General features: G+C 35.8%; 4 protein-coding genes across 4 annotated transcripts; all 4 read right to left on the reverse strand.

Moving 5' to 3' along the window:
* Window positions 1-19688: 19688 nt before the first annotated feature.
* LOC104210308 (uncharacterized) lies at window positions 19689-25126 on the reverse strand. Its single transcript, XM_009759174.2, has 3 exons — window positions 24805-25126; window positions 21756-21878; window positions 19689-20161 (listed from the first exon to the last, which is right to left on the reverse strand). Exons 1-3 carry the CDS (start codon window positions 24959-24961, stop codon window positions 19950-19952), a joined length of 492 nt encoding a protein of 163 aa, XP_009757476.1. The 5' UTR covers window positions 24962-25126; the 3' UTR covers window positions 19689-19949.
* A 1894-nt stretch (window positions 25127-27020) lies between these two features.
* Window positions 27021-36949, reverse strand: LOC104210309 (uridine/cytidine kinase UKL1, chloroplastic). Its single transcript, XM_009759176.2, has 14 exons — window positions 36650-36949; window positions 35934-36025; window positions 35466-35535; window positions 35181-35299; window positions 34549-34645; window positions 33035-33114; window positions 32490-32684; window positions 31989-32072; window positions 31830-31890; window positions 30246-30306; window positions 28102-28195; window positions 27945-28017; window positions 27479-27561; window positions 27021-27380 (listed from the first exon to the last, which is right to left on the reverse strand). Exons 1-14 carry the CDS (start codon window positions 36849-36851, stop codon window positions 27234-27236), a joined length of 1458 nt encoding a protein of 485 aa, XP_009757478.1. The 5' UTR covers window positions 36852-36949; the 3' UTR covers window positions 27021-27233.
* A 2858-nt stretch (window positions 36950-39807) lies between these two features.
* Window positions 39808-42038, reverse strand: LOC104210311 (large ribosomal subunit protein eL20-like). Its single transcript, XM_009759177.2, has 4 exons — window positions 41884-42038; window positions 41651-41766; window positions 41457-41520; window positions 39808-40361 (listed from the first exon to the last, which is right to left on the reverse strand). The coding sequence occupies exons 1-4, from the start codon at window positions 41896-41898 to the stop codon at window positions 40020-40022; spliced, it is 537 nt and encodes a 178-aa protein (XP_009757479.1). The 5' UTR covers window positions 41899-42038; the 3' UTR covers window positions 39808-40019.
* A 13441-nt stretch (window positions 42039-55479) lies between these two features.
* Window positions 55480-57499, reverse strand: LOC104210312 (large ribosomal subunit protein eL20-like). Its single transcript, XM_009759178.2, has 4 exons — window positions 57373-57499; window positions 57171-57286; window positions 56976-57039; window positions 55480-55962 (listed from the first exon to the last, which is right to left on the reverse strand). Exons 1-4 carry the CDS (start codon window positions 57385-57387, stop codon window positions 55621-55623), a joined length of 537 nt encoding a protein of 178 aa, XP_009757480.1. The 5' UTR covers window positions 57388-57499; the 3' UTR covers window positions 55480-55620.
* Window positions 57500-72089: the final 14590 nt, after the last annotated feature.

The raw sequence follows: 72089 nt of genomic DNA on the forward strand, positions 1-72089 counted from the left end.
GATATTCTTAAAATAAGGAAGGATTTCGCTAAAAATAAATAGATGTAAATAATACAAAAATTTACAGGATTCTCCAATCTCATTTATTTATTTAATTTTTTTTTAAAAAAAATTACTTAGAATTTGGGATGGATTGTTTAGTGAATTTCACTTCCTTCCCCAAAGATAATGACGCGCTAGACTCTTTAGGCGCGATTTAATCAATTTTACCTTCTTAAACTCGGATGCGCATTTCATGCGACCCAAATCTAAATCCTAAAACATTGAATAAAAATGTGTTCCGGATTGCGGGTGCATTTCATGTGACGTAATCCAAAGACATGTTTTAAACGATGTTCACAATTTTTTTTAAAAAAAAATAATAATAATAATAATAAAGTGGTAAAAAGTTAAATTTGCACATTGGTTCATAATTGTATTTAAAATCAGATAAATAAGCCGAATATGACAGTTGAGCGACCGTGTTAGAACCACGGAACTCGGGAATGCCTAACACCTTCTCCCGGGTTAACAGAATTCCTTATCCGGATTTCTGGTACGCAGATTGTAATATGGAGTCATTCTTTTCCTCGATCCGGGATTAAAATTGGTGACTTGGGACACCCTAAATCTCAAGTGGCGACTCTGAAATGAATAAATAAATCCCGTTTTGATTGTCCTTTAATTGGAAAAACTCCCTACGCACCTCGCGGTGCGGAAAAAGGAGGTGTGACATATAGCGCCACAATACCTGGCGCTATACATTAATGATGTATGTATAGTGCCAGGTATTGTGGCGCTATACCTGGGCGTGTCAGATTTTACAGTATAGCGCCACAATACCTGGCGCTATACATTAACGGTGCCGTTACTGTTAATGTATAGCGCCAGGTATTGTGGCGCTATATATAAAAATGTAACTTTTTTTTACCACCTATTTGTGTACTTTGAGTCCAAAAGAACCACATTTTGGTTCCGGACTCTGAAATTACACGAGGTGTTTTGTTTTCAAAGAAGTATTTTAGGAATAGAATAGTAAATATTTTGGTCAAAGTTAAAATACTTATAAGCTAAAATTGGATAAGTTGGGGGAAATCAACTTATGGCTTTTAGCTTTGTTTTTTTGGCTTATAAGCACTTGACTTATAAGTAATTTTAATTTTATCAAACGCGTAGATATAAGCTGGTTTGACAAGCTTATAAGCTTATCAAATACCCTCTAAGGTTCAACTAGGAGCAAATGCACGCTTAATGAAGTGGTGTCACACAATATCGTTTTGTCAAATTTTTTACTAAATATATATATTAATACTATGAGGACATGGATAAGTAGAAAAAAATAACACCACTTGACATAAATTGTCTCTTGGTGTATTGACTAAAAATTATGATAAAGTAGAATTGAACCCATGACCTTTTTATAACCTGAAACTCTACAAACCAATAGACTAAAAATATTTCTTGTCTAGAAGTATAACCACTTGTGGGATTGTTGTTGTCATAGTCTAGAAGTATGATAATTGAAGTTATTATTCTCGTACTTCTATAATTTCGACACCGCTTACAAAAATTCCTACGTACGCCCCTGGGCTCAACGCGAGACTTAGTTATATGAGGCTTACGTTCCAAACGTGTTGGGTTCAATTAGCCCAAAGATACTTTTAACATAGTAGTAATATTGTCCGTTTTAGGCCAAGCCCATACGATTTTCCCCAATTTGATATATATATATATATGTGTGTGTGTGTGTGTGTGTGTGTGTGTGTAAAAATTTACTAAAATCTTAATAAATATTTAATTTAAACCCATAATTTTAACTAGGGGTATACAAAGGAAACCGACAAACCGCACCAACCCGATAATCCGAGTCAAACCGAGAAAAAAATCTGACTATGATTTAGTTTGATTTGTTTTGGTGTTGGAAAAAAAACCCCGACCATAATTGGTTTGGTTTGATTTTAGCTAAAGAAAGTCAAACCAACCCATCATTACATATATAGAAATTTTAGATATATTTAATATATAAATATACTTATTGTGATGTAATTTACAAATATTTCTTTAAAAAATTCATAATTTTATCTTTTAAGGTATTATTTTAATGTTGGACTTAGAACTTTTGAATGTTCCAATAAGTTTTATAGCCATTAACATTAGTAAATTAAATAAATATGGAATTTTTCATTCATATACACTATTTAAAATTTTATTACCCTTAATGTCCATGTTTAACTAATTGCCCAACATAAACAAGTTTTGTTTACAAAATATATACAATCCACCATGGCTCCCAAATCCTTATTTGTGCTTTCAATCGAGGGATTTAGTTACACCATTTTCCTTTTTTTTCTCTTCTTCTCTTTTAATATCTTTTGAAAAATACAAAATATTGTTCCGTAACAAAATTTCCACCGGTTCATTTCCTTTTGGCATTGCAGTTACTTGACACGTTGGCAATAGTTGAACGAGTTATATATTTTGAGATTCAATTTTGGAAACAATGTTTTTTTTATAGTCGTTTTCTTGAGCCGAGGGTCTCCTGGAAATAGCCTCTCTGCCCCTCGGGGTAGGAGTAAGGTCTGCATACATATTACCCTCTCCAGACTCCATTAGGGAAATTATACTGGGTTGTTGTTGTTGTTGTAATGTTTTTTTTTTCTTTTTTATAATGAGAACTACAAAGAAAAGCTATTTCATAAAACACGTTATTTATCTGGGGAACTATTAAAGAACCAAGAATTTGCACATTGATACGTTAAAAACTTAATGTAATCAGAAAAATATGTTAAGGTTACAAGTAACCCCCTCACACCCCTTTCCTCTTTTTCAAGACTGGTGATGAAAGGATAATGACCAATCAGAACCCAAAGAAAATAGATTAACTAACTAATTGGCAGTTCAACAGATGCAGACTGGACTGGACGGTATTCTTGTCAGCACCTTCTACCTCAAACCAGAAGAAGAGTGACGTACAAGTATAAATCACTCGTACTCGTTGCAATAAAAAGTATCATATTAAAATCAAAAGACAAATGGAAAAGTTTATGTTAATAGTTTTGACATAACAGAATTATTTATGATGTGAAGCAGCACGAACAACTTATCAACAAATTATCATAGTAATTTGTATCTATAATAACATATTATTTCTATTCAATTAAATACAATTACAATAACATACAATTTAAATATAAATTTTATACAAAATTTAAATAAAATGTCTTTTGTATATTTTGTATCTAATTTATACATAGTAAAAATAAATTTTATACAACTAATTAGCAATATTTATATTACATAAAATTCAAAGCTTCAAAGCTTTTTAATGACTGTCAATGGTGGAATTGCTGCACTCTTTTCCTTTGCTTTACGTTACTAAAATTAGGGATTGAGAGATAGAGAGAGACGTAGAAAGAATTCTCAATTCTTTGCAACAACACCCAATTCAAACAAATAGTGTTTTTTGAAAACCCAAATTCGAATTCAAAACTTCAAAGCTTTTTAATGGTTGTCAATGGTGAAATTGTTGCTCTCTTGTGCAAGATACGTGGGCGAGAGGGCGGGGATATGGAGAGAGAAACGTGGGGGGAGTGGAAGATACGTTAGAGTGATTTTAGGACATTAATTATTATCATTAATTCCCTTAAAATGTACATAAATGATAATTTGGTATATAATATGTAATTATAGTAAAACTTGAGTAGGGGAGGAGGGGTAATATAATTTCATATAGTGTATAGGAATGTAAAAATTCCTTAATGCTAACAAAAGCTCATACCAAAATCAAATCAATACTAATGTTAACAAAAGACATTAAATTTAATACCACGAACATAGAATGTATTGAATATCTATTTTTTGTTTTGCAATAATTTAGATAAAAATGCACAACCTATTTTTATTTTTTCTTTAGCGTTTAGTCATGTAATTAATACTCCCTTATTAGTTTACTTATTTTAGCATGACTTAGTACTTTTAGATTATGTTTATTTTTATTATGGCTTTTTAATTAGCAATATTTATATTACATAATTATATTGTCTTTATTGTTAAATATTTTAGGATAATGTCATGACACATCTCATATTTTGTATTATTTTCTTCGAAAATATTTGTATAGTTGTATCTTACTAGGATTAAAGAAAGATTTTGAGCACAATTTATATGTTTTGTTCTACGAAGATTTTACCGGAAAAAAATCCGAAAAATCTGAAAACCCGAGAAAAACCGAGAGTGAAAAACCGAGTTTTATTGGTTTGGTTTGGTCTTTAGATTTAATAATCCGACACAATTGGTTTGGTTTGGTAATTATAAAATCCGAACATTGCCCAACCTATGTACACCTCTTTTAACAATATAATGACTTCAATACAAAATTAAATCTATTAAATTTAAATTTTGAATCCGCCTCTAATAACGACTAGCAGTTTCAAATATAATATTAAAGTAACATATGTCTTATCGTGCCTACAAATTCAAAAATTAATTTGCAGATCACTTTTACGTCTTCCAAATTCCTAGCTACCCCAACAAATAAGGAAGCTTCCCCAAATCATTGTACAAATCTGTAAGAATAAAACCAAGTTTCTTAGCTTTTAACAGGGGCGGTCCGTCCATAAAGCAGGTAAAGTAACTGCTTTAGGTTTCATATTTGTAGAGGTTCCATTTTTTTTTTACATCTAATAGGCTATATATAATTTTTTTTTAAAAAGTTATGTGAAGTGAAAATTTTTGATTTCTTTATTTAACAAATATAAAAACGAAGGATTTGCAATTACTTTAATTTTTATCAAGGAAATTGCATTTGAAATTAATATCATACCCGAATTTCATAAGAAACCTATAATATATAGGAAGAAATAATTTGAGGAGAATATTAATAGTGAAACGTCAAAATTTTTCAAAGAGTCCTTTAGAGTTGGTTACTTTTTATACATAATCCCTCTCGTCCATAATAAATAATTTTTAACATTTGTTGTGCCCCTTAAGAAAATATTGACTCCTAGAATAAAAATATGTGCTGACTAAATTATCCTTAATTAAAATTTATATGTTGTTAACTTGACACATAGAGATTTGTAAATAAGGGCAAATTTTGAAAAAATAAAGTTAGTTCCTTCTCGATTATATAAAAAGACACTAAATTTTGTACCAAAATAAAAGCCAAAAAAGTCACTTAGTATGGACCAGAGAGAGTAGTAGACAAGGTTATTTTTTCACTTTAAAATAGATTTGAACAATTAGAGGTATATGAAAATATTTTTGGTTTTCTATTTAGTAGTAAAAACTGAGATTACTAGATGATAGAAATTTAAAAAATATTGCCTTCATCTTGAATGCTCCTTAAATCATAATAATCAACTCGATATTGATAGTTTAGATTTATTTTTTGAATTAAAAATATTTTTAAAAAAAAGTACAATTAGAAGATAACAGTTTAATTGATATATTCAATCAAATAAAAAAAATTGATTATTTTCCAAATGTCTATTACTTATAGAATAATGTTAATAACTCTTATTACCGTTGCTTCAACGGAAAAAAATATTTCAAAATTAAAATTGATAAACCAAAGATCAACAATGTCTCAAAGATATTAAATGAATTAGTTATATTGTCAATTAAGAAAGACTTATTAAGAGAAATTGATTATAAAAATTAATAATAACTTTGCATCTAAAAAAGTTAGAAAAATAGATTTCAAATAAAAATAAAATATTTTTTATTAATAAAAAAGTTAAGGCCCCTTATAAAAGTTTGGTTTTATGCCACGAAATTGGTCGGGCCGCCCCTGACTTTTAAGTTTTCTGTGAAGGACGAACTAGGCTGATTGCCAAGACCAGACACAGAGTCGGGATTTGTTTTATTGGTTCTGCATTTGGCATCGAGTCTATAACTCGTTTTAGTTATTAGGTTCACAATTAAATATTACTTTATGTATTTAATGAATTTTTCTACAAATATAAAATTTAAGCAAAAGTTATTTGATTGGTGTGAACCTGTCTGTATCAATACTGTAACTCTGCCGCTGTTGCCATTGGCCCATGCATCACTTGCCAATAATGCTTTAGAATATCACCTTTCTTTTTCTCTATATGGAAGAATAAGCACCTTAGGATGGTCCTATGTGAAAAACAAATGAAAAACAAGAAAGAGAACATTCGTCATATCTGTTTCCCTACGCAACTTGATAGTGACCATTTCATTGTTTAGTTTTGGTTGATTATAATCGACTACTTTGAAGAAATTTCTTACTCCGTCTTATTCGATACTATGTAAGAGAAGAATTTGATCTTCATTGATTGTAAACGTACAACAAATATCTAATGTAGAACTCTGCATACGACTTTAAGATTTTTCGAACTTCATAATTTTCACATCCTTGAGTCATGATGAGAAGATATTCCGCAACAATTCCTTTATTAACACTTATATTTGCTAAGACAGGAAAAACTTGATTATTCGAACCAGTAGTCCCAAATTCAAACTCTAGAAATTAAGAAACTCTTAATTATTCGCTTAATAAGTTTACTCGGTGAAAACATAAATTAGTCAAAATTCAGAACAGTGAAGCAAGTAAGGTGATCAAATGGATCAAAAGGGGACGATGGAACCAAGTCCAAAAGGAAATAGTTGCTGCTGTATGGGGAGTGTAATGACCCGACCGATCGTTTGAGCATTTGCACTTCGCTCGGTTGTTTGAGGGCATGAGTAGCACTGTATGATGTACTATGACTTATGTGAATCGACGGTTTTGGTTTTCAGGTTATTCGGAATTATTTGGAAGAATGATTTTCAGCTTGAAACTTTAAATTTGAAAAGTTTGGCCAAGTTTGACTTTTTAGAATTTGACCTCGGATTGAATTTTTCATGGTTCCGTTAGCTCCATTGGGTGATTTTGGATTTAGGAGAGCGTCCGGATTATGATTTGGAGATTCGTAGTGGAATTTAGCGTGAAATGGCAAAGTTGGAATTTTGGAAAGTTTGAATAGGAGTGAACTTTTTGATATCGGGGTCAGATTCTAATTCTAAAAGTTGAAGCAGGTCCGTAATGTCAAATATGACTTGTGTGCAAAATTTAAGGTCAATCGGTCGTGATTTGATAGGTTTCGGCATCGGTTGTGGAAGTTTGAAGTTTCAAAGTTCAATAATTCCGAATTGAGGTGTGATTCATCGTTTCGATGTTGTTATGTGTGTTTTGAGGCCTCGAGTAGGTCTGTGTGATGTTATCAGACTTGTTGGTATATTTGGATGTGGTCTCGAGGGGCTCGGGTGAGTTTCGAATTTGATTCCAGAGCATTTTGGAAATTTTGGCTAAGGTGTATCATTGCTGGTTCTGGTGTTTCCGCATCTGCGAAAGTATGGGCGCAAATGTGAGTCCGCAGATGCGGACAGTTGATCGCAGAAGCGAGATTAGTGCAGATGCGTGTTTGGGCTTCGCACCTGCGTGTGCGAAGGAGCGAAAATGGTTCCGCAGGAGCGAGGGCTCGCCTGGTGAGTTGAGGTCGCAGAAGCGAAGTGGTGACCGCAGATGCGATATTTTGACCGCAAGTGAGGAATTTCTGGGCAGAAGCTATAAAAATCGAGGTCTTGGTTATTTCTTCATATTTTGAGATGTGGGACTCGGATTAAGGCGATTTTTGGAGCAATTTTCATCACAAAGATTAGGGTAAGTGTTCTACACTCAGTTTTGATTATATTTCATGAATCTATCTTCATCTTTAGCAATTGGTTGTTGAATGGAAAGAGGAAATTGGGGGGTTCGGCCTAAAGTTTCATAATATGAATTTTTGAGTTTTGAACACCGATTTAGAATCGGATTTGAATAAAACTAGTGTGAGTGGACTCGTAATTAGATGGGTTGTCGGATTTTGTGAGATTTGTCGACTTTCGAGGTGTGGGCCCCGGGTGTCATTTTTCGCTAGATTTGGGATTTGACTTAGGATTCTATCTTTATCATTTGTAATTGCTTCCTTAGGCTTTTTCTGATGTATTTGAGTTACTTTTGTCAAGTGTTGAGCCGTTCGGAGGTTGCTACGTGCGTGATGACATTCTTGGAGCATCGCTTGGCTTACTCGGTATCAGAATTGGCTTGCTTAAGATAAGTAACTCTTCTAAAAAACGAATTATGTGCTATGTGATTAATGTTGAGGTGACGCACATGCTAGTTGACGGGCGTGTGGGCGTGCACCTTGTGAATTGTGACTCTGTTGTTTCCAGGGCAGTGCATAGTGGTCCTATTTTATTGATATATGTGTTTTCACCATGTGATAAAATAAAAAAGTTGTACATCATGTTAGATATCATGTTTAAGCCTTATGCTGGTATTGTTGGGACCCATAGTGGTTGTTTCTTGCTGTCATCTCATTGAATTCATTGATATTTTGTACTCAGTCACATCCATGCATTCATATCATATCTCAACCCCGGTTTTTACTTATTGATACATTATATCATTGTTCCGGGTCAGTTTTCATGACATTGTAAGCGCGGGGGTGAGACTGGAGAGATTGATGACTAAGTGAGGCCGAGAGCCTGATTACGAGTGACAGTTATGGAATCGGGCTGCACACCACATCATATTTTATTGATTATTGAGTAAGGCTGAGGGCATGATTGATTGATTCCATGATTGGCTTGTTATAGCGCTTGGGCCGTAAGAGCCCCTCCGGAGTCTGCACACCCATAGTGGGCACGGTTGGTTATTTTGAAGGCTGGATCTTCCCTGAACATGGATCTTGTTCGAAGCATTTATACACATAGAGATGGATCTTCTTCATGGGTCTGGATTAGCCTTCCTCGGTACTGAGTGACAGATGGTCAATGTTGTATTTGTTCGGGGATGGATTTTCATGGGCCTTATGGGGCCATATACAGTACCGAGTGGTTAAGTATGATGAGTGAGAAGTATGTTACAGTGAGGTTGAGTACTCTGAGAGTGTGGGTACATGATTCATCTCTGAGATACATGGCATTGGCATGCATATATGACATATATACATAGAGATGCATTTTCCTCATGATGTACGGTATCACGTCATTCATGACATTTTTCACACATTGATATGTGGTTATAGAGAAGTATCTCACACTTGATATTTGGAAAGAAACTGAAATATCTTATTTATTGTGAAAAGGATTTTAGAAAAAGAAAGAAATACAGTTTTTCAAATTATCTCATATTTCACGACGTTTTCGGTAAAGAATTTGGGTTTTCACAAATATTCTTGAAAAGCAGAACCATTTTCGGAAAAACTGTGAGAAAGGTGAGTAATTTATCTCTGAGTTACTTCCTTATTAATATGTTTTACATTGTTATGAACTGTTATTGGATATTTGTATTGGACCCGACCTATATTCTAGCTCGTCACTGCTTTTAACCTAAGTTTAGGTTTTTTACTTTTTGAGTATATGGGGTCAGTTGTACTCATACTGCACTTCCTACACATTGCGTGCAGATCCTGGATGTCGATGTTGCTGCATTCGATGGTTGCTGGATTTGAAGGCGTACCTGTGTTCCTGCTGTAGCTGCCTCTTGTTCACTGTAGCCTTAGATTATAAAATTTTGTTAATGTACTTTTCAAATAGAAGATGTATTCTTTTCATGTCAGCTTTGTAAAGTCTATTCTTAGAAGCTCATGATTTGTACTACCTGTCCTTGGTAAATGTAATAGATCCAAATAATTTGTTTTGTTTAATTGACTTATTAGCTATAATGAAATTGAATTAGTTCGTAGTCGGCTTACCTAGTGGGTTGGATTAGGTGTCATCACGAATAGTGGATTTTGGGTCGTGACAGATTGGTATCAGAGCTCTAGGTTTATAGGTTCTACAAGTCATGAGCAAGTGTCTAGTTGAGTCTTGCGAATCGGTATGATGGCGTCTATACCTATCTTCGAGAGGCTATAGGACATTTAGGATATACATCCCATCTTTCTTTCCTTATCGTGCGGCATTGATTCAACTTGAAGCGTAACTCTTTGAATTCCTTCCATGCATTCGTATGCGCATGTGAGCGCTCGATATCAGTTGTGCATCGACAGCTTGTGATTCCATGAAGAGATGCGAGATGTGATTTCGGTATGCTTATGATGGGCCAGTCTGGAGGACTTGAGTCCGGGTTTTGACTGTAGTTTGAGCACAGAGGTGTTGATTGTGTGAGCACGTGCTTTTGTATTTATATGTCCGGTAGTACCCCTATTAGTAGAATTTGTGGCTGGATGGTTACGTGATGAGTATGCTGTGACTGCGATATGTGTTCATATGATTTGAATGTGATAAGAAATGTCTGCTTGAGGTGTAGAAAGAACTATTTGGTGAAGGATTTTTTCATGTTGTTTAGTTGAGGAGTGAAGTAGATTTCATGTCGTGATATGAGTTCAGACTCAGGAAGATTAAGTGACTATATAATATTTATGACCGTGGAAGGGAATAGAGAGAGGCCAGCTTGAGGAAAGCAGGTAGGTTATCTCCTGCCGGGTGTCCTGAGGTTTGTGCGATCCCTATGTTGTTTGTTGGGAGTTCTCTTTTACCCGTGAAATATATGTGTTGCAATTTGAGTTTGGATCGCTTATGAGAGTGTGCTTGACTGTTACAAAGGTGAATGCGAGATTTGCATATGATTTAAAATACAAGATGGTTTGTGTTGCATGAGCTTACGAAGGATTTAGTTGAATCTCACAATGGTATTATGGCGGTAATAGAGTATGGGCATTGTGAGTTTTTGTGTGTTTTGATATATGGCTTTGAGCCAAGTAAGAGAGTTTGCTATTGATAAGTTGATTGCACAGCTATGTGTCGTATTAGTTTCAGTTTGAGGTATACTGGTGAATCAGTTATGACTTGCAGAGGTTAAGATCAAGGATGACTCGAGTAAGGGGATTTCTAGATACGAGTTGTATTAGGCTTTATGAGTATATGAGAATCATGGAATGATTTGAGTTGTTATTGGTGAAGGATGTAATGTGCGTGGAGCAGAAATTTAACCGGTTGCATTAAGGTGGGGTTACTTCCTTGGATGTTGGAGTGCTAATGGGGCACAGGTCGTTCGGCCCATTTGATCAGTCTAATTGAGATTTGAGCAGAGTGGATAACTCTCGAGAATGGTTCTAATGAATTCAAGATTTATATATGGCAATTGAGATTTTTTGTGGATTTGTATATGGCTAGAAGTTGAGAGTTACATTGGATGGTGTCGAGGCTCGCAGTATTTCTACATCGCTATGGATTCTACATTTCAGTATCAGTAAGGTAAGATGAACAACTTGAAATTCATAGAAGGTTTCTTCAAAGTGGGTATGTCGATTGAGGTACCTTTAGGGTGCTTAAGAAAGCACTCAGCGGCTTATGAGCCTTGGGCGATGTGATTTTGTGTTAGGGTCTCGTGTGGTGAGTCTGGGTTGAGGATTGTGGTATTATAGCGAGGAGAAGTATCAATTTGAAGGCAATTCAGAAGGAACTCAGATAAATAGGACATCTTGGTACTAGGTTGGATCGGCATGGTAATGGGTATGATTAGATCTTTGGGTGCTTATGAGGTAACGATTTTCTACAGGTGTTTCGTGGCAATGCTCTTGGGTTTTGGTGACCTGCGTAGCTTGGTTAAGTTAGAAGGATTCAGTCCTGATAGTTGGATTTTGTGCAAATGGGATTCAGAGAATTCCTAATGGTTTCTATTAAGGTTCGAGGTGTATATTTCCTACTGTGTGTGGAACATGTTGTGAATAGGGATTTTCTCCTGGATGAGATCAAATAGAAGGTTTCTAACTAGTTGAGTATGTAGTTTACTATGACTCGGAGTGAATTATGAGATTTTCATACTTTTCATATGATGGCATAGTATATGTGGTGTGTTGTGTGGGATTGAGATTTGCATGAGTAAGGTCACAGTGTATTCTTAGGCAGCATGGGCAGTTTCAGATGATTAGGTAAATGATATTACTAATTATTATAGCTTTATGAGAGTATACATTTCAAAAAGGGCGATGTGTTTTGATTTATGGATACTTCATTGGTATTGCAGCACTCTCTTGTTTGATCGACTGCTGGAGTTCAAATTTTGCTTTGTGGAACAGAAAAACTATAAAAGTATTCCTCGTGGTATGACCGTGTAATTGGAGAAGTGTGGACATTCAGGCGGTGGAGCTGAGATCAGAGATGGTGATTCGTATGTTCTATGGATTTGGAGACTGGGAGTTCGCATGAGTAGATTGTTTCGTGGTTGTGGACTGTGAAAATATAGTCAAGGTTAGTCAGAGGTTAGTATGTACTGTGATTCAGTCATTGTGAACTTTCGGGGGTTATTTATCTACTGTGGGTGACCAGAGTTGATTTGAGGTTCATTGGTAGGCCAATATGGGTGTGTTCTGCACCGGGTCGGATTTGTTGACTCCGAACTGTTATTGTTGAGGGATGTGCCATTCAGTTGTTGTTAAGATTATTGGTGTTCTGAGATGATCTGTGAGTTACTCTTCTATGCTACAAAGAGTTGTGATTCGTTGGTTATATACACACATGGTGCGGTTCTATTTGGGATTTATATCGGGATTTGAGCAGGATGAGTATTTGGGTATTGCATGATTGATTATGCGTTGTCTGTGTCCTTTTCGGATTGTGGTATTGCGTTATTTTCTCTCTATATTTATGGCAATGCACTTTGGGTACTTGATGTCACATTTCGTGTGGTTATTGATTTTGAGCAGGGCAACTCGAGGAATATATAATGGACTGGCATTTGGGTGGGGTCACGCATTGTAGTGAAGTTATGTCGAGATATGATCCTTGGTGTCGAATTCGTGTGTTTTGGTTCTACGATGTGTGCTAGGCTCTTATAATGGTGTTGTGATGGTACTTGTTAAGTTGGCGGGACAGTTTTCTCGTTTGAGTCATTTTCGAGTACATTTGGAATGTTGCTTATTAGCCCACAAATTGCACAGGTTGAAGCTTTAGATTGCATTGATGTACCATGTCACTAGAGTGGTCGTGTTGGATGAAATGAGGTCATTGGCCTAGAATGGGTGCTATCAGATTTGATTACAGCATGGTTGGAAGGATAATATCGAAGTCGGCTTAGAAATCTGCTATAGTTCCTGTCAGAGAAGAGGGAGCTCCATGACTTGTTGATCTGACGAATGGTTATGAGTTTATGCGTGTTTCTTTCTTCATTCGCAGTATATGAAGGTGTTAGAACGAGGCTTTGTTTGGTAAGAGATTTATTACCGGCATTGGGTTGTTTTAAGCAGCTACTATGATTAGAAATTATCGCTATGAGTGTTTGAATTATGTGGTATATCATGTGATTTCATCTTGGGTTATGACTATGGCTTGATACATTGTTCAGACTTATACAGTGTGTAGATACGAGATTATGATCTTATAGAAATTCCGGTTGGAAATTGGGTTCTAAGACTTATGGGCTAGGTTGGATTAAGAAATTTCAGTCATATTGTGTTATCAGACCTTATGGGAAGTGACGTGGGATCACCCTCAGGTATGTGCGTGGTAAGGATACTCAGCGATTTGATGGCTTTTTGAACCACTCTTGGCACGTTCGAGGATGAACATATGTTTTAGTGGGGGAGGATGTAACGACCCGATTGGTCGTTTTGAGTATTTGCACTTCGATCGATTATTTGAGGTCATGAGTAGCTTTGTATGATATATTATGACTTATGTGAATAGTCGGTTTTGGTTTTTAGGTTATTCGGAATTGATTTGGAAGAATGATTCTCAGCTTGAAGCTTTAAATTTGAAAAGTTTGACCAAGTTTGACTTTTTAGAATTTGACCTCGGATTGGATTTCTGATGGCTCCGTTTGGTGATTTTGGACTTAGGAGCGCGTCCGGACCATGATTTGGAGGTCCGTAGTGGAATTTGGCATGGATGGCAAAGCTGAAATTTCGGAAAGTTTGATTGGGAGTGAACTTTTTGATATCGGGGTTGGATTCCGATTCCAAAAGTTGGAGCATGTCTGTAATGTCAAATGTGACTTGTGTGCAAAATTTGAGGTCAATCGGTCGTGATTTGATAGGTTTCGGCATCGATTGTGGAAGTTGGAAGTTTCAAAGTTCAATTATTCCGAATTGAGGTGTGATTCGTCGTTTCGGTGTTGCTATGTGTGTTTTGAGGCCTTGAATAGGTCCGTGTGATGTTATTAGACTTGTTAGTATGTTTGGATGTGGTCCCTAGGGGCTCGGGTGAGTTCTGAATTTGATTCCGGAGCATTTTGGAAATTTTGGCTAAGGTGTATCATTGCTGGTTCTAGAGTTTCCACATGTGCGAAAGTATGGCCGCAGATGCGAGTCCGTAGATGTGGACAGTTGATCGCAGAAGTGAGATTAGCGCAGATACGTGTTTGGTCTTCGCACCTGCGTGTGCGCGGGAGTGGAAATGGTTCTGCAGGTGCGAGGGGTCGCCTGGTAAGTTGAGGTCGCAGAAGAAAAGTAGTGACCGCAAATACGGTGGTCGCAGATGGGACATTTTGATCGCAAATGTGGAATTTCTGGGCAGAAGCTATAAAAATCGAGGTCTTGGTTATTTCTTCATATTTTGAGATGTGGGACTCGGATTAAGGCGATTTTTGGAGCAATTTTCATCACAAGGATTAGGGTAAGTATTCTACACTCAACTTTGATTATATTTCATGAATCTATCTTCATCTTTAGCAATTGGTTGTTAAATTGAAAGAGGAAATTGGGGGGTTCGGCCTAAAGGTTCATAATATGAATTTTTGAGTTTTGAACACCGATTTGGAGTTGTACTTGAATAAAACTAGTGTGGGTGGACTCGTAATTGGATGGATTGTCGGATTTTGTGAGTTTTGTCGTGTTTTGAGGCATGGGCTCGGGTGTGATTTTTGGCCGGATTTGGGATTTGACTTAGGATTCGATCTTTATCATTTGTAATTGCTTTCTTGGGCTTTATCTGATGTATTTGAGTTGCTTTTGGCTAGTGTTGAGTCGTTCGGAGGCCGCTACGTGCGTGATGACATTCTTGGAGTATCGCTTGGCTTGCTCGGTATCGGAATTGGCTTGCTTAAGATAAGTAACTCTTCTAAACTTAGTGTTGAGGGTATAAAATCCCTGAATTATGTGCTAAGTGATTGATGTTGAAGTGACACACATGCTAGGTGACGAGCGTGTGGGCGTGCATCCTGTGAATTATGGCTTTGTTGTTTCCAGGGCACTGCATAGTGATCCTATTTTATTGATATCTATGTTTTCACCACGTGATAAAATAAATGAGTTGTACATCAAGCTAGATATCATGTTTAGGCCTTATGCCCATACTGTAAAGACCCACAATGGTCATTTCTTGTTGTCATCTCATTGAATTCATTGATATTTGGTAATCAGTCACATTCATGCATTCATATCATATCCCAGCCCCGTTGTTACATATTGATACATCATATCATTGTTCCAAGTGAGTTTTCATGACACTGTAAGCTCGGGGGTGAGACTGGAGAGCTTGATGACTGAGTGAGGACGAGAGCCTGATTATGAGTGACAGTTATGGGATCGGGTTGCACGCCGCAACATGTTTTATCTATTATTGAGTAAGGCCGGGGGCCTGATTGATTTATGCCATGATTGGCTTGTTATAGTGCTTGGGCCGTAGGAGCCCATCGGGAGTCTGCACACTCACAGTGGGCGCGATTGATTATTTTGAGGGATGGATCTTCCTTGGACATGGATCTTGTCCGAAGTATTTATACACCTAGAAATGGATCTTCTCCATGGGGCCGGATTGGCCTTCCTCGGTACTGAGTGACTAATGGTCAGTGTTGTATATGTTCCGGGATGAATATTCCTGGGCCGTATGGGCCATATACAGTACCGAGTGGTTGAGTATGATGAGTGAAAAGCGTGTTAAAGTGAGGTTGAGTACTCTAAGAGTATGGGTACATGATTCATCTCGGAGATACATGGCATTGGCATGCATATATGACATACATGCATAGAGATGCATTTTCCTCATGTTGTACGGTATCACGTCTTCATGATATTTTTCACACATTGATATGTTGTCATAGAGAAGTATCTCACACTTGCTATTTGGAAAGAAAATGAAACATCTTATTTATTGTGAAAACGATTTTAGAAAAAGAAATATAGTTTTTCAAACTATCTCATATTTCACGATATTTTCGGTAAAGAATTTGGGTTTTCACAGATATTCTTGAAAAGCGAAACTATTTTCGAAAAAACTGCGAGAAAGTTGAGTAATTTATCGTTGAATTACTTCCTCATTTATATGCTTTACATTGTTATGAACTGTTATTGGATATTTTTGTGTTGGACCCGACCTATGTTCCAGCTCATCACTGCTTTCAACCTAAGTTTAGGGTTGTTACTTTTTGAGTATATAGGGTCGGTTGTACTCATATTGCACTTCCTGCACATTGCGTGCAGATCCCGAATGTCGATGTTGTTGCGTTCGATAGTTGCTGGATTTGAAGGCGTACCTGCGTTCCTGCTGTAGTTGCCTCTTGTTCACGGTAGTCTTAGATTATAAAACTCTGTTTATGTACTTTTCAAACAGAAGATGTATTCTTTTCACGTCAGCTTTGTAAATTCTATTCTTAGAAGCTCATGATTTGTACTACCAGTCCTTGGGAAATGTAATAGATCCAGATAATTTATTTTGTTTAATTGACTATAGCAATATTGAAATTGAATTATTTAGCAGTTGGCTTACCTAGCGGATTGGGTTAGGTGTCATCACGGCTAGTGGATTTGGGGTCGTGACAGGGAGCCATGTTGTACTACACTTGCCAAGCAAGAAATTGAAAAATCTTTAGGAAAGTAAATGTAAACATAGACTTTGTATATGAACAAATTAGGAAAGAGATTGTAGATAGATTGGAGACATTGTATAGGAAAAAGAGAGCTAGGAAAAGTTAGTTGTTGATTCAAAAGCTATGTAACTAGATGTATTGTTTGTTTTGGAGATCTAGAGTCTAGATCCATTCAGACACTGGAGGCTTCTTAGGATGTAAAAATTATTTTTGGTTGTTACGGTAATATTCACATTTATTTAAAAAAAAAAATTGATTCCGAATAGAAAACATGTGTATTTGTAGTTGTGAAAGAGTTTTGAGGATGTAAGTAATAAAATGATGGCCAACTTATTAATTGTGCTTTAGTAGAACATAATTGGTTTGATTTATTTATTGGCATGACACACAGGAAATAAGACAGGGAAATGATCTACCTTCAGAAAAGGGAAGATGCTGTAACAAGAAGTATGGACCGAACTTGGCCTAGAGTTTCATAATTTCTATGGGTCTTTTTTTTTTTTTTTTTTTTTTTTTTTTGTGGCAACAGCATGCAAATGTATTATCAAGCTAATAATTTGGGGACAGAAGAGCAATGATGTTAGAAAAGCGTAATAATTTGTTGATGGAAAGTGGTACAATCCCAGCTGTTAGTTTGAAGATTTTCAGTGGACATTTTCTCGTTTGTTCAATAAAAGCCATCATTAAAAAAATAAAACATTAAGAAAAATATACAGTTTACAGTTATTATAAATGTTTTTTTTTTCTTTTTTGACAAAGATCGACAAATTTAATTACATGACAATGATAGCAAAACTATATATATATATATATATATATATATATATATATATATATATATATATATATATATATATATATATATATATTGACTTGGCTAATGTTCAATTGTTCATACCTGCGGTCAAACTTCGTAATTGCGACAAGTTTTTAAACTCGTGGCGCTCCTTTAATTTAAGAAAAATACAAACCCATGTTCTAATTATTACTAATGTCATGGTTCAAGTTCAAACCTTCATTAGATTTACCAATTCATTTATTTATTCTAGTGAGATAACATAGTATGCCAAAGACTAGGAGAGTTGAAAGTTGGTTGTTCAAACGAACAATTCAAAGTCAAATAGGAGTAGTTATATATGCTTGTCAACATTAAGAAGAAAAAGTGTGACCACAATAACATATCTTGGAATTTTATAGTATAAAACGTTGTGCATTAAATACTTGACGCAGTTGATGATGACGAGAATGTTTAAATGAAGTCTAGCTTCTTCGTAGAAAAGGATGGCAAATTGGCAAATGTGGTTAGGTATACGACTTACCTATCCATCCCTACATTGTTTGTTTGTCCCGCACCTTCACCCTCACTCAATAAAAGGAATGATATATATACATAGTGCATAAATTTATTCATTAAAATTTTACTAACAAATACTATCTCCGTTAGTTTATTATTAACTTTGCACAACCCTTAAAAAATAAAGTATATAATTTATCATGATATCCATATTAATTGGTGTATAGTCTTAATGGATTTGTAAAATAATTTGAAATGAATAATTAATGCTAAGGGCAAAACAGGAAAAAATAAATTATTTTTCTCTTGATATGCGAAAAATGACAAGTAAAAATGAAAAGAATACTTGACAACTAAAAGTAAACGAAGGGAGTAGTAAGATATGAATATATAACTTAAAAATATATTTTATTCAATACTAAGAATTTTAAAGATTTAACCTATAAATCTTGAATCTGCCTTTGGTGTTGTATCTATCAATTACCTAGCATTAAAAAACTAATTTTTTCACCACCCAAACATATTCTATAATGTATTCCGCTTTCATCCAACCAACTTTACAAATTTATCCCTTGAGCTTAGCAAAATCCAGCCACAAAATGCGTGTATCAGATGAACTTATCCTATATTTGAAATACACTTTATTTTCTTCTTCCTTAGCTTTTTGATATAAGATTTGTCTAAAATGTCATAATGATCCCTTCTTCGGAAGCTTACTTGCCAAAAGAATTCCTCAACAATAATTATTGGGCACCACGTAAAAGTGGCCTAGAAGACAAGAGGGGTTGCTGTGATGGTAAGCAACCCCCACTTTCCAACCGAGAGGTTGTGAGTTCGAGTCTCCCAAGAGCAAGGTGGGAAGTTCTTGGAGGGAAGGATGTCGGGGGTCTATTTGGAAACAGTCTCTCTACCCTAGGGTAGGGGTAAGGTCTGTGTACACACTACCCTCCCCAGATCCCACTAAGTGGGATTATACTGGGTTGTTGTTGTTGTAAAAGTGGCCTAGAGTTTCCTACCGTTTTTGGGCAAAACAAGGAAATATATCATATGTAACGACTACTGACAATTTAAGTAATTAAATAGTAAAATTTTTATATATAATCAACTTAAAGTTATCAGGTAATGATGCGGAGACAGGAGAGCACTTCTGTTATTAGGAAAAGAAAACTAAGAATTCGTGGACGGGAAGTGGAAACTGAGAAAATGAGCTATATATATAATTGAACTAGACTCAAAATACTTTCTTGTTATTTTCATTATTATTATTATTATTATTATTATGTTGCGACAGATATTAGGAAAGTAGAAGAAAAAAAGAGTATTGCTATTTCCACGTGGGATCATATGGCTCACTTTCGATTTTTCTACTTTTTTCATGATTTAATTATAAGTTGCTTTTCCCAGAACAATTTATATATATCAGTTTCAAATTGGAAGTAATCCAAACTTGTTTTGCACCAAGGCCTATCCCATTTGTAAGATTACGCTCGGAAAATGCTTACATTCGCCGAAATTGGTATAAATTCAACCAATTTAATCATAAGAGTCATAAATTAAAATTAAATGCATATAATTTAACCATATTTACGATATAAAATTATATGCAACATACATATCTTGCATTCATTTATGTGGTGAGCATTTCATTAACCAAACTCGAATGTTTGCATTGAACTGCACTATTTCTATTACAGGGAAATCATTCAATTTTGATGATGTTGTAGATAGGATAAATAAAATAGAACAGAAAAGGGCATACTGTAACAATTCAATGGGTGGAAAATTACTCATAAGTAGCAAAAACTAGAACCAGAAGGCTCAGAACGTCAAAGATAATGTGAAGGTTTGACCAAGACTCAACCAAATAGCTCAGACTATCTATTTCTTTGTTTGAGTGATGAACTTGGTCAAGACAAAACAGTCTGGTGGGGTTATGTTTGTATAATAGTTTTGGATTTTATCAGTAACCTCGAATCCAAATTTCTTATAGAAATTGAGGGCATCTTCATTAATTGTGTGCACATGCAAATAAATCTCGCTAACGTTCTGCTTGGCAGAAAGATTGAGGATATGGTTCAACAACATTTTACCTGCACCAGAATAAAAAGAAGAACTAAATGAGAAGTTGCTCGATATTATTGACATGTCAGGAGAAACTGCAATCGATTGACCCTGTGCTGCTACTAATTTTTTTCTAAGAAAACAACAACAACAATAACAATGATCCAGTATAATTCCACAAGTGGGGTCGGGGGAGGGTAGACCCTCGGCTCAAGAAGATGAAAAGACCAAAAGAGACAATATATCAGTACCATCAACAAAAAACCATGGAAATAATATCACAAGAACCAGCGAATAGATGGAAAGCAGAAATAATAACCAGTAAATAAGGCCTGACGCGATGAAAACGGAAGAGTAGTGTAAACACAACACCGACCATTAGCAGTCTAAGACTAAATCCTATCAACCTAGCCTCACACTGGTAGACTAAATATGTTCAACCACCTCCTAACCTACAACTTTAATGCTCGACCTCCACAGCTTCCTATCGAGTGCCATGTCCTCAGAAATCTGAAGCCTAGTCATATCCCGCCTGATCACCTCTCCCCAATACTTCTTAGGCCGTCCTCTAACTCACCTCGTACCCACCAACCCCAACTGCTCGCACCTCCTTACCGGGGCATCCAAGCTCCTCCTTTGAACGTACCCGAATCATCTGAGCATCGCTTCCCTCATTCTGTCATCAATAGGAGACACGCGCACCTTCTCCCGAATATCTTCATTCCTAATCTTATCCATCCTGGTGTGTCCGCACATCCACCTCAACATCCTCATTTCTGCTACTTTCAACTTCTGGGTATGTGAGTTCTTAACAGGCCAACACTCAGCCCCATACAACATGACCGACCTATAAAACTTACCTTTGAGTAGCGGAGGCACTTTCTTGTCACACAGGACTACAGATGCTAACATCCATTTCATCCACCCCAACCCTATACGGTGTGTGACATCCTCGTCGATCTCCCCATCCCCCTGGATAACCGACCCAAGGTACTTGAAACTGCCTCTCTTGGAAATGACCTGCGATCCAAGCCTCACGTCCATGCCCGCTTCCCTCGGCTTGGCTCGGGACTGAACTTGCACTCAAGATATTCCGTCTTCGTCCTACTCAACTTGAAACCCTTAGACTCAAGGGCCTGTCTCCAAACCTCCGGCCTCTAGTTAACGCCACTCTGTGTCTCGTCAATCAGAACAATGTCATCAGCGAATAACATACACCATGGCACCTCTCCTTGAACATGGTGTGTCAGTGCGTCCATCACCAGAGCAAACAAGAATGGGCTACACGCAGATCCTTGGTGTAACCCCATAACAACCGAAAAATGCTCAGAGTCGCCTCCAACTGTCCTAACCCGAGTCTTAGCTCCATCATACATGTCCTTAATCGCCCTAATGTAAGCAACCGGCACACCTTTAGCCTCTAGGCTTTTTTTCTAAGAAACTAGTCCGATATTTCTATATTGTGTTTTGAAATGGTGTAAACGCCTTACAACTAACTTCAAAGATTAAAGGAAAATGTCAACTTGAAGGTTGATGTCTTCATATTAAAAATTTGAAACCATGGAAAGTTATATGGTAACATTAACTTCGACCAAGGTGAGCAGGATAAGTTAGAGTACTCACCAATACCTAGCCCACGATATGGAGCCAAAACACCCAGAGTCATTATGTAAACACGAACAGCCCCACCTTCCTTCTTCTCAAGGCGACATGCAATTGAACCTACACAAATATCACTGTAATACGCTGCAGGCACAAAAAAATGAAACAAGGTAAGTTCTATAGAATATCCAAGATTCGGAAACGGAAAGCTTAAACCAGATAGAGATGCATTCCTTGAATTTATCTCAAAGAGTATAAAGAAAATGGACCTTGGGCCTAACTCAAACCCAAAAGCTAGCTTATGAGGTAAGGATTATCGAAGATCATATAAGGAGACAATAGATCATTCATTCAACCAACGTGGGACACGGAAAACCCCATGCACACCCAAAGCGGAACATCTGCGCGTGGACAACATAAAATTGGGACAGAACATTGGGTAAACTAACGATAGGAATGAAACAGGCCCGTAAAGATAATGACCTTCAGCCCAAACTCACACCAAAAGTTAGCTTATAAGGTGAGAATTGCTCAAGATCATATAAGGAGAAAACCTCATATTCTCTCAACCAATGTGAGATGCTTAACAAAGTGTATCAATTTGAAGGTACAAAAGATGACAAAAGTTTCGTGAAATATCTACAGATTGAAAAGTTGAAAGCTTACAGCAGAAGCAGAGAACTATATATTGGATGTATTCATTTCTTTGAATATTATAGGAAACACATTTTTCTTTAACTTGCACTAAAAACCGTAAATTGCACTTTTCTGTACTTCACTACATATTTATGTTTACCTCCTCTACTGACCCATAAAGAGAAACACATATTCAGTAATTTCTTGCACCTCTTTACCTACACTTTTTTTTTTTTTTTATCTGGTCTTTACCTACACTATTGAAGGTATAAATGTCTCTTGCAAGACTTTTAGAAAACGGTCGTTACACATAATCATTATTGTTTTATCATAAATAATGACAAATTGAGTTGTTATTCTTTCCAGTAGAAACCTAATGCTGCATCAAGCAATGATGATTACTAACTAGTACATTCATAAGCTATGTTGTTCTGACCCTTCAAAACCCGGGCTTCTAAAAAGGTTTATAAATGTCATGAGCTACTCCACCAATTGTCTTAAGCTTTTGGATAAGATTCCCAGATTCTATTTACATATTAGTGTAAGAGCTTCCAAAAGGGTAATTCTTTCACACGAGTAGTTGTCCCACATGAATAGTGTAAGGGCTTTCAAAGGGTTTATAAATGTCATGAGCTACTCCACCAATTGCCTTAAGCTTTTGGATTAGATTCCCATATTATATTTACACATTAGTGTAAGAGCTTCCGAAAGGGTAATTACTTCACATGGGAAGTTGTCCCACATGAATAGCGTAAAAGGACTTTCAAAGGGTTTATAAATGTCATGAGCTACTCCACCAGTTGCCTTAAGATGTTAGGTTAGATGCTCGGGTCTTTTCACAAGTTTGATTCATAAATGATATTTATAGTCCACAAAAAAAGGAACTTTTTCTCTAAATATAAAATTGAAGTAGTATATGAAATGTTAAATGACTTGATTTTCTAAGCAATGGAAACAAAGTCATTTGAAATGTTATAAGAGGATATTTTTTATAAAAAATGTTATATGAGAATCTAAACAGTCTAACTAATAGTAGGAAAACTTATAAAAAAACTAATAGTAGGAGAAAGAGAGTTGATACCTCATTTAAAAAGAAGAGTTGAAGATAGAGCACCTGATGAGATACTAAATAATAGTAATATATAACAATGGGAAAACAATTTTGCGAGTAGAAATTGCAGAGTGACACAATGATCACAGGTTAATTCTGTATTCCTGTATTTCAAATTAATTCTGCTATTTGGTATAGTGAAGTAGGTTAATTTAACATCTACTTTTGTAAAATATAAGATTTTTCTCCTTGTATACTTCAATATGTAAACATAAAGAAAAGGGCAGAGGTTCCATATTGCATCATGAACACTGGGCTAAGGGGCATTGAGATGATTTCCTTTCTGTAAAATATTAATACAATGTTGTAAGTCGTATACTTCTTCAATAAATAGAGATTTTTTTCAGATTAACAATAGGCGATACACAGAAAAAAAACTACAGGAGATTTCAACCAAAGCCAATCAGAAAATATGGGAAAAGAAAGCCTGGAGTACCAACTTTTTTTTAATAAGGACCGGTAGGACATACCAGCGTTCTTAAGATCAGAGTACCAACTACAACATCGAGCTACAGAAGAGAGGCCTAAAGGATGTCACTACAATTAAGTGGTTAATTTCTCTTTAGAGAGTAATTTTTTCATTCAAATGTACAGAGTGTAAACCACATACAGCTACAATGCCCCTATGAACTAACTCCCTTCTCCATTGAGGGGGTCCTCTAACTACTTAAATGTAGCCTCATCCAAGAAAATAACTCCTTTAGAAAAGCCTCAATTTCCTTCCCTTTTCTTGACTGCAGCCATTCTTTTGATGAGTTACGAAACAAACCCAAATAGCGGATAATGGATTTGTTATATGAGTTAAGGCGTTGAGTAAGCCCCACTATTCCCTCTAATTAGTTTGGCATCTACCTGTGGTTTCTCGTCTCATGGCTATTAATCACTTGCTTTTATCAGCACAATTCCTGTACTTATTAGAGTAAAAATAGACTAAAAGGCTCTTATAACTACTACTCTTCTTATCATCGTTAAGACTCCAAAATGCTACAAAGCAGAGAAAAAGAGAAAGATTCATCCTTCACCAAAAAGTAGGTACCTTTTAATTCAGCTTATTGTTCTCATTTATATTACACTAATACTATTTAGAAAATAGTATCTAAAAGTAATTTTATATAGGTGCCCACTATGTAAATTTTAGTACTAAGAAAATAAAGAATCCATGTCCAAGTTGACACAGACCATTAAAAAGTTTGACCCTAATGATCGAAATCCATTCATTCTTTTGGAACGAAGGGATCTCTACATTGAAAAATTTACCTGAGCCGACATGCCTTAAATCACAAAACAGGTCTAAATAAAAACCCCAGAATTGAAAAGACGAACCTAGCTTGGTGAAATCACCAGAGGCAATGGCATCAGTGTAATACTTATCGTTGTACCGAACTGGGAAAATTGCAGTATTCATTTTCTTCAATTGCATCATGTTCTTGTCCCTCACTCCATCCAATGAAATTGCCACCTCACGTCCTCCTGCCCCCATTCTTTGATAATCCTGCTCTGGATTTTGGAATTTGGAGTTAAATAAGTGGAGCTCCAAAGAGGAGCTTTAGGAGTTAGCAGCACGTAATTATTAGAAGAAGAAAGGAATTAGGTGAAGAACAGAACAGTGTATAGCCAAAATAATGGCTGCCACTTTTTGACAAATGGAAAAATGGAGCCACATACCCACCTTATTTCTATGGGCTACAACCTAACTCATCTTGGATTTAGCCCATGGAATGACGTCAATATATTTTGCGAATTTTTACTTATTTATACTACTTTTTAAATTTATTTACCACCAATTATATATAAAATACTATATATTAGAACCTAATTTTCCCCATTTTCTCTCTTCCTCTTTCTTTTTCTCATGCCTGATTGTTTAATCAATCAAATAATTCTTCAAAATTCAACTAAATACAATAATCAAAACCAAAAGGACAAATTTTAATACTTCCAGGAATCGAATTATTCAGCTTTTTCGCCTATGGAAGAAAGGTTTTGGAACCAAACTCTATTAATTCGTCGGAAAAGATTCAAATATGCCACTGAACTATGCGAATTAAGACAAATATGTCCGTCGTTATTAGTTTGGCCCAAATATGTAATTTGGACATATTTGGGCCAAACTAATAACGACGGGCATATTTGTCTTAATTCGCATAGTTCACTGGCATATTTCGACCTTTTCCGTTAATTCATTAAAAACTCCATTGATAGCCCTTAAAAAGGTTTAAAGCTTTGAATTCAGAAATTAAATTTTGCCAAATTATTAAGGATTGTTTAGATTGGGTGGTGTGCAAATGATTGGAGATATTCTTTGGAGTTTATATCTCAATTTTGAGCGAATATGGTGAAGATTCGAGGTGGTTTTGGTTAGAATTTCAGATTGAAATTCGAAGAAAAAAACATAAATAAATTGTACTTATATATTTTATATGTCGGGTGCAGAAAATATATACAACTAATATAATTGTATACAAGTTGTATAAAAATTGTATGTAAATTGAAGTTTTTGACCGGATTCTGTACAAAAAAATGCATTCAAGTTGTAGATAAATTATAGATTTGACGGAATTCGTATATATTTTATAAAGAACTTTAGTTACTTTCTGTAAATAAAAAAAAACATAAATAAACCGGGTAAATATGTTTAATATTTCGTATATATACGAAAAAATTATGTTGGGAAAACGATTTTTTTTTTTTGTTGAATTTAACATACACTTATTATATGGAATACTCCAGCCAATGGCGGACGCACGTGGTGACAAGCGGGTTCAATTGAACCCGCTTCATCAAAAATTAATACTGTGTATATGTATAAATTACTATTAAAGCTGCGTAAATTTTGTATAAATATGTTATTTGAACCCGCTTGATAATTACTATTTTACGACTAAAGTTATGTACTCCTAAGATGTACTTCTAAGATTAAACTCGCTTGCAAAAAATTCCGGGTCCGCCGCTAACTCCAACTAGTAATACCACTAGATTAAATTATATATGGAAGAACTGAATTTTATTTTGTTTTCTATTCAAGAAATATAGATATTACCATTAACCAAGAAAATCCTTTAACTTATCAGAAGAGTTATTAAATGACGAGTGCATCTGATCAGGCCTCATTTGGCATTTAACGTGGAATAAGTTTGACTTTTGTATTTTGATGTTCTCCTATATATATTGAAAGATGCAGTCCCAAATTTTATGAATTTCCTCTTTTTCAATATATTGATTTCCTTTTAAGAAAAACCTATATGTTGACGTGTTTGGTCCTGAGCTGCCAACGAAAGTTTAAAATCAATGTCTTCAGCTCAATTTTTTCTGGTATTGGTCTGCATTATCATGTATCAGTTCATGGAGCTAAGAAGAAATCGTTTACTGCAGGGGATTCATACCTGACAATGTCTCCTTTTTTTAAGATGGTTAAGTGATGTTATGTATTTATTTAATTGGTAAAAACACAAAGTGAGTAACACACATGGGTCTGAGCAGAGTCCTAAGTTGCAGGCATCTGAGAATATTTGATTCACACTTAAAAGAAGCATGCCTCATTGAACAATATGTGCTTCAATAGAGCAAGCGATCGTTTAGATTTTACATCGACCGGCATCATTAAGAATATCCAGTATGAGTGTTCTCTATACTTATGCTGAAACAGTTAATAAACCAGAAGAAGAGCCAGATCATAGATCCACATTTGGAGGGTGCTAAAGTTCCAATTCTGGAGCACATCAATCTTGAGACTCTTTGCAAAACGTGCAGTCTCAATCATCAGTGCCAAAGTAACGATCACCAAACTCTCCCAAACCTGGTATGACACGATACTCTTCATTTAAAGCCAGATCAATCTCCGACGTGACAATTTTTAAGGAGGGGAATCGTTTGCAAACACAATGTATTCCCTCAGGTGCCTAAAGAAAAAGATAGCAGAAGTCAGTACATGGTGAAATGCCCTACGAAAAGGTTATGTAGTTGCAGATGTTTCTGAGATAAAACGGAAGAAACTCACAGAGATGAGATTTAGGAAAATAATGTGGGATTCTGGTACTCCTTTCTGTATGAGCAGCTCAATTGCCTGGTTAGCCGAATTACCTTCAAAGGAAAAGGATATAGGGTCAAATTCTATTTCCTTTTTATCTACAGCGGTAGCAAAACAACACGACATTTCATCCGCAGGTGAAGGACCGGGTAAAAGAATCACGTAAACACACTGTTACTATTACATTTTAGTCTCCAGAATCCTGATCTACATGCTCAACATGCTCTTTTCCCCCTTGTTTTATCTTTCCAGCAATAAATCAATGCAAAAGAAGAAAGATTTCTAAACCCCAAAAGGAAACACCCAGATAAAGAACTGAGATCATCTATAGGAGAAAACAGCTTTTCTACAAACAAGAGATTTGGTTTCAAAAATGAAATGATCGTCCTATGGGAACTTCCAAAAGCTAGATGTCACGGGTTCCAAGATACAATACCTGTAGCAAGTACCGGGTCCAGAAGCAGGACGTGCCGCTCTGAGATGTCTTTTGGAAGTTTTTCATATATAAGCTGCTCAGATGCAGTTCATCACCACATTATCCATGATATCCTGTCAATGTGGAAGCAGAAAAGGAAAAGAACAAAACGTATCACCTGTTTCCCATTGTCACCATCACGGTGGATCAGAATTTTCCCAATTTTAATACCCTTGCAGCAAGCACGAAGTGCATTTTCCATACTTTCACCACTGCAAATAAACAGAAGTTTTAAGCTAGTTGATTTGTCCTGAGAATAAAGTAAAGTAACCAACTGCACAACATCAAACTGCTTTACTGATGCATAAATACCTATAAACCATGATCTCCCCCACCCCCACCCCCAAAAAAAATCCTCCTAATTTCAAATGCCTAGTAGAATCAATTACCCCTCATGAGTCATGCCAGTATCCAAATTGTAAGACATAGAGACCGGGACTGGATTTCTACATCCCTTGCCTTATAAGGCTGTTTCTACATATCCCTTAATCAAAATTGTCAGCAGTCCAACAATAAGTTCTCATTAATTAAGGACTAGTCCAACCCAGAGTATACACTAGAGGAAGTGCTTGAACAGCTAACCTAAGGAGATGAGATAGAATCAAAAGAAGAAAAAATTTCTTGGGAAGTTGTCCCATGAATGTCATAGGTAGCGTTCCTTGAACTTCAAAGTCTTAAACAATTCAATGAATTACTATTATTTATATATATTTACTTATTTCACTTTTATGTTATATTTGGTATGATGATGACATGAGTTGAGCTTAAATGGAGAAACATGGTCAATGAGGAATCATATAGCAGACCCGAACTTGTTTGGTACCGAGGCACCATTGTTGTTGTATCTTTACCTAAGTGCAAGTGTGCAACCATCAAAACTCAAAACATGCAATAAAACTAGCACTTATTATCCCAAGTCAACTGTCATGCTTTCTTTTCTGGGATTTTCGCATGTATACATCTTCCTAAAAGAGAAACTTCTCTACACTATTCAATAATTTAACAATATAACAGAAAAACATATACGCTGAACCACTTTATACTAGTAATGGGTCACATTCATCAACAAGCGCACTTATCTACACTTTTTCCTTTGATAATGATGGTGCTGATCCAACGTTTTTTTTTTTTTTGATGAAGTAATGAGTTTTATAAAAAAAGGCATCAAGAAGATGCAAGAAGTAGAAAAGAGAGGGAAAGAGTCAGCTTTGATACAAAAATACTAGGCTAAAGCAAAGGAGCTGACAAAATCCAAAAGTCAATAGGGCAGTTAGTTTACAGGGGCTAAATACTGCCAACCAAATAGCCATAAGAGACATCTAGCCTTAAGTGTGTGAGATGGAGTTGATATCCCATCAAAACATCTGCGCTTCCTTTCTGTCCAAACACACCAAAAGATACAAGCAGGGATCATCTGCCAGACTTTCCTGATGGCTTTATCAGCTTTTCGAGCAGACCAGCATTCATAGACCCTTTTTTTTTTTAGATGGTAACAAAGACCAGCATTCATAGACTTGCTCACATTTCGACTATTTCAGTGGGTACATGTTACCTCCTGCCACCGCAGATGCCGGGTAACTCTACCCATTAGGTAGATGAGAAGAAATCACCTGAATTTTGTCTATGATGAGATTTGAACCCTGGTCTCTAAGGTTTGTACCCACTTTATTCACCACAAGACCACTCCCTTGGGTGCAAGTGAACTTATCTATACTTGCATATCCATTTTCATTTAAAGACAGTAATCCTTCAGCTCTAGCCTTTACATGTTGCATGGGCAATTAACTCAACTTACCAATTCAAGATGGAGGAAGTAAAATGAACTTAACTTGAGAACAAATTGACTGTGTAGAAATGTGTATATACACATGTTTGGGAAAATATAGCAAGCAAAAGCAAAGTTCTCCTTGTCTTTCTGATGAGGAGACAATCGTATGGAAGTGATTAAAAAGTGCAAAGTAAGAAACAAGTTATATATCTGAACTCCTTTAGTAAGATAGTAGACAACTGGTACTGTTCCCATTGAACAATAAACACAGACACGAGAGGAGAAAAGATTGCTTGTTGCAAGTCTAGAGTCTAGACTACTAGAACGGACGAATTCTTTTTTTCTCACTCCTGGACTGAAACCCAAAAAATCAATAACATATTTGCTTTTACACATTGAGATCCAGCTCAGTCCAGTCTCTATCCTTTTTTTATCTTTAACCAGTATATATCCAAAGGTAAAGAGAACTTGTTAAAACCTGATCTAATACTCACCTTCGAACAATGGACACTCCACACAACTTTTTGCAAAAATCAACACCGGTGTATACTGACCCTGGAATTGAATCAAGCAAAAATGTGAGCTTGGATTCATATGCAGGAGAGATACGCAACAGAAAACTGAGAAGTAAAAGAATAGCTAATGAACAGATAACAAAAATTTTTTGTCAACCCAACATTCAGAAAGTGAAGAGAAAGGGAAGTAAGACGTTGGAAAGAAAGTGCAAGTAGCACACATAGAGGGTAAATTAAGAGGTCGCTTGAGATAGTTTGATCATGTCCTACGTCGACCTCCGGATGCAACAGTCCATAGGTGTGAAAGCATGGTAATTGAGGGAAGCCAAAATCACAACAAAGGAAGTAGTCTCAAAATACCTACAATATCTTAGAATCCATGCAAACTTAGTGCAAAATAGGGTATAGTGGAAGAAAAAGATCCACATAAAAATACTAATTAGTTAGGATTAAGGGTTAGTCATGTTGGTAAACTAAAATTTAGGTCCAATGTTAGCTAGGAGACTTCTAATCTAGTTAGAATTTGTATGCCAACAGCAAATGTAGAGAGCATTTCGTGTTAGAAAACCTAAATTAGTGAAATATTGATTTTGGAGGGGTCTAATTGGAGCGACATGGATATTGAGAATTCATAACAATCGCTAGGAGTAGAGGTGTTGTAGTTCTTATCAGCATCAGAGAACCTAAAAAAATCTAATAATTACAGCAATTATGCCAAACTAGTTTGGGATTAAAGATAAGCTGATTGATTGGTAAATTTAGGGGTGAGTAGGAAAGCTAAGATGATCCTGAGTGTGCAAACTGAAGTATCCTCAAGATGGCTACAAGGTATGATGGATATATGGTTCCTACTTCCTATGAATGGAAAAGAACTCATAACTGTATAGGCAGTCTTTGCTCCACATCAAATAGATAATGAAGCTCAATCATCAAGATTGACCACGCAAACTTCATTCTCAAAAAAAAAAAAAAAGAAGACAGACCACACAAACCAAAATAGCATGACCAGGAAAAGGATAAGATGATATCACATTAGTTTCTCTTGCTTTATTCTGCACTCAATCAAGAGAAGTATTTAGTCAAGCATTTCTTTCGATGGAAACGGGTCTAAAACCATTTTGACTTCTTTTTTGGGTGTTTGGGCGCATGCTGGGGTGGGGGTTGTTATCATTTTGATTTCTTTTACAAGAGATAACATTTAAATTAAGCAGCATAAGGGCTTTCTGAATGATAAAATATCTACATCTAATCATGAAACAAGGTATTCAAATGCCTCTAAGAAACCTGTATTACAGTTAAGCTCACACTTCATATGTAAGGCTTTTGGATAAGGATGGAACACTTCATATATGACTAAGCTAACACAATAACTAATAACTAATTTATTAATTCCAAGTATATTTTCTCTTTTGAGAAATAATTCCAAGTATATTCAAAAGTAGGTAGACAATCTTAATCCATTCCAAGAAGAAAAGTTTTGCCCACAAGGTAATGATAGAGAAAACTGAAAGGAAGAAAAGGTAGAAAAATCTTCAAATCACATAGAATGTCTTATGAACATACCTGTTGGAGTGACTATTTGCTTCTCAGTGAAGGGCAAATGCCCAAGACCATGCTCCACAACCTGAAAAGAAGATCATCGAAATTTCCTTCTAAGTTCCTATTAAAGACATTAGCCTTGTAGTCATGTCATATCCAAAGTACTTAGAAAGTTGGGATTACCAGACGAATAAGCCGATCAGAATAAAAAACAAAGTCATGCTTTGAAATATCTTTATCTCGAATTAGTGTATGCATACCTCTAATCTGTAATACAGAAGAAAATAAAAGGTAATTGTCATTAGTAGATAAACGTACAGAAAACACCAAATTCACCAATCACTTAAACCTAATTGTAAGGCAAATTCTTGATCTTTTCGCTCAAGATACATGAGTGATCATCTTTAATGAAAATTGATCTCTTCCACCTTTCTCTCTCGACTTCTTGTCCATCCGCGTTCACTTGACTTTGAATAAGCCCAGAAGTAAATTATGCTAACCTTCGGAAACTAATACTACAGAATGCCGCTTTGCACTACCAGTTTTATTCTAGAGTTAACTACTTCTAGTAACCTAAGCTAAGATATCGTCTTACATAGGTGCCTCGCCCAAACGATCTGACATCAGCTAACAATCTAAGCAGATCAATTGTTCATTTTACATTATAAACAGTGATGTGCATACCTGGAAAGTCGACTGAATAACATACACATTCGGATATATCTTGCAAAGATCATGCTGCCCAAGTTTTGTGCGAATATGTTGGGTAATCAAATCAATAGCAACATGATTATCACCTCCCCTTGGAATGATAACATCAGCATACTTCTTTGAAGGAAGAACAAAGTCATCAAAAGCGGGCTTGACAAACTTTGCATACTGCATGAGTGAGAAAAATATTAAGGTTAAACTGTACCTTAAAGCCATATAGGCAGCATTAAATATAAAAATGTGTTTAAACTTTTAAAAGGAACATGTCAATCTTGAATAACTACTAATTGCTGAATAAAGAGAAAGAATCTCATATTAAGAAGATTTGAAGTTCTTAATAAGCTCAAGCCATGCAGAAGAAGAAATAATCTGAACCGCAAAAGGAACAAGGACAATAGTTAGCTTTTTCCTTTTCAAATTTAAAAGAATAACCTAGAAAACTTTGCAGACAAAAAGACAATTGATCCCAAAAATTGGACTAACTGCAGTATGACATATTTCAAGAAAGTAATGCTTGCCTGTTCAAGTACTGAGTTTATGTCTCTACCCCTCTCCACTGTGTCACGTCTTATTCTACGAGCAAGCCTCACATCAGCATCTAGCATAAGATAATTATCACCCGTAAAGTGCAAGCAAGACTAAAAAAAATGATTTCTGCCATTCTAAAGACAACTTTCAAAAGGAGACAAGAAAAGCTTTGAGATAGTTTCAATGCGGTAAAACTAAATAATACCCTATCAGCCATTAAGTGTGTATAACTCTCCAAATGAAAAAATTCCACAGGATGATAAGATAAAGAATACACAAAATTCACCTTTTTCTAAGTTGAAGAGACTCTAGATGGAAAAGATAACAAGTTTTTGGTAATCTACTATAGTTCAGTATGTAAATTAATAAACTAACACCAGTAGTAAAGGGGATTAAAGCAAATTACTAGCTTCCATTAAACGTACTAAGGCAACCTACATGCAGACTCAATTTATTTAAGCAAATAAGGTTAAACTTAATTAAGCAACTTTAGTTACTATATGTAGTTTCAATTTATAACTTTTATTTACTTATTACTTTCTTTTTGGTGTTTATGTATTGATATGAACTGAATTTCATCTAAATATAATCAAACATATCTTGTTTTAGCTAAAGAAGAGGCAGAAACTTTGTTGTAATATATCCCCGAGTTAAAATAAGATGGAATTTCATGTAAGATACAGTGAGATAGTACAGGTTGTTCTCTACTACGTAAAATTTGGACTAAACATTATAAAGGTATGGTCTAATCAACTTTTTATTTACTTCTAGTTCCCCCGTGCAAGCTGATAATACGTGTAATAGGAACATTTTCTTGGAGGGCACATACATGCACAAGTAAAGTTTCCCACAACTTGGTTAGTGCTTCTAATTCCCTAGTGAAAGATTCTGTTGCTCACATATGGCTGGAGAATACACACTACACATCTATAAACTAATGAATATCATTTCAGTCAGGGTGAAACATAATGATTTTGAAACCACGACAACATCACAAGATGGAGATCCGGAGTTTCATTCTAGCCATGATAAAGTGTTATTAAAGTAAACCTTTTATAGATGATTATTTCTCCAATCAATGCTTGAAAACCATGAAGTTAATTTTTTTTTTAAGTGAAGTGATTTCATTAATGGCATCAAGAAGATGCAAATAATAATGATGAAGTTAATTCTTACATTGAGAAAATAACATAGTCAACTCTTCTTTTCTAAAATCTAGAAATCAGCCATAAGAAGAATATCTTTCTAGGGAGTTAAAGTGTTGATAAGTTAAAAAATGAAAATAAATGCCTATCACATTCGATTGCACGGTTGGTAAAAGCTTAAAAGTTAAAACACTTTATGAATTGGCATGCAATTGAAGCTTATTATAAGCTTGATGGAACATGTGTGCAAAGCAAAAGAAATATGATGACAACAGCAACATGGGTGAAGATGATAAGCTGGAATAGATGATGCACCGCAGTAAGCTACAGTGCGCCAAAATTATTTAAAGAAGTGGAACCTGTATCAACAAAAATCTTCATATTCATCAGATTGCGGACACGCGAGTCATGGAAAACAAGAATACCCTCCAAGATGATAACATCAGATGCATTCACCTGGCAGAATTTTCATGCTAAAGATTTGTTAAGTTGCTAAAAAAAGAACAAACAAACACAAAAGAAACTCAACTAGACAGCGGTATGCATTATTTTCTATCAGATTTCTCTTCATAAGAGAAACAGAAGCACAACATCTTATAGACCAATGAGAAACAAAATTGGTGGGTCACAGGTGAGCCATGTAAAAATGAAAGAACTGTGCAGCATATACAAGCTGATACAAACCAACAGGGAAAATCTCATTACTCCTACAGAGACTACGGATAAGGCAATAAGCTTAAAGGTCTTAAATGATCCTTTGAAGCAATTAGAACCGTGATCCTTATCGAAGAAATAAAAAGCAATAAGAACCGAGATCCAAGTAAAATCAGCAAACTGAGAACATGCATGTGAGTCGGCAAATTTCAAACTACTAAATGCTTTCCAATGAACTTAAATGTGGAGCACGGTTGTCGGTATGAAATGTTCTCGTGAAAAGAGATAAAAGGAGGGAAACAGAACAATGCAACAGTAACATGGTACAAATATATACCTGGCGGAAGCTGTCTGAACATCTTTGATGGGTTTTAAAGTCATATATTGGGACTTGGACTGACAGGCCAGATTTTAACTTTTCAACGCACTCTAAGAGCTGCTCAGTGTCAAAAGCATCTGAAAGTAAATCATTATATTATTCCGAAGTTAGAACTCATGCTCCTGCACATAATAGTGCCAGAGGTTGGTTAACTGAAAGTTCAACCAAGTCCAGAGAAGTAAAAGAGCACTAATTTCCGGATCTTCACCAGCTAAACAGTTACATCTGTGGAGATCGCATTACCTGGATGATCAAAATTATACTCATGGACACGTTTCATTTCTTCAGGCGTCAAACCGCGGTAGAAAGAATCCTGCATAATCATCAAATTTCGTCACAAAAAAATTTAACATTTCAATCAAATAAACTTACCTGAGAAATCCCTCATGATGAAGAGGATGTGTATGCATCCTTACTTAAATCCAAACAATCAGAAACTAAATTTAGGTACACCAGATATGTGGTACCAATTTGTGAAAGAGTATGTAGTTTTTATTGGGATTCGTGAACACTGTAAATAATTCGTAATGCCACCTTCAGAACAATGTATTCCTTTGTGTGTGTGTGTGTGTTTTGTTGGGGGGGGGGGGGAGATCCCACCACACTGGAGCAACCCTCTTCCATTGTAACATTATGCTTTCCGTGGCTTTGACAACTATCAAAACATGTCAGCAATCAATAAGTAAGCAAAGACAAGAACACAAAACAAACCTGATTAACAAGCACGACACGATGATCGTGTAGTTGTTGGATGATCATGTCACACACTGTCGTCTTACCTGATGCTGTACCTCCAGAAACCCCTGCTCAAAAACCCCCCAGAGAATAATAGAACAAATATTAGGTCAAATTGGTATAACAGAATCTCCATGAATAAACCCAAAAAAGTAAAAACAATAATTTATTGTTTTGTATGAATTCTCTATATCTTTTCTGCTTTTTGGACCCATTTCAAGTAGTGAAATTTCCCACTGAATTCTTGAAATAATTGGATACACAGAGCAAAAGCTCAAGAATCATTTGAAAAAAACAACATTACATTCAAAACAATCAATCAATCGACTACGCCTGAAGCCTAAACTAGGGGGGTCAGTCATATAAAATCCTCTATGCCCATTCCTATTAACTCAAACCCAATTTAATCTAGTAGAATTGTCAGCAAACCACTAAATTGATGGAATGAAATGTGAACAGAATACTGGGTAGCTGTTATTGTTGAAACATGAACAGAGCCAAATGAAAATTAAACGACTCATATTACCAACCAAAATTTCTTCAAATGGTATGGGCCTAAAGTATTACAGCAAAATAATACTAAAAGTTCATAAAGCCAATTCTCAAATAGTCCAGAATTAACACGTATTTAATTCAAACCGGAAAACAAAAACAAAAAGTTTCGATAATTAATTGAGAATTTGAAGAAGTACCGATAACGAAAGGCTGTTTAGGGGTAGTGGAATCAAGAGGGATAGTGGTGGAGAAGTGCGTGGGAGTGTGAGTAGGAGAAGCGCGTGGAGAAGCAGAGCCAGAAGTGAGAAGGCCATCAAATCGGAGACCGGAAAAGTGTGCACCAGAAGCTGCCTCCATCACGTAATCTATCGCAGTTGTTTCCTCAGGCACCGGCGCCATTTTTAAATCTTTTTTTTCTTCTCTGCTTAAGAATCACGGAATAGTCGTCAATGTACAAACACAAAAGGAAGGACAAAAATAATTTATTGGTCAGGGTCAGAATATTATATCAAATACAAACTCAGCTACCTATAGTTTGTTTTTTGAGAATATGCTCTTCGAATCCAGTTATAAACAAAGTGGACTTCCAATTGATTTAACAATGACTATATTAGCAAATATAGTAACAATGACTATATTACTAATATTCGTATATTAGTAAATACGAAGATGAAGAATAAAATATTTCTAACTAATCCCTGCATCAATATGTGTTTTACATTTCTAATTACGTGTTATTAGTAGTTGATTGGAGTAAACATTGTAAAAGTTGCATTCTTTTCCTATGATACGAGGATGTGTTGATTCATTTAGAACGATATTTTGGGAATAACGTAATTGATGAGTATGTGTACCTCTTGCATAAGAGAAAATAATAAAACTAACCTCCTTTTATTATATTTTGGAAATAACGTAATTGATGAGTATGTGGTAAAGGTATGTGCCTTTATTATATTCTTTCTTTTTTCAATTTAGTTGAGGAGACTCTTATATTGAAATATTTATATTAAATTAATTTGTGATTACAATTTTAGGGTGCACATTTAGTTTTTTTGTCTTTTTCTTTTTTTTTTTTTTGGTCAGGAAAGATATAACGGAAAAGGGTTATATATATCCTTTTACTATCAAAAATTATTTAAACTTATCCTTGGTTGTACTATCAATGTATTTGAACCCCTACCGTTATACTTTAGTTCAAAATTGCCCTCAACTTTAACGGAGGGACACGCGGCAGCTGAAGAACAAAAAGCCCAACCCCAATTTTAAATATCCGATCCAATTAAAACTCGCCCCTAATTTAACCCACTAGCCGACCCATATCCCCCCATTCTCTTCTTCGTAGTATCCGCTGCATCTTCCTTTATTTCCCAATCAAATCCAAAACAATCTTCGATAAACATTAGTACAGGGAAAAAAGTTATATTTGTGTATTTGACTTCATCAATGTAATTTTTTTCATCGTCGATATTTCCGATGTTCCAGCCGGTGAACCGATGGCAACCGCATATGAATTTCTTTCATATTTTACTGATTGAATAGTTATAGGTGATCATTCTTCAATTTTCCACCATCCCTACAGCTCCATCTCAGAAAACCCATAACCTTTTTCATACGAACCAACCGATCGAACCAAAAAAATGGAGGAAGTGGGTCTATTTTTCGTACTCACTGTCTTTGTCAATTTTACTTACAAATATCACTGCAATTGATGCTCAACATTTTATTTTTTGGAATTGATGTTTCCAGCTAATCGTTGTGCTTATTCTTACACATGTCCAATCAATAGCATCATCCCACAATAAGAAACAAAATGTGATAATGATGGTGGGTGTATTTCTGTGACAAATACATCTCCGTGGTTCCATTCTAATTGAATGGGTAAAAAGAGATAGAGAAGCAGATAGCGAAAAATCGAGCAATGAAGATGAAGGAAGTCAAGCCTTTTTAGAGGTTACTACACAGTAATTGAGATAGTGACTTTTTTCTCTCTAGTTCCGTGATAGTGAAAGTTGTTCTTACTTTTTGTGATGGTCTCGAATGAATTGTTCTTCTAAAATGAGAATTTTGGAACAAAGGAGAGAAAAAGATGATATAACAGTGAGAGATTGTTCTTGTTTATAGGTGAAAAGGAAATAAAAGATGGAAGAGGAAGGTTTGCTAAGAGAGAAAAATAAGATATTTTTCCAGTGAAGTTCCCAATGGGTCGGCTAATGGGTTAAATTAGGAGTGGGTTTTATCGGATCGGATATATTAAAATGGGGTTGGGCTTTTTGTTTTTGAGCTGTCACGTGTTTCTCCCTTAAAATTAAGGGCAGTTTTGAATTAAAGTATAACGATAGGGGTTCAAACACACTGATAGTATAACGGAGGATAAGTTTAAACAATTTTCGATAATAGAAGGATATATTTGGCCCTTCTCCGAAGATATAAAGTATAGGGATTATGGAGCACTCCTTTGACAAAGTTGGAGCCTTTGCATAATGTTACCTTAAAGAATTTCAATATATCTTCTAATGTCATAGTTTCTAAGGAAACAAAAACTGAAATTGTTACTGTTTCCCTCCTTAGTTTTAGGCAAGGAACGATCCACTTGATTAAAGATAGAATTTTTTATGGCATCATAGAGAGGGACTTTGTGCTTTTGGATAACGATATCATAGGATTTTTCTGTTCCATCTCAAACATTGTGCTATTTGAAATTAGAAGCTGAAATGAACTTCGTCAGCTGTGTATCCTTCAATTTCACGTCCCCTGTTGATCTTAAATGAAACACTGAATAACCGTTAGACTAACCAAGATACATTTTCCAGTTTTGCATTCCTCATGGAGATCTATTATCTCATGGCACTACTTGAATATCGATAAATAAAAAGAGCAGCCCGATGCACTAAGCTTCCGCTATGAATGGGTCCAGGAAGGACCACAAGAACCTATTGTACGCAGTCTTACCCTGCATTTTTTGCAAAAGGCTGTTTTCACGGCTAAAACTCATGACCTCCAGATCACATCGCAATAACTTTACCAGTTACACCACCAGACAAAGATGCCTAATATGCCGCATCAACAGAAAGATCATCGCAAGGGAAGCAGGAAAAGATGCCTAATATGACACTTTCCAGATAAACAATGGGATCAACTTCACTGGTACAGAATCTTTTGCTTATCCAGGATAATGGTGTCACATTAGATCTTTTCCAGCTTCCTATGATACTACTGTTGGCATCAGCTTTACTGATACCACAATCTGTTCATCAGGAAAGTGGTGGCACACTAGTCAACTGTATGCATCAAGTTGATGACAACTATCATCAAAATACTATAACAAAATCACGACAACAAACTGACAAAACCAACCTTGACAGAACACATAGAACTTTAACTGAAACTGTCGAAGCAAACAATTTTTTAGGACTTAAAAAGGAAGAGATTGTCCAATACCTAAAAGGCTAGAAATATAATAAAAGAAAAAGACGTAAAGGTTTTAGTTTGATGTCAAACTTGCCAACTAGCACAACAAATTTTGCATAAAGTCAAAGTTGCTTCTCAATTAACTTATGACCTAACATGTTACATGAACAAGTTGGGTCTGGTAGCCTTATATGTTGTCTTGAGTTTCCTACTAGGTGGCCGAACTTTCTTGAACACCAACGGGAACTTGATTTTGGAATCATGGAACTGCTTGGTGCTCTCCCTCTTACACAGCTTAGCTGGAATAGTGGCTGTTTTGATGATCTGGATGCAGTGATGGCGGACCCTGTGACGTGAAGCCATCTCAGTGTACATCTGTTCCACAGCTCCATTCAAAGTGGTATCTCGGTACTCCTTGTACATGTTGTGGTACCCAGTTCTACTCTGATAACGTAGCCATATACCATAGTTCTTGATCTTAGTTGGATTCTTCTCAAAGATCTACAGACAAAAATAACATTTCAGTCAACCATTCAAGCAAGTCATATACCACTTCTAAAGTGAAGTTCCAGAAGCCCCATAACAGGGTTTTGAGTCCCCTGCCCTCTCTCTCCCCATCATCTATAACCATACATATATTATATACTAGCTCACATCCTTGACTACGCATCTTGTCCTCGACTTGCTTCCATCATTACATCCATCAAAGCAACTTGAACCCTCATCTCCAAGAGATTAATTAAGAGAATAATATCACCAAAATTCACCTCTTTTATCATGCAAATTAGCTACAGAATGTGTGAGTGTGTGTGTGTGTAGATAAGTAACAACAGTATAATATGTTCTGGATTCTAAGAGCACCAAGCACCGTTAAGAAATTTGTAACTTTACAATTCAAAACCAAAGCCTCCCTCTATGCAGAGTGGTGGACAGTAAAGCTAGTGCTGTTGTAACTTGTAAGAGCAGGAATCGTGGAAGCAGCAGAAGCAACAGTACAGTTCGTGATATGCACAGACAGAAACACTGCCCAGACACCGCTGTTATACAATACATTGACAGAAGAAACGACAGAATTGAAAAAGTATGGCAAACAGAACATGAAACCAACAATTCCATCTAATAGGTAAAACATAATCAGCATGTAAGAAATAGTATGTGCCACATTTGCAACACAAAGCTTTCCAAACATAGGTCTTATAAACCTGCAAATATCTTGTAGTAGAAATAAAACTGCCTCCACAAGGTCAAAATCTAAATGCCATCATCTCATTCTAATTGGTAGGTCAATTGTTTAGAATACACCTCAACAATCAGCAGACACCGCTATCCAATAAGCTAGCATTTACATTTCCTATTTAACTGACTAAAAAGATGTATAACAAAGAGGCAATAGATACATGGTCAAGCACGAAATCAATTTTTGGGAAAACAGACAAATTACCCTATGTAATCTTTTTGAAGCAAAGCCGAACCAAAGCCCAAATAAAGGAGTGATTTGGCATTGAGGCGTAGTTGATGACTCATGATTCATTAGTGTACTTAAAAAGTACCAGAAATGCAGTAAAATCCATAAATACATAGATATCAAGATCATACCTCATTAATAGCCAGCATCTGCCCATTACTCTTCTTCACCTTCTTCAGCTTTCTCAAGTAGTACCTTTTTCCATAAAATCATGCAGCACATTATAATTCAGTAATAATCATTTTCCAACACACATATTCAACTATCTAGTAATATTTTTATACTAAGACTGCGCTCACTGTCAAAAATGAGTTGTGATACTCACCAGAACTTGGATTTGGCACGGACCTCGTTGGTAGCCCAAAGCTTCATGCGGTAGATCTTTGGGTGCTCATCATTCTCTGTTGGCAGAGCTCTGCCCACCACCTGGTACTGATGAAACTGCCAAACAACAATAAAACACACATACACACACACACACAAAAAAAAAAAAAAAATTAGAGTTATCAACTGAACCGCAAGAAATGGGGGAAAAAAAAAGAAACTTTAAAAGCTTACTTTGTAGGTCACCATTTTCTCTACGACCCTCTTCCTCTCTCCCTCTCTGGCTGCTCTGTGCTCCGTCTGTGGCTATGGAGAACAGGGGATTAGGGTTTTTGTATATTTAACTAAAAACCATCGTGATCTGGGCTAGAAAATGGGCCAGCCGACACAATATCTGGCCCAATGCATTTAAAAGTGATAATACCCAAATGTTCGGAAAAAACTTATCCGCACCGGTTGTTTACACCAAACCAATAGATACATGACATGTATTTTGCATATGGACTTTGATCATTTAACCATGATAAATTATATGCATTCTCATCTAATTCAATTAATTAACCATAATGAGTTAATATAGTTTGGTACAAACATCCAGATTTACCCAAATGTTCCTTTTTAACCATCAATTTTGTCCCTATTTGTAAAAAAAGAAATCTACACTCTATACCTATTGAAAACACAGTTAACTCCATATACATTTAAAATGTTTGTTTTATATTTTATACCTACTTTATAAAACTTTATTTACTTTTTATATTTTTAATATCATTATATGTCATTAAACAAATCACATCTTTTAAGGATTAGATTATCTCTCACTCCAACCGGATAAATCTCTTAAAATACTTTATCATCCCAAGGAATTAGGATTATAATTTTTTACCGAAACATCTGAACTCCAATGATTTCTTGTTTCAGATAAACAACCCTCTCTATTCTTTCCTATGACATGTGGGTGCAGAAGGAGGAAGAATATGAAAATAGAGCATTTGTTTTGTGCAAGACAATACCTCTTTACCATTTATTTGTTAGACGAAGTGTTTTATCTTTTTTATTTTTCTCTTATATCTATGTAATCAAAAGAAAAGTCAAAATAAGATAAAAATATTTTAATTTGGGATACAATATCTAAACTACAGAAATATTAAAATATACTATTCAAACTAATACACCACAATATTCTAATTAAAATTACAATATTCAAATCAAACATGCTATAGTATTTAAACCAATACATCATAATATTCTAATAAAAAATACAATATCCAAAACTAAACATATCACAATATTCTAATTTAGAATATAGTATTCAAATCAAATATACCATAATATTTAAAATTTGGAATACAACATTCAAACCAAACATGCCACAATATTCTAATTTGAAATACAATATTCAAATCAAACATACTTTTGTTTATATTTATTGTATATATATTATTTACTTAGAGTATCAACATTCTTTAATAGTATACAATGATTAGTTTACTGTATTTGTTTTATTGTATAGAAGAAGATAAACTTCTATAGAGACAAAGTTTTCCATAGTAAAAAAAAATATTTAATGGATAATCCTTTTTTCTTCTTTAATTTTAGTCCAAGTTTGAAACGGATAGAATAAGATTTTGAATGGATTTGCCTTGTATATATAGCTTCCTTTAATTTAGGGGATATATTTATTAGGTAGTTATTTTCCTTTAACTAAATAGGTATATGTGGTAATTAATTGATGTGTACTACATGTAATTTTATAATCGAAGTATAGTGTGTTAATGGTTCTTTAAAGGGGATATACGGTGTAACTTCCCCATTGTAAAAGCTGTGCAAATATCTACGAGGATATTTGGATGGGTTTAAAAACTACACTTTTTTTTGAGTGTTTGGCAAAAAAAAATGTTTAAAAAAAAGCTAAAAAGTGCGTAAAAAAACCAAAAGCAATAAGTTGGCTGACCCTAACTTCTCCAATTTTAGCTTAAAAGTCATTTTAGTTTGACCAACTTTCTTATGTTTTCGTAATACCAAAATTACTCTCGGTCAAATAACCCTAAAATATCTACTTCACCTGTTTCTTTCACTTTTGAAGACAGCCAGTCATCTTCTTTCCTCTTCCTCTCTGCTTTATTTTTATTTTTTCTGCACTTTTTCTCAAGCATATCAGTAGAAATCAATCCTCATTGTAAGTTCTTCTCAGTCCTTATTGTAATCGTGATAATTTATTGATATTATGGCGTCATTGTTACTTGGGTTCTTCTCCAAGAAAGGAAGATAGTTATTTTTCGCTTTGGTTTGTTTCTTGTGTTCCTAAGCCCTATTTTTAGTGTTTTTAGTTATAGAGATAATAGTACCCTCATTTCTTGGTCATTCTCTTCTTCTAGTATTGTTAGTACTACTAGTGTTAGTTTTAGTTCTACAGCTTCTCACCATTCTTTAGTACACAGATTTCTCTACTTATACCGGAAATCAAACTTATCCCTGTTTTCATTTTTAATATCGGAATCGACTAGGTGATCTTTTGTTTAGTTTCTAATGAGCTTTTTTAAATGTAATATATGATTCTTGTTTTGGTGATATTAGTTAGGACGATAAAGATTTATTTGGTGTAGTTTGTGTTGCTTGAGAATTTATTCCGTTCTACTTGACTAGATGCAGAGTTTATTATTCAATTGTTGTTCTGCTGATATCATTTAGGACTTTTTAATTTATGAGTTAAAAATCATTCTTTTTACAGTAAAGATTGGTCATTTTAATTAAATATTAGGATTTGGTGTGATGTGATGGTATTATCATTTGCAAAGATGAATTAATTTCAACTACTAATTCATTTGCTGAAACTCAATCAAAATTATAGGGAAGCGAAGTTCATCACCTATTTTCCGTTTTCTTGAGACCAGTGAAATTATAAGAGTTTTTTCTATAGGTGTTTCACAAGTCTTATATAAGTTTAATTAAAATTCTACAGTTACTTCTAGCATTTGAAATATTCTTGATGCCATGAAGTGTAACATGAACAAGCTAAGCTAGTACTCATCAAAACTTCTAAAGAGATATTTCTGATCATAAACTCTTGTTCTGAGGGAGTTTCTTCTACTTTAATTATATATTTGTCTCTCCTTTCTTCAGATAATTTACATTCAATCATGACGGAAAGTAATGCTAAGTGGGACGATTAAGTTCATATTATATTTATTGAGTTGTGTGAGCAAGAGACTAGAAAGAAAATTAGACCAAACACTTAATTGTCTAAAGATGGGTGAAAAATATAATTGATGAGTTCGAAAAGAAGACAAAAAAAGCGTATAATAAAAACAATTGAAAAACCATTGGGATTACATGAAAACCAAAGGAACACTTTTTAAGCCGTTGACGAAAGGAGAGACAGGTTTAAGATAGGATGCCACAAAAAATACAATCATAGCAGATGATGATTGGTGGGAGGGAAAAATTAAGGTACATCTTTCATATTGCTATATGTGTCGTTCTTTTTTTTTTTTTTGCATTGCTAAATTTCTCTTTTAGCTTAAAGTGGCTTTGAATTTGTGTACAAGAGAATGCTCCACATAAAATATTTAGGAACAAAAATCTTTTGCTCATATGGTTTCGCTACGACACACTGTTTGATGATATTGCTGCCATAGGAGAAAGAGCATGTGCACCAAATCAAGAAAAATCGTTCGGCATTGGATTAAATTTTGACGAAGAGGGAATAAATTGTAACACTCCTCAAATTTATAAAAGTTTCAAGATACGCTAATTATAGAACTGAATTATTATTATTAATATTGGATATACAATTAGGAGAATATTAATAATTTTAATATCAGTAATATTTAAAACTGGGTATCATTAATTATTAGTTAAGGCAAAACAAAACAAAAAGACAAAAATAATAAAACAAAAAAAAGGGCTTAAAGCTTGGAAAGGGTAAGAAACGTGTGTCATTCAAAAAGCAAAGGCTTAAAGCCTTAAAGCAATATAGAACTAATGTTTTGTTTATTCAAGCCAGGCATAGAAAACTTAAAGCCTTACGAACAGAGGCAGCCAGGAATTTCTCACGCACGGAAAAATTTTAGGGTTCATTATAACTCACTTATTCTTGAACTCAGGTATATAAAATTTCCTATTGTCAATTATCCTAAAGTAGTAACATGTAAGAATTGAATAGTTAATTCTCTTCTTCCTCTATATCAACAGTAAATTTCATGTTTAGGTGTGAAACTTTAAAATGGATTAAAATGCACTGGTTGCTGTAGAATCGATTGTTTGACGGGTATAAATTGGATTGAGGTCTACGTATTGGCTCAAGGAATTTTGAGGTGAGTTGATATAACCCTTTACTAAAGTGGTTTAACTCACAAAAGCACGCACACAAGGTGTTTGATGAATTGCATAAAAGAGTTAATATATACTTAATTGGAGTAGTAAGTGCCTATTAGCTTAGAATTATTTTCTAGCTAAAGTTTAGATGATTATTTGGATTTATGTGCATAAATTTTAGATTTTTATGTTATTCTTATATGCCATCTTCATGTTGAAAATTCATGAAGGATCAAGAATCTTTATAAATACTTTTGAATGTTTATTCCATTCTTATGTCATACTGTGACGATCCAAAGGGTCATCACTGTTTTCTTATCCATTCCGAGCTTCCGAGCCCTTGAAAACGTCATTTACAGTTGCCTCAATTTGCGTGCACAGTCCGGACACGTAGCCGGAAACTCAAATATGAAATTCTGTGAAAATTTGCTAAGTTTTGATATTAAAATGAATAAATTTTCGGTCAACATTTTAGGTAAACGGTCCCGGGAGGTCCATTGGAAAATATGGGACTTGGGCATATGCTCGGAATCAAATTCCGAGATCCCAGGCCCGAGAAATGAATTTTTGAGTAAAATTGATTTCTGAAAATATTTAAAGAAAATGGAAATGAAATTTGATTAGAAAGTGATGGTATCGGGCCCGTATTTTGGTTCTGACGCCCGGTACAGGTCTTATATATGGTTTAAGCACTTTCTATAAAGTTTGGTTGAAAACGGACGTCGTTTGACGTGTTTCGGACTCAAAATGGAAAATTTTGATGTTTTATGAAATTTGAAAGAATTCTTAGATTTTAAAGCTTAATTCGTGGTATATGACGTTATTTTGGCGATTTGATCGCACGGTTAAGTTCGTAGGATGTTGTTGAGTTATTGTATGTGTTTGGTTAGGAGCCCCGAGGGCTCGGGAGTGTTTCGGAGTGATTTCGGACGTAGGAAAATTGCAAAAAATTGCAGAAACAGTACCCATGAATAGTATCCCGTGAACAGTACCTATGAATAGTACTCCGTGTACAGTAATCGTGTACAGTATATATGAACAGTATCCCGTATACAGTACCCATGAACATTACCGTGAACAGTCCCATGAACAGTAAAAACGCGTGAACAATAACCTCGAAAATTCTGGACAGAATGTTAAGTTTTGAAAATAGGACGAACCCATTTTCCATTTTTACCAATTTGGAGCTCGGGGAGGCGATTTTCGGGAGATTTTCAAAAAAAAAACAATGGGGTAAGTGTTCTTAACTTAATTTTGGTTAGATTACCCGAATCTATTACTAGTTTTGGCATCTAATTGGTGATTTTAGTTGGAAAAATCTTGAAAACTCTCTTAGTTTAATTTGAAGATTTGAGGGTCGAGTTGATGTTGGATTTTGGTAAAATTGGTATGGTTGGACTCGTGGTTGGATGAAGTTTCATATTCCGTAATTTTTATCGGGTTCCGAGATGTGGGCCCCACTGGCTAATTTTTAGTGCAATTTCGGATTTTTAATGGAAAATGTAGAATTTCATATGGAATTAATTCCTATAATTTTTATTGAGTACGACGTATAGGCATGGTGACGAGTATCTATACGTTGGTGTCTAACATGACCGTGAGTCCTTATATTGCGAATATTCGAATTTTGTTATATCTTCCATGATTAAATGATGACTTCTATATGTTGTGAAGGGCATGTGAAAGAAATGGTGATATTTAATATTTGAGGAGCGTTGGCTCAAGTTATAAAATGAATTACTAAGTAAGAAATGAAAGAAAGAGAAAGAATTATTGATTTATTCCCTTGCGGAGATAATTGTGAAATTGTTGATATATTCCTTGCCAGGAATTTTATTGTTAATTATTGTGCCCTTATTGGAATCCCCATTATTATCCAGTTTACTTCCTTGCCCCTTATCTGTGATTGTTGTTCGGGTGAGAAAGAGTGATAAAGCACGAAGGGTGATGCCGTGTATTGTTTGATATGGTGAGGAAAGAGTGTAAAGCACGAAGGGTGATGCCGTGCCGTACGATGTGTCATTCCGTACTGATATCTATTGATTATATTGTGAGGAAAGAGAGTAAAAGCACGAAGGGTGATGCCGTGTACAATTTTATTTTATATATTGCTTGGGTGAGGAAGAGAGTAAAAACACGAAGGGTGATGCCGTGCAGTTTATATTGATTCTTATGGTGAGGACGAGAGTAAAAGCACGAAGGGTGATGCCGTGCACTTGTACTTGATTTTTCCTGATTCTAATTGAGTTATGTTGTCATGTACGTTTATTTACTGATTTTCCGTTATTACTTGATTTTATTTCGATGTTATAGATTCTCTTACCCCATTTGCCTTGTGTTTGTTGCTTGGGTGAGGAAGAGTGTAAAGCACGAAGGGTGATGCTGTGTATTATTTGGTGAGAGAGTGTTAAAGCACGAGGGGTGATGCCGTGTATTGTTTTGGTGAGAGAGTGTTAAAACACGAAGGGTGATGCCGTGCACTTTCTGTTTGCTGTGTTTACTTGTTAGTAACAGTTCAAGTGTATTAACTGTTTAGATCCCTTTACTATTTTGGTGAGACAGTGTTGTATTTATTTCTTTCAGACCTTTATTTGTAGTACTCCTAGACAGTCTGTGAAGTTGTGACACCAGTCTTGGGTAGATTTGTTATGGATTGGTATTAGCAGTATTATTAAATCTTTACAATGCAGTCTTCTGCTTATTCAATTCTGTTGTTATCTAATTGTTGGCTCTTAACCGTTATCGGATTAAAAATGGAAATAAGGTAGATAGTTCAGTTGGTTGGCTTGCCTAGCTTTCACTAGTATGCGCCATCACGACTCCCGAGGATAAAAAATCCGGGTCGTGACACATGCCTTACATTTAAGGATACCAATGTGAGTATGTATAAATGATTTAGACTTGCAAAGTCACAAGAAGAAGTTTTAGAAAGAAAAGATTTTTAGGAGTATCCTTTATTCTGAGAAGGGGTCATTGTCCAGGCTTAGGGTCCTGACCAAGGCGTTGACTTCCTGAAACTACTTGTGCCAAAGTAGGGAGCACACAAGCCGAGGGTCTCGTTGCTGAGAATTTACTTAGCCATGCTAAGGTATGAGACATGAGCGCTGAGAACCATAAAGCGAGTGGCATCTCGTGGATTGAGCCTATTCGATCAGGTTGGGATCGAACCCGTGCCGATCACACGGTGACTGAGACAGAATTAAGTCAGGATAGTTGGAACTCCCAAAGTATAAAGTGAAGTATATTTTTTTAAGAAAGAAAAAGAAAAAAAATTCTTTTAGAATATTCAAAAACTGCTATTATGCAATTATTTAGAATTATTCTTATAAGCTTTATGTTTTACATGCATTTAGAACCTTTGCATATAATGTATATGTTATTAAAGTTTCGCCCCCTGTTGTTGAGACTCACTGAGTACAATGAATGGTACTGACGTTCTCTTTTGGGAACCTACGTTGGTCTGCGGTACAACGTAGGAACCGGATTTGCAGGCGAGCAGGCTACGAGTTAGGACTTCCTTCCCTTCCAGTGCTATTGGTGAGCTCCGGTTTTGTTCGTGGAGTATTCCTTAGAGTCATTTTTATTTAGCTATTTATTTGTTTACTTAGAGAACTGGCCAGAAAATCTCATGTCCTGAGCAGTGCGTCAGTTTATTAGTAGAGGCTTCATTGACATAGTCGTTGGGTTAAGATTCATATGTTTTTGATAATAACTTAGCAGTATTTCATTGGTTACTATGAATAAAGTTTTGGAGTTGATTTATGTAAATGTTTAAATTAATCAAAAGTATTTGGTTAGAGTATTGCCTTGTTGCATATAAAGTTTGGAGTTATAATAGATTTGATAAGCAGAGATGGTTCGCTCGATCATGTTTAGTAATCGAGTGTCGGTCCTGGCTTGTTCAGAAAATGGGTCGTGACATAAATGATATTGATGATTGTGACAATGAACACTTTACTCTTCTTAATGATGAAATGAATGATGAAAGTGATGATCTACATAATATAAATTCTATTATGTTTCTAGGGCCATCACTAAAAAGATAAAAATCAACTGATGATATTAGCACTAGCAATCAAGTAAGAAAGAGTAAGAAAAAATAGCTGCAACAATAATAAAAGAGGATATATACTTTCCCATAGAGTTTATGTCTAGTAAAAGCACTGGTACATCTCCTGCAGTTGATGAGACATCCATCGAGAAGTGTATTGGCATGTTGGAACAAATTTCTAATATTCTAGCAGGGAGTGAAATTTACTCTTTCACTATGAATATGCTCTGTATAAAAAATATTTCACTACTCTTTCACTATGAATATGCTCTGTATAAAAAATAACCGACAGATATATTTGGGAATGCCTAGTGATGAAGCTCGCAAGTCTTGGTTGGAGTTTAACTAGCAGTTATACCTTAAGAAAATTGGATAATGTATCATTGTGGTTGAATATTTTTATTGTTTCGTGTTCGATTATTGTGGTTGTATGTGTAATACTTTATTATGATTTTATATATAAACTTTATTTTGGTTTTATGTGTTAACTTTATTCATTGCTTCTTGTTTAGACGTTGTGGTTGTATCGCTAAACCTTTATTAAACTAAAGCTTCTGTTTGTTGAGCTTCTATTGTTATGCTTCGATTAAGCCTACTATTATTAAGTTTCAATTAACTTTTATATTGGTCGTTTCAGTTAACATCATGGCTATCTCTTACTATGATGTGTATAGTCACAGAGAATGTTTCAGTTAACTTCAATTAGCTTTTAGTTAGCATCACTTTATGTTTGTAAAGCTTCAGTTAATGTTATGTTTAGAAAGGTTTAGTTAACTTTATGTTTCCATTTTCAGTTAAATGGAGAGTTCTAACTTTAGCGACTTGGTAGATCCTTATCCAGATTATTCGTCGTACATCTAGTCGCTTTAGAAATGTATTTATTCAAGAGATATTAAGAGGAAACGAGACTCGTTGTTATGAAAATTTTCGATTGAAGGAGTCGGTTTTTGTTGATCTATCGAATGACTTAACTGAAATGTATGGGCTTAAACCCACACGCGAAATGTCTATACACGAGATGTTAGGCATGTTCTTGATGACTTGTGCACATGGAACTGGAAATCGATTGATACAGAAAATCTTTCAACATTCGGGAGAAACAATTCATAGACACTTTTATAGTTTTTTAAAGGCCATTTGTGAGCTTGCGAGAGATATTATAAGACCACATCCGAGTTATAATGATGATGTCGGAGCTCACAAGCCATGTAACGGTCGATATCTCCTTTTCTTTAGAGTAAGTAATAATTTTGCATAATTATTTTTTATTAAACTTATAACTTAACTTCTATAAGTATTACTTTTTTAAGTTTTATATATATATATATATATATATATATATATATATATATATTTGTATATGTATATAGGAGTTATTGGAGTACTTGATGCCACACATGTTAAAGCAAAATTACCAAGAGGTCAAGAGATACCATATATTGGACGTAAAGATTATCCGACTCAAAATATTATTGTTGTCGTAGATTTTAATATGTGTATTACATTTGCATGAGCTGGGTGGGAATGGGCATCTCATGATAGTCGTATATTTGGTGAGACACTTCGTAGACCAGAACTCAATTTTTCATGTCCAATTGGGAATAAGTATTATCTAGTTGATTCAAGATATCTGCACACGAAGGGATACATAGCTCCGTACAAAGGAGATAATGTGAGTGATGGATATACATTATTCATGTAATTTCATATGTAAAAATTAAAAATTTAAAATAAAATATGAATAATAATATCCTATCCTCGCATATTTTCTAACTATTCTTGTAAGAAAAGAAATTATGAAAAAGACAAGAGAATGAAGCAAAGCCACAGTTGCACACGTCTTCGTCATATTCGCAAATGTGAAATATACATATGGGCTTGTGGAAAGAGACAATTAGAGATGAAAAGGAGTATAGTTGCATATGTGGAATCTATATACGCAAAGGTCGCATACATGGAACCTACATTTGCAAGTCCGAGTCATGAAGTCAAAAATGGAAGCAAAATAGTCATAGATACATGCGTGGAATCTATATTTGCAAAGGTCACATTCGCACACATGGAACCTACATATGCAAGACTAACTCATGAAGTCAAGAGTGAAGTACAAGTGCCATATTTACATATATTGAATCTACCTACACAAAGGTCACTTCACATACATGGAAGCTACATTTGCAAGACTAACTCATGAAGTCAAAAGTGAAGCACAAGTGCCATAGTTGCATATATAGAATCTACGTACACAAAGGTCACTTGGCATATATGGATTTCACATTCGCAAAAGTGGAACATGACAAAAGCTACTCATCTTTTCCTATAAAATAGCAAGCTCTCTTTGTATAAGGATATCCAATCTTTGTAAGACAAGAACTAGTCTTGGTCTTTCTTTCTTTTCTTTCCTTATAGTAAAAAATATTTCTAGTCTTCTAAATATCCTTTTTAGCTTTTCTTACTCCATAATAGAATAATTTCTTTTTGTTGGGATAGTTGATGAAGCTTGATATATTTCATAATATTATCTTAGTTTTTATATATTCTTGGCTTGAAACTTTTTATTTATATTTCATACTGTGCTGAAATGATGGTTTTTAATTACTCTATCATCACATCTACATATTTTATCTCTAAGTTATTCATATATTAATTTTGTAATTCTCGCGGAGCAAAATTAATATATAATAACTGATGAATAAATTAGTAGTGTGAAAGTAATTTTTCAGTAAACTATTATTCCAAGTCAGTAATCTTTCTTGCCTCAGTTTTAATTCTCACAGAGGAATTATTATAGGCAAGATTATTAATCCTTGGTAAAATTGTTCTCACAAAGTTTTTACTTTTTTTTAGTACAATTCAAGCAAGAAAAATATTTCGATTTAAACGTCACTAGTCTTAAGTTGATTAATTAATATAATTCTCATGGAGTGTTATTAATTTGGTTATTTCTTAGTGAGAAAAATATAATTGTATTAGAAATAAGCAATTACTCTTTAGAGAAATAAATGTAGAAATTGGGATTTTATTATAGCAATATTATCAAGTGAATTCAATGATTCCCAACTTTTTTTAAAAATTATAAATCTTCCAAAATTATTTATTTTGTTTAAGTAATTAACAAGTTTTAAACCTCACTTACTTTTCATCAATTTGATTCTCTCAAATAGTAGTTAAAATATTGCAAATTTGTAGCATAGATTATCTAGTCTCTGTGGGACGATATCTTAAAACTATATTAGAATTTGACAGAGTACGAGCAGGAAATTCCAATACACATTGGCCTCGTTAGTGAGATACCACCTAGCACAATTCCGCTGCGGTGCAACAAGAGAATTGTGAGAACCAAGAGGACGAATTGAAATATTTAACTATTTGTGTTCTTCTTGTAGAAATATTGTAGAGCGCATATTTAGGGTATGGAAAGCAAGATGGTCTATTTTGCGAGACATACCTTTCTATCACATTGACACTCAAAGAGACACCGTACTTGCTACTACGGCTATTCATAACTATATTAGAAAAAAATACAATATAGATGATGCATTCCGAGCAGCTGAGAATGAGAGATATGTTTCATCTGTTGATCCTGATGTTGGTACTAATAACAATATAAATGCGGAAAATGTGAAAGAGTAAAGTGATCTTGTTTGAATGGGTCTTTGTGATTTAATTGCTAATAAAATTTGTGAAACTTAGATAAGTTGTTCCTAAGATTGAGCTCCCTGAGAAACGACAAATTGGACAAAGATAGGAAAATTGAAAAATTTTGGTCCAGTTCTTGGCCAGAAAAGAACTGGGACTTGTAACAAGATTTTGGAAAGCTAGTAAGAGCTTGTTGGCCTGTTTCATTCGAAATAGAAAGAGTAGAATCAATAAGAAAATGTGCTTTTCCATGCAGTTACTATGCACTTGTAAACAGACTGCTTTAAAGGGATTTGGAAACTTGATTTGTGTAGTTGTCGAATTTACTCCATTTATATATGCTCTTTCATATGGTTTAAGGCTCGATATATTAGATATTCTCTCAATTCCAATTTGTATGACATTATTTCTTTATTAGTCCGTACAAAAATAAACTTGAAATTTATGGAAGTTTACTTGATTGAAAGTGGTGAAAATGAGCATTCAAGAATTATGTTTATAAAAATTATCTGAAGTAATCAATTAATTAAATTGAAATAAATTAAAATATAAATTATTTTTTATTTGCATTAATTCAGAATTAAATATATTGTAGTAATCAGCTCCTTTATAATGTTAACAACTTTAAGGATATTTTTGTCTTTTTAACAGAAAAAGTGTTTACTAGCACTTGTTTATCAAACACTTCAACAACTTTTTTTAAGCTTCAACACTTTTATCCAAACATGTAACTGCTTATTTATAAAACAAGCTTCTAACACTTAAAAGCTACTTTTTTCCAGCTAGTCCAAATGGGCTCATAGCCCTTGAAAAATTACTCATAAATATAATTATTGACCTTATATATGAACAAATATTACCTAACCTTACTTAACCTTATATTTGAACAAATATTACTTAACCTTACGGATAAACATTAAATTATCATCAAACATTAGCTATAACTTACAAAATTTTAAAGGGATCTTTACACAAATAGTCGTCCATATTCATTATTTACATTTTCTAGCCATATACATAATTTATACATTGATTATACATAAATATACACATATAATACATAAATTATGCATATATTATATCTTCACTGGTTATTTTTTTGTTTAAGCAATTGGGTCGCGGCTATTTAGGTTAATTCTTCAATTTGAAACCGTAATCCAACATTCGTCATAAAAAAATCACTTAGCTCAAAAGTGATACTTAAATTGTGGTAAAGATTCACAATTTTTTTTTTAAAAAAAAAAGGAGGATTTTTTTTAAGTCCATCCCAATTTAGCAGGATGTGATTTTCCTTTCAATATGGACAGATTGTATCAATTGTCATTAACATATATTTTCTGTTCTTTTGTTCAAAATGTTTTGGGATATTTCTTTCTCTGTAAATTATGATTGAAGGCCGGTATTTGTTCATGTCACCGCACAGCTAGTAACAGGTGAAAAAACTAAAGTCACAAATATGACTTTGATTTTCTCCCTTAACAAATTAGTTATCCACACACAAAAAAAAATGGTATAACAAGTAGGAAGTATCCTTATCTGAACAAGAGTTAATAAAATGATTTAGACTTCACTTCCTAGTAAAGACCAACCATAATTTCCGGCTATCTTGATCACCTGGGACACACTCGAGGCATGTGTTTTTGTTTGCATTGTTATTTACTACTACTAAGAGAATTTAAATATTCGATAGCGAATTTAACGTAGCTAATGACCTATCAGGAAAGTGGTGGCATACTAATCAACCCTATGCATCAAGTTGATGACAAGTATCATCACAATACTACAACAGAATGGCAGAATCATCCTTGAGAGAACACAGAATCTAACTGAAACTGGTGAAGCAAACAATTTTTAAGGACTCGAAAAGACACAAAGGTTTTTGTTTAATGTCAAACTGGCCAACTAGTGCAACAAAATTTGCATAAATTCAAAGTTGCTTCTCAATTAACTTATGACCTAACATGTCACATGAACAAGTTGGGCCTGGTAGCCTTGTATGTTGTCTTGAGTTTCCTACTAGGTGGTCTGACTTTCTTGAACACCAATGGGAACTTGATTTTGGAGTCATGGAACTGCTTGGTGCTCTCCCGCTTACACAGCTTAGCTGGAATAGTGGCTGTCTTGATGATCTGGATGCAGTGATGGCGGACCCTGTGACGTGAAGCCATCTCAGTGTACATCTGTTCCACAGCTCCATTCAAAGTGGTATCTCGGTACTCCTTATACATGTTGTGGTACCCAGTTCTACTCTGATAACGCAACCATATACCGTAGTTCTTGATCTTAGTTGGATTCTTCTCAAAGATCTACAGACAAAAATAACATTTTAGTCAACCATTCAAGCAAGTCATATACAACTTCTAAAGTGAAGTTCCTGAAGCCCCATAACAGGGTTTTGAGTCCCCTGCCCTCTCTCTCCACCTTGACTCATCAATAACCACACATATATGATATACTAGCTCACATCCTCTACTACGAATCTTGTCCCCGACTTGCTTCCATCATTACACCCATCAAAGCAACTTGAACCCTCATCTCCAAGAGATTAACTAGAAGTGTAATATCACCTTCACCTTTATCATGCAAATTAGCAACAGTATATGTGTGAACATGTGTGTGTAGATAAGTAGCAACAGTATAATATGTTCTGGATTCTAAGAGCACCAAGCACCGTTAAGAAATTTGTAACTTCACAATTCAAAACCAAAGCATCCCTCTAGGCAAACTAGTGGACAGTACTCACAGGAGAGCTAGTGCTGTTGTAACTTGCAAGAGTAGGGATCTACGAAGCAACAATACAGTTTGCAATACGCACAGAGAGAAATGCTGGCCAGACACTGCTGTTATAAAATACATTGACAGAAAAAATGACAGTACTGAAAAAGTATGGTGAACAGAACACGAAACCAACAATTCCATCTAATAGGTAAAACATAATCAGCATGAAAGAAATATTATGGGCCACATTTGCAAGTTGCAACACAAAGCTTTCCAAACATAGGTCTTATGTAGTAGAAATAAAACTGCCTTCACAAGGTCAAAATCCAAATGCCATCATCTCATTCTAATTGGTAAGTCGATTGTTTAGAATACACCATTTCTATCCAGTAAGCTAGCATTTACATTTCCTATTTAACTGACTAAAAAGATGTATAACAAAGAGGCAATAGATACATGGTCAAGTACAAAATCATTTTGGGGAAAACAGACATTGAGGCGTAGTTGATGAATCATGATTCGTTAGTGCACTAAAAAAATACCAGAAATTCAGTAAAATCCTAATGATTCATCCATAAATACATAGATATCAAGATCATACCTCATTAATAGCTAGCATCTGGCCATTACTCTTCTTCACCTTCTTCAGTTTTCTCAAGTAGTACCTTTTTCCAACCAAATCAACCAACACATCACAATTCAATAATAATCATTTTCCAACACACATATTCAACTATCTAGTAATATGTTTATACTAAGACTGCGCTCATTACCAAAAATGAGTAGTTGTACTCACCAGAACTTGGATTTGGCACGGACCTCGTTGGTAGCCCAAAGCTTCATGCGGTAGATCTTTGGGTGCTCATCGTTCTCTGTTGGCAGAGCTCTCCCGACCACCTGGTACTGATGAAACTACCAAACAACAAACACACACACACAATTAGAGATATCAACTGAACCGCTATAAAAGGGAAAGAAAAGAAAGTTTAAAAGCTTACTTTGTAGGTCACCATTTTCTCTACGACCCTCTTCCTCTCTCCCTCTCTGGCTGCTCTGTGCTCCGTCTGTGGCTATGGAGACTAAAGAATTAGGGTTTTTGTTTGGATGCTTAGCGAAACCCATCGCGATTTGGGCTAAATGGAGCAGCCCAGACTTGACACAATATCTGGCCCAATACGTTTAAAAGTGATTTACGCAAATGCTCCTTTTTTTAGGGGAAGTGCACGGTTAACCACTAATAACACATGTATTATTTTTAAGCTACTGTTTAAAATATTTTTAGTCTTTAGCCACTGCTTTAATAAACTTTAACTACCCATACAAAAATACCCTTCTGCCATGTCCTTAACTTTTGAACTTAATTTCAGGACTACATGTCCTTAACTTTTGAACTTGGAACTCTAAGTTCAGGACTTCAGGACTACATGTCCTTAACTTTTGAACTCTAAGTTCAGGACTTCAGGACTACATGTCCTTAACTTTTGAACTTAACTTCAGAACTTCAGGACTACATGTCCTTAACTTTTGAACTTGTAACTATAAGTTCAGGACCAAGTGTCATTAACTTTTGAGTTTGTTAGTCTAAGTTCAGGACCTATTATCCTTAACTTTTGGGCTTCTTAGCCTAAGTTTATGACCTATTATCCTTAACTTTTGAGCTTGTTAGTCTAAGTTCAGGACTTTAGGACCTGTTGTCCTTAACTTTTGAACTTATAATTGTAAGTTCAGGACCTATTGTCCTTAACTTTTGGGCTTCTTAGCCTAAGTTCTGGACCAAACTTTTTTTTCTTGTACCCGTATAAAAACTAATATTCTCATCAAGGACATGACAGAATGTGCCCTGTTAATTAAAACTCGACACCAATACAATTATATGTATGCGTACACAAGCTCTGAATTTTGCTTATATAAACAATAGCTTGAAGATAATCAATACAGTAAAGTTTGAGTTCAAGAGCACAATTAATTATCAACAACAAAAAAGAAGAGAAAAGTGCTTTTTCTTGTCTTGAGAACTGAGAATTTCAACTTTGAAAAAAACTTTTGAATTTTGTTGCCGACGACGAAGCCATCTCAATCGGAGTTCCGAGTTCAGAGAAAAGCGAGGGTTTGAGAAGAAAAGCAATGGAAGAAAGGGTAAAAATGTCTTTTCATATTAATTTTAATAGAGTAGTGGCTATTTTTGATCAACATTAGAATTACTGGATAAAAAATAAATACCACCTTCAATAGTGGCTACCCACGCCATTTTTACCCTTTTTTTGCCACCATTTTTTGTCCCTATTTTCAAATGATGTACAAATATAGCTCTTAAAAAATTATTCTTTCGGACAATATTAGGCTCGGGTCTAAAATTTGCTCATCGTTGCTTAACTCATAAGCAAACATTAAATTATCATCAAACATTTGCTATAATTTACAAAATTTTAAACCATATTCCAACGTTTCTCATAATCAGTTTACTCAAAAGTGATCTTTAGATCGTGGTCTAAAAGATCCATAAATTGCAAAAAAAAAAAAGTTTATTTCTAAAAGTTTAGTAACCATTATGATCGATGTGCTTTTCCTTTCAATATGGACACACTGTATTAGTTGTGATTAACATATATTTTATGTTCTTTTGTTCAAAATGTTTTGAGATATTTCTTCGGTGTATATTTATATTATGAGTGAAGACCGATATTTGTTCGTTTCACCGCAGCTAGTAACTGTCGAATAAACTAAAGGAAAACTTACACAAATGTCCCAAATAAGTCTCAACTTATCAACCTCTAGCCATTAGTCATAGACTTACCAAAACTAGTCAAGCACATATAAAAATTGAAAAACCAAATAAATAAGGTTCTTTCTCTCAAAGAATCACATGCAAAAATCACCTTCCATATTTTTAAGCGTTATTAGCAACATTAGATGCAAGACGAAAAGGAGATTTCATGGATGAGGTAGCAAATAAGGCAGTGAAATACAAAAAAAATACGATATTCCAAAAATTTAAGCAAAAAGGAACTTTTTCAATGGGTATAGTTGAAATTCATTGAAAACATATGGATAAGTCATTATATAAAATTGAGGAAGATTGGAGATGATTTGGATTGGTTTTGTATCAAAATTCGTAATTAAATCGAGTTCAAAAAATTCTTCTGCGACACATGTATCAAACATGTATTACGCATGTATCTCACACACAAGTATACATGGATATACATGTGATACACAATTGATACAAATATGATACAATGTGATACACAAATGATACACATATCATTTTTTTTCATGTTCAGTTTTTACTTAGAATTTTCAATTCAAACCACCTCAAAACTTCACCAAATCATCCCAAAACTGAGATTCAAGCTCCTTAAGATGTACCCAATCTATTCTAAATCAAATTTTCCTTTACATTATTTTTTTTTCAATCCGCTAGGCAAGCGCCTAGGGCTAGTTTTTTATTAAAAATAGAAAAGAAAATACAATAATTAGGAAATAATCATTGTCTTCCTTCAATGAAAGGAAATGGACTTTGCACTCTAATGTAACATATTATCAAAATTGAACATAATACTCCAATTGATATCACATTATGCCTACTAAAACTTTGTAGTTGTCAAAACAACCCTAGTGAGTCCATGTCGACGTTGTATCTCCAGTCCAAAGCGTCCCAGTTCTAGAGTTAAATTTGATTTTCGTGAATAGACCCTTTTCAGCAAGTTCACGTCGACTCCACCAATTTGGTAGCATACGGTACTGTAGCAATGTAACTGTAGCGCTGTTACTGTAGCAACCGATTTAAGGTCCTTGGAATTTGCACCCAATGTAATGCACATGCCTACAATGTGCTTGTCTGCATTATCAACTTCATTGTTTGGTATTTGAACCCATGCTTCACATGCTTTTGCTCCTTTTGATACTTTCTATTTCCAAAAAATACCCAGCATCATGCTAATGTCCTTTCCATGTGCTGCAAACTTTTCCATTGCATTTCCAAAATACGAGCAAATGCATGTCCCATTTTTTTATTTTTTATTTTTTTGTTGTCGAATCCCCATGCGCATGCCTTCTTTCCCATGTGTATGCCAGTGTGCAAATCCTTTTGAAAACAGGCGTGCATCCCTGTTGGAATTTAAATTGTCCTCCTAATTGTTGTAGCTCGTCGACCGAGTAATCTCTAGGACCCAAACATCTTGAAGCATTCATTCATATAGTAATGCTAGAAGCATGCGTGTATTCCATGTCTCTGATTACATCCAGTTTTGTTATCCCAATGCGCATGCCTTCATATTCTCTCAAGCTGCTGGACGCGTGCTTAAAAAAAAAAACTCGAATTTTGCTTCCAACGATGACTCCTCGATCCCATGCATTTGTTCTAGGCATGCCTGCCTTTGTCATTCCTTTTGTCATTATATCCTCCTCCCTTAGGATTTGAATATATTGGTCGATTAAGTTGACATGCCTCCCGCTCTTCCTTTTCTCTTTGCTTCCTATCTCCTGTTCATCTTCACCCTTAGATTTGGACATTGCAACTTATCTTCATTAACCAACCTCCTTCCCTGTGCATCTAGATGCCAGAATTGTTGTCATTCTATTTCTCCATGATCTAAAGCATAATTAGCCAAGTGATCTGCCAGCTTGTTGCCCTCCCTATGAATATGAGTAACTGTGTAATTGCCCCCATTCATTAGTTGCATCATTTCCTCTACCTGCTCATATATGATCCATGGTGGTTTCCAGATCCCATCCATTATCTTTTTTAATAACATTGAGTCAGTTTGAAGCCATACATGAGAGTATTGTTTAAATCTGCAGAACCTTAGTGCTTCTACCATGGCCTTCGCTTCAGCTACTGTGTTTGTTTTCTCCTCAATCTCTTTCCCTACTGACTTGACTATGTCACCATTTTCATTTCTTATACAAAAACCTATTGAGATCCTGCCTAGATTTCCCCTCGATGCACCATCCGTATTAACTTTTAGCCATCCTACACTTGGAAATTCCCACATGACTTTTGTAACCTTAAGTTTAGGAGTGAAATTTTCCATCATAGCTAATAGATCTTGCCATTTGTGAGGTACCATGTCCATCCCAGGCTTTCTCACTTTCACCAATGCCTGTAGATTTGATGAAACTTGATAAATCACCCTGCTTGTTGTCACTGCATCACCATACTTCATACTATTTCTTCTTTTCCAAAGTTCCCAGACTACACATGAGGGGAGTGCTTGCATTACTGGTTTGAGCCTTAAGCACACATTTGCAGTCCAACATTTTGTGATTGCTTGGTGCAATGTAAGTCCCTCCACAGCTATTCCTGCCCTCGATAGAAAATACTTCCAAGTTGTGTTTGCAGTTTCTGATCTAAAAAACAAGTGCTGAAGAGATTCCTCGTCAGGCTGTACACAACACAACATTTTGATGGCATGCAGTAGCCTACCCTTTTCAAGAAATCATCTAAAGGTAGCTTTGCTTTCCACACTTTCCACATGAAAAATGCTATTTTAAAAGGCAGTCCCTTTACCCAAATCATCCTATAAGCTGTTCTTGGTTCGTCTCTTCTTCTCGTATACTCCCATGTTGACTTAACGCTGAAATATCCTCTTGTTTCCAGCATCCAACAAGGCCTGCCAAGAACCTGCTGAGGTGAAGGTGGTTTGATTTTCTCCAGAATGTGTACTGCTAAGTCTTCAGGAAGCATTTCAAATAGCCTGTCCACATCCCACTCACCATCTAAGGTAACATCATGTACATTATGTACATTTTCATCAATGCCAAAGTCCTGAGGAACTAAAAAATATAGTGCCCCAAGACCTGTCCAGTTTTCATACCAAAATAGTGAGGACCCCATTTTTGTTTGCCAAAGGATTTGATGTTCAATCAGATCTCTACATTCCAACATTTTTCTCCAGATGTGAGACCCCCTTTTCCATGGAACAATTACTAGATTTAATTTTTTACAGTATTTCTGACATACGAAAGAGCTCCATAGGCTCGGTTTTGTTCTGAAATTCCACCACAACTTGCTGAATAATGCCTTTGCTACATCATGCAGTGACCTGAAACCTATTCCTCCTTCCTCAACTGGCATGCATAAGGTATTCCATGAAGCCCAGTGCCTACTAGTTCCTCCTACAGTGCTGCTCCAGAAAAACTGGGCAAACAATTTGTGCAACCTATTTATCACATACTTTGGAGGGTTTACAGTTGATAGTAGATGCATAGGCATTCTTTGCAATACATGGGATATGAGAACTGCCCTGCCCCCTACTGATAATAACTTGCCCTGCCATGATTGCAGTTTGTCCATTACTTAGTAATTAGGGGCTGATAGAATTCCAGCTTTCTCCTTGCATAAAATATCGGACAACCTAGATATACGATAGGGAAATCATTCCTATGAATGCCTGTGATCCTTTCCACCTTGCTGACCACTTCCATGTCTGTTAAATGATGCAGGTACACAGCTGATTTGGTCTTGTTAACAAGCTGCCCAGATGCAGCTTCATATGCCTTCAGCACTTGCATAATCAGCATCAAAGATGTTTCATCTGAGGATGAGAAGATAATCATGTCATTTGCATACGCCAAATGATTGATCTTTGGACTCCACTTTGGTATCCCAAATCCACAAAAATACAGGTTAGTATGTAGTGCATTGAGACTCCTAGATAATGCTTCTGCTGCCAATATAAACAAAGTTGGAGATACAGGATCACCTTGTTTTACTTCCCTTGAGGACTTAAAGAATCCATGAGCTTGACCATTTATTAGAATAGAATACCAATTGTTTGAAATAATCCAAAGACAATCCCTATCAACCTTTCTGTGAATCCCATCTTTCTCAGTACCTTGGTTAGGAATAGCCAAGATATTCTATCATAAGCTTTGGTCATATCTAGCTTCAGGATGACATTAGGTCTAGCCTTAGTTCAAAACCTAATGTCAGCCACTATCTCCTGAGTTAAAAGGATGTTTTCTACTATATTCCTTCCCTTAACAAAACCTACCTGTTCCTCCGATATCAGACTTGGGAGAAATTTCACTAGCCTTTCATGAACCACCCTTGATATAACCTTATTAGAAAAATTACTGAGGCTTATTGGTCTTAAATCAGAAAAGGTGGTAACTTCTTTTTTCTTTGGTAGCAGAACTAGGTTGGTGTGTGCTACACACTTGGGTAGCTCATGACCATTGAAAAAAGCCCTCACCATGTCGTACAGGTCATCCCCTATTATGTCCCAACAAGAATGATAAAATTTTCCTGTCATACCATCTGCCCCCCAGCACTATCACCATTAAGTCCAAGTACTGCCACTTTAACCTCCTCTTTTGTTGGTTGCTTAATCAATTCTGCATTTTGCTCAGTGTTAATCAGATTAGGAACATGCTCTACGATATCAAATGATGAAGGAGTAGCTGCTTTTGTGAACTATTCCTCGTAGAATTTGATAGTCTCTTCTGCAATTTCTTGTTCTTCTTCAATCCAGGTTCCTCCACTGTTTTGAATTCTGTTAAGCTGAAGTCTCTTCCTCCTACCTCTCACTTGTGCGTGGAAGAACTTAGTGTTCCTATCCCCTTCCTTGAACCAAGTCATGCATGCCTTTTGTTGCCAATATTTCTCCTCTAGTGCAAGACATTTGATCAATTCTGCCTGAACCTTTTGTAGTCTTTCCCTGTTCATCCCTGTAGGATTTGCTTCAAATTCTGCTTCATGAACCATCACTACCTCTTCCATACTTGCTATCTTTTGGAAAATATCTCCAAATGTAGCCTTACTCCACAATGAAAGGGCCTTCTTTAATTTTTTTAACTTGTGATTAAAAAGAATAAAAGGATTTGCACTGAAATCAGCAGACCAATTATCTTTCACCACATCTTTAAAAGTCGCATGTTCCACCCAAAAATTCAAGAACTTAAAAGGTTTTTTATAGGTGGAGTCTCAATATCACACTTCAGATACATTGGACTATGATCAGAGACAGTCTTTGACAAATGTTGCACCTCTATTCCTGGAAATGTTTGTTGGAACTCAACATTGGCCAAACATCTATCTAGTCTTTTGAATATACAGTCTTCCTCTGCTATCCCATTCCACCATGTAAATATGCTGCCTTTAAATCCAAGGTCGAATAGATTGCAAGTGTTGATGCAGTGTCAAAAATCATCAATTTTATTCAATGACACAAGTAACCCACCAAACTTCTCTTCTTCGTACCATATTACATTGAAATCCCCTCCTACAAGCCATGGTGAATCCATATCCCTTGCCATTGCATATAATGAATCCCATAATTATATCCTCTCAATTGCATCACATTTTGCGTATATCAATGTTAGGACAAACTCCACATGCGATTCAATATGAAACAATCTTAGTGTTAATTGTTGCACCATATTGTACATAATAGTTACCTCAAATACCTCGTCTATAAAAGCCCAGATCTTGTTGGAAACATTTGAAATTGCCTGTGCAAGTTCTATCTTGTTTTTGTACCTTTCCAGTTTTTTTGCTTGTTGCTTTGGCTCCATTAATCCTACAAAATCATAGTGATTTTGCCTATGCATTTTTGTCAACCTTTCAAAGGCCTGCTGTGTGTTGACTGACCTTATATTCCAAATGAGAGCATTCATCACTGATTGTTGGATTTAGTTAGCGTTCTCCTTGTGTGCACCCCAGCTTTTGGTGCTGCAAAATTATCTTTTTGTTGCTTCTTCTTACCTTTTGCTGCTGATTTTGCCTTTTCCACTTGCGTAGGTGATAAGTCACCTTTCCTTGCAGCATTCATAAGGTGTTGGGTAGTTGATTCTTGATCCATGTCGTATCCTGATTTACCAGGTTCTTCTCCTTCTTCATTGTCTTCCTTCCCTCCTGATGTAGCTCCAATGCATTCTTTTTAGGGACAAGACTTTCTCTTCTCCTCTTTTTAACAGCTGCAACTGGTTTTTCTCCAATGTAACAGTAATATTTACTATTTCTGTTTTTTGTTTTGGTTGTTTCTCCTTCTCTGTTGTGTTGTGTCCTTGTGGGTCTTCTTGTGATTTCTGAAGTTGATCATCTTCTGTTCCTCCAGGATCATTTACCTCTGGGCCTCTTCCTTCATAGTTACTAATTTTTGTGACTTCTGCTGTCTGAAAATTATTGATGTGCTCAACATTTTCTGATCCTTCCTTTATTAAATAATTACCAGTTGTATTGTTGTCATTGGCATGGATCTCTCCATTTACATTTTGCTCATCTTCTTCTTTGTCATTCTCATTTGGTTCCTCATCAACTTGTGCTCCTAGTGGTACTTAGTTCTCCTCTGAATCGTATTCCCTTTGTGCCTCCCATAGCCTGCCTCCACATTCTTGCACTCTTTCTTTAAATGTAGACGATTTTGACCCTTCTGCTTGAGAATTTGGATTTTTATTAAGTACCTTGTTCACTAATGTATCTTGTCATGGGATTTCCTTGCATGGTTTATTGATCTTCACTATTCCTTCTCCTGTTTTATCCTTGAAGCTTCTTTCTACCCATTGTGCGGTATTGTTTTTTGCTTTTGATGCCTCCTTTCCATTGACTAGACCATTAGTCGAACTAATCCCCGATGAGTTAAGATGAAAAGCTTGTGCTGCTGGATTTAACTTTCCCTCATTATTGACCATATTTTTTGGTTTTTGCTTTGTAGATGCTTGGTTATGAAGTGTTGAACTGTTTGTTGCTACATTAGCTGCCACCATTGCCAATTGATTAATAGGTTCTTCCTCTTCATCCATCCCTTGTAATATTGCAAACTTGTTAGCTACTTGAACATGATCATTATCTTCATTGTCTACTGCCACCAAATCCTTACCACTGTTGCTATGTGCTTCTACTTGTCTCCCTACAGTGCTTGTACCCTCCTTGTTCTTATTGTTTTCAAACTGCTTAGCTGGTGCCATCTCCATTCCATTATTAGTGAGACTAGTATTTTGATTTACTACATTTCTAACTCTGTTGTCCTTCACTTCCTTCCATTGCTCTTTTGCTGTAACATTCACATTACCCACGACCTTTCCACTAGATAACATCATTATAGGCTGTGAGTTCCCTATGTCCTGTTTCTTAGCTGTATCTGCTTGGTTATCATTCTCCTTCTCCACATATAGTTCAGGGTGTATCCTCCAGCATTCAAATTGATCATGCCCTTGAAGTTTACAATGTCTGCAATATTTAGGCAGCATGTCATATTGAATTCTCACCCATTCAGTTCTTGTTGTTCCTTTAGCTTCGTTGACTATGTCCATCCTCACCTTTTTAGGCAGATCTGCAAGTAAGTCAACTAGTACCTTCACCCTAGCACAACTAGGTCTAGTTTTATTAATTGTTGCCATGTCTAGATGCATAGGTTTACCTACTGCTGAAGATAGAGAAAATAGACATTCCTTTACAAAAAAGGTTGGCAATAGACCTGGGAATGAAATCCAAGCCATTGCCTTGGGTGTTTCTTCATCTGCTCTAAACTTTGAGTCATAAATCAACGGCCTAAGCTGATATTGATAGCCATCCCTGTCCTTTATGTAATGAGTTTTTGATGAGAAATGAAGATAGTCCTGCCTTAACGTCATTCTAATTAAAATATGTCTATCCCTTAGAAAACCAATGTTACATTCACCTTTAATTCCGCATTGAATTGGTATTAACTTACGCAGTTGTTGAATTTCTGGGCTTCCATAAGAACATTTACCAACTATTGCATATTGTAATCCTTCGATGATATCCATCCTTTCTACTTCTGCTTCTGTGAACTGAATAACATGTTCTCCATTCAATATTGTAGGTGGACGAATAAGAATTGGCTCAATTTCCTGTTGCTCCTGCATTGCAGCATTTAAAGTGCAAGGTTTCAGAAATTTGGAGTAATCCATCAGCTGTTTGTTGTTATTTGTGTTCCCTGATGTTTGTGCAAAGTTTGGAGGAGGTTGTTTAGGCAGCGCAACCTCCAAATGTGGCTGGCCACCTGCCTGTGTGTCCATTACAGTTGTAATTCTTTAGCACTTTACTTGCATGACACAGGTGCAACAGCTTTGCAAGAAAACGATGCTACTGTAATTTGAACTAACTTCACTTTACTTACTGTATTGCTGTGAATCCAATTTCACAGTCCGAAATGAAGCTTAGAAATCAAACCAATCTTAGAAGAGAAGAGAACACTTTCCCGTTATCAAAACAAGCTATTGTGCTCAACAGTAGTGCTTGAATTAGCTGAATTGCTAAAATTGAATGAAGAACACTGTCTGCTACAGTAACCCGTGAAAATGAAATTAAGATCTACAAAAATTGACTATAGATCTGAAGTTGAAACCAATTGGGTATTATTCGTAAGGAAATTATGTATCTTTTGACACCAAGTTTGGTTAGTTCCACCACCGGATTCCGGAGTTATGACCGAAAAATGATGACGAAATTACTATTCCTTCTCTTCCTAGAGAGAAGGCAGAGAAGAGTATTTTCATGTATTTTGCTTTACATTATTAAACTTACTCTCTCAGCTTTAAATTTTTTCCAGTGAAGAAAACATGGATTGCCCATTAATCAAACCATCTATCCCATCGGAACCTCCGGATAAGCACAACCAAATGGATGTAGAATTAATCCAACCATCCCACTCCTATAAGGAAATGCTCTTGGATAAACCAGAGAGCCATCAAACTGATTATTACGAAGACGACTCCCATTCAAATTTAGATCTCGATAAAGGGAAACACATAGAAGGCTCAATCCCCCTTTCCCAGGATGACAAAAAGCGCCTCTACCTTCCATGGAGTTACTCCATGATCTTCAAGGTCTTCAAGCGAAAGATGCCTCACCATTTCATTCGGTCTAAACTAATTGAACTATGGAAACCGTCCGAATAGTTAATCTTGATTGACCTAGGATGAGACTTCTACATAGTCAAATTTAGTTTAGAAGAGAGTATGGTTAGGGCACTCCACCTTGGCCCTTGGTTCATCTTCGGAAATTTCTTGTCTGTACGGAATGAGAACCTAAATTCGTTCCTCAAGAAGCCACCCTTACTTCTACTGCCATATGGATCCGACTTCCATAATTACCAACAGAATTCTACGATAAAGATATCCTAGAAAAGGTTGGAAGGAAGCTGGGCAAACTATTAAAAATTGAACAATGCACTTACTCTACTCTCAGAGGATGATATGCCCATATTTGTATTCAAGTGCCACTAGAAACCCTAGTGGAAACATCGGTCATAATAGGAGACCATAAACAGGCAGTGATCTATGAAAGAGAAGGGACTATGCGCACCACTTGCGGCAAAATTGGGCACATTGCAGTAGGGTGCAATTACCAGACCGCCTCACCCAAAACAACTCATGAGTCACAAGAATTGCAATAGAGGAAAGTATTGCAGACGGAAGAGAGTGAGTGGAAAACTATTACCTTCCTAAGAAGAAGGAAGAAAGGGCTAGCAAAATCAACCAATAAAAATGGCGCAGGATCAAATAATCCACACCAAGCTCCACAGGCGGACAATATACAGGTAAATTTGTTCAATGCCAACTCAGGTAAATTTCTTCAAACTCAAACTCAAACTCTGCGTTACAATTCAAAAAAAGTCAACCCCCCCAAATTCCCAAAAAGGCCCAATGGACCAATGAACATCATACGCCCTACCAAGTTATAAGGGCTGAACCAACAACGACCAAAACCTAGTACACTGGCCTAGCCTAGTATAAGCGCCAAACGGAAGGCGGGCCCGGGTCCTGACGACTCCATTGACCCCAATCATGAACCCCTCGTTTAGGACGCCATTTTGAGCCCAACTTCCGAGATCTCTCATCCCAAAGATGGAGATATACCCAATGGGACCGATTTCTTTTTTCCAAATGGGTACCATTTCCAAACCACAATTGTCAGTCCATCTTACCACCCAAATACACTCACCTACGCTTCCCCTACGAATCCTTTTGAAACAATCTCTAATGGGGAAATATCAACAGTCATCACCGACAATCAAGTGCCTTATCTGGAACCCCCCCTCCCATCTCCAAATGAAAAGACTCAAACCGTCAATTCCATAAGATCCCCAATAAATGACCAATCCACCCCTAGTTCCGATTTCCAGCAACCTCTCCACTGATCGAGATTTGACACTAAAGGTTGTACTGATGGAATGCTAGTCTCTTAAGATCACCCCTTTCATTACCCAAAGTAGCAATGCAAAAAAAATACAAAAATGGAAAATGAAATGCCACCAACCATCATCATCTCCCTACCACCACCACCGGACCACCAACCGACTTCTTGGTTGGAGGTTGCTCTTCAGGGCTAGGGCCTCTCCTACAATTTCACCCTGGGCAATCAGAAGGTGACCTTGATAGTACAAAACCTAGCTCACCTAGCCAGAGTCACAGTGAAAGCATTGAGCAAAGCCCTAGCGGCCTTTAGGCCTCTCCTATGGTAGTCGATGGTCAACAAAGACAGCAACTCACCGATAACCGACCCCCAAACTCTCAGCAACCACATACTGCAAAGCTTTCAAACCCTCCCATTCTTCCCAAATCTGATGAAGGAGGATCCATCGGCGGAGCCGATCTTCGTAATGATCGACCATCAGACTCAACAAAAGCCATCATCTTCTGCACCAAGAGAGAAGAGCACTTCACCCCCTCTCCACAACATCAAAAAAGGAATCTCCAAAGTACTAGAAAACCTCAAGAAGAAAAATACCCCAGAGGAAGAGGGAGCAACCTATGCCTTACCACAAATGGACTCGCTCCTACTAGACTCAGTGAGAGCGATAGAGTTTAGCATAGAAACCAACAAGGTGATAGTTGTTATTTGCCCCAGAGCGATGGTCAAGTGTGGAATGAGTCTGGTTTCCATCCAAACCCACGGTCCCATCAAGCCACTGCTGAACCTAACCCCGGTACTAAGCCTCAAGAGGAAAATCCCCCCACCTTAATGTCCGCAAGGACTAAGGAACCCTCAAGAGGGACCTCACCACCCCCCAACTCCACAGATAAATTACATCATATGGAATGTTATGGGAGGGAACAATGTTGAATTCAAGAGACACTTTTTAGAAATGGTGAAAATGCACAAGCCAGCCATGCTTGTTCTACTTGAAACTAAGTAGCAGACCACCCGAAACTAGCACAAGAGCTCCAATTTGATATGATCATCCAATTTCCGGCAGTGGGGCTATCTGGGGGAATAGTGTTCATGTGGAAAGTAGAGTATATGGCAGTCGAAGAAGTGGCCACTACCCCTCAAGGTATCCATGCAATGGTAAAGGTGAGTCCTAACCACCCTCCATGGCTCTTCTATGCTATCTACGCTAGTAATATTTTAGCTAATAAGAAGCTCCTATAGGAGAACCTAATCACAATTTCAAAGAACCTCACAATCAACTGGTTTGTAGGAGGAGACTTCAATAAAGTTTTAAAGGCCAGGGATAAATTTGGGGGCAACCCCATAACCCTCAGCAATAGCAATCTGTTCTGGAACTGTTTAAATGAGTGTAATCTTTTAGACCTAGGCTATAAAGGAAGTAAATACACTTGGACTAATAAAAGGTACAATAATATAACTTTCCTAATTCTGGAAAGAATAGATAGGTGATTCGCCAATGACGGCTGGATTCAGCAGTACCCTGAGGTAAATGTGTTGCACCTCCCTAGGACCCACTCAGACCATTGTCCTCTTCAATTAATTTAGTAGGGTCTCCAAACAATAACCTACCAAGGCTATTCGGGTTTGAGTCAATGTGGGCTAGCCACCCATCCTTTCCTAACATCATCAATAAGGCATTCTCATATCATTCCAACCTCCTCTAATCCACTGATTCCTTCAAAACTCTAGCCACCAAGTGGAACCAAGAAACTTTTGGAAACATCTTCCACTAAAAGAGAAGAATCCTAACAAGAATTTCTAGAATCCAGAGATCTCCTAACTACCAATTCAGTAGTTACCTGTTTCACCTTGAGACTAATTTGACTACTGAACTTAACCTAATCCTAAAAAATGAAGAGGATGTCTGGAAGCTTAAATCTAGGATAAATTGGCTTAACGAGGGTGATGCTAGCACTAGATTATTTCACACCTTCACCCTCAATAGAAGAAGAAGGAACATAATCCTCTCTCTTAAAAAAGAGAATGGAAATTGGCTCCACGACCAGAAGGATATTCAAGCAGCCATATTGGGCTTCTTCACTGATCTATATACCACATCCCATTCCCAAGCCCCTTGGGCTTCCACCAACCACTCCACTATGTCCCCCATTCTGTTTGAAGGCAAAAAAGTTTTTCTGGACAAACCTCTTGATCTGAGTGAGATAAGAAGGGCAGTCTTCTCCCATAAACCCTTTAAATCTCCTAGCCCTGATGGCCCCCACCCCTTCTTCTACCAAAAATACTGGGACATAGTAGGTGACTCTATCACAAACATCAGTCAGAAATGCTTCTCTTCAAGTTCTATGGATGATACCATGAACCAAACTCTATTGTGCCTAATCCCAAAATGCCCCCAAGCTTTAATGTTAAAAAGTTTTAGGCCAATAGGACTGTGTAACATAATTTACATGTCAGTCACAAAAATTATAGTGAATAGAATAAAGCCTATCTTGCCTCACATCATTGGGCCAAGCCAATCCATCTTCCTCTCAAATAGGATAGCTTGTGATAATGCCATCATTGTCCAAGAGTACATCACTCACTTTAGAAAAATGAAAGGGAAAAATGGCAATA

This window comes from Nicotiana sylvestris, chromosome 6, assembly GCF_000393655.2.
Source record: "Nicotiana sylvestris chromosome 6, ASM39365v2, whole genome shotgun sequence".
NCBI classification, from domain to species: Eukaryota; Viridiplantae; Streptophyta; class Magnoliopsida; order Solanales; family Solanaceae; genus Nicotiana; species Nicotiana sylvestris.

Coding starts and splice junctions, on each gene's coding strand:
- LOC104210308 (XM_009759174.2), bottom strand. CDS start 24,961: ATGGGGGCAGGAGGACGTGAGGTGGCAATTTCATTGGATGGAGTGAGG. Junction 21,879..24,804: donor TGGTGATTTCACCAAGCTAG/GTTCGTCTTTTC, acceptor TTGTGCCTGCAG/CGTATTACAGTGATATTTGT. Junction 20,162..21,755: donor ATATCGTGGGCTAGGTATTG/GTGAGTACTCTA, acceptor ATTCTGGTGCAG/GTAAAATGTTGTTGAACCAT.
- LOC104210309 (XM_009759176.2), bottom strand. CDS start 36,851: ATGGCGCCGGTGCCTGAGGAAACAACTGCGATAGATTACGTGATGGAG. Junction 27,562..27,944: donor GGACCCGGTACTTGCTACAG/GTATTGTATCTT, acceptor TTTCCTTTGAAG/GTAATTCGGCTAACCAGGCA. Junction 27,381..27,478: donor TTTTCCTAAATCTCATCTCT/GTGAGTTTCTTC, acceptor CTTTTTCTTTAG/GCACCTGAGGGAATACATTG.
- LOC104210311 (XM_009759177.2), bottom strand. Junction 41,521..41,650: donor CGTGCCAAATCCAAGTTCTG/GTGAGTATCACA, acceptor TTATGGAAAAAG/GTACTACTTGAGAAAGCTGA. Junction 40,362..41,456: donor AGATGCTGGCTATTAATGAG/GTATGATCTTGA, acceptor TTTTGTCTGTAG/ATCTTTGAGAAGAATCCAAC.
- LOC104210312 (XM_009759178.2), bottom strand. Junction 57,040..57,170: donor CGTGCCAAATCCAAGTTCTG/GTGAGTACAACT, acceptor GGTTGGAAAAAG/GTACTACTTGAGAAAACTGA. Junction 55,963..56,975: donor AGATGCTAGCTATTAATGAG/GTATGATCTTGA, acceptor TTTTGTCTGTAG/ATCTTTGAGAAGAATCCAAC.